Source organism: Panulirus ornatus, chromosome 42, assembly GCF_036320965.1.
Source record: "Panulirus ornatus isolate Po-2019 chromosome 42, ASM3632096v1, whole genome shotgun sequence".
Taxonomy (NCBI): domain Eukaryota; kingdom Metazoa; phylum Arthropoda; class Malacostraca; order Decapoda; family Palinuridae; genus Panulirus; species Panulirus ornatus.
Window position 1 is genome coordinate 23,996,259 of NC_092265.1, and position 72,089 is coordinate 24,068,347.

A 72,089-nucleotide genomic window follows, 5' to 3' on the forward strand; every position below is an offset into this window, starting at 1 on the left:
ACTCTTCAACGCTCCCAGAACCTTCGCCCCATTCCCCACCCTGTGACTCACTTCTGCTTCCATGGTTCCATCCACTGCCAAATCCTCTATCAGATATCTACAACACTTCACTTCCTTTAGTTTTTCTCCATTCAAACTTACATCCCAATTAACTTGTCCCTCAACCCTACTGAGCCCAATAACCTTGCTCTTATGTACATTTACTCTCAGCTTTCTTCTTTCAGACACTTTACCAAACTCAGTCACCAGCTTCTGCAGTTTCTCACCCGAATCAGCCACCAGCACTATTATCAGCGAACAACAAATTACTCACTTCCCATGCCCTCTCATCCACAACAGACTGCATACTTGCCCCTCTCTCCAAAACTCTTCCATTCACCTCCCTAACCACCCCACCCATAAACAAATTAAACAACCATGGAGACATCGCGCACCCCTGCCGCAAACCAACATTCACTGGGAACCAATCACTTTCCTTTCTTCCTACTTGGACACATGCCTTACATCCTTGGTAAAAACTTTTTACTGCTTCTAGCAACTTACTTCTAACACTATACACTCTTAAAACCTTCAACAAAGCATCTCTATCCATCCTATCATATGCCTTCTCCAGATCCATAAATGCTACGTTCAAATCCATCTGTTTTTCTAAGTATTTCTCACATACATTTTTCAAAGCATACACCTGATCCACACATCTACCACTTCTGAAAATACACTACTCTTCCCTAATCTGATGTTCTGTATATATATATATATACATATGAACGCGCACCTTCATAGAAAATACAAACCTCCAACAGCCAGGATCGAACCCGGGACCCCTGTGCAACAGGCGGGAGCGTTACAGCTAGGCTATGATCACAGGGGCGATCATAGTCTAGCAGTAGCGCTCCCGATATATATATACATATATATATATATATATATATATATATATATATATATATATATATATATATATATATCGCAGGCTCAGACTTGGGTGTCTAAATGTGTGTGATTGTTCACAAGATGAAAACAAAGGAGCGATAGGTAGTATGTTTGGGGAAAGGATCCTGGATGTTTTGGCTCTGGGTGAAACGAAGCTCAAGGGTAAAGGGAAAGAGTGATTTGGGAATGTTTTGGGAGGAAAGTCTCTGGATGGTAAAGGGACAAGAGCAAAGGAAGGAGCAGCACTACTCCTGAAGCAGGAGTTGTGAGAGTATGTGATAGAGTGGAAGAAAGTAAACTCTAAATTGATATGGGTAAAACTGAAAGTGGATGGAGAAAGATTGGTGATTATTGGTGCCTACGCACCTCGTCATGAGAAGACAGATAATGAGAGGCAAGTGTTCTGGGAGCAGCTGAGTGAGTGTGTTAGCAGCTTTGATGCACGAGACCGGGTTATAGTGAAGGGTGATTTGAATGCAAAGGTAAGTAATGTGGCAGTTGAGAGTATAATTGAAGTACATGGGGTGTTCAGTGTTGTAAATGGAAATGGTGAAGAGCTTGTAGATTTGTGTGCTGAAAAGGACTGGTGATTGGAAATACCTGGTTTAAAAAGAGATATACATACGTATACGTATTAAGTGGGAGAGATGGCCAGAGAACGTTACTGAATTACGTGTCAATTAATAGGCGCGTGAAAGAGGATCGGCGGAATGCATGTATAGCGCCATTGTGCAGAGGCAAAGGGGATAAAGGTGAGTGTTCAAACCACAGAGGGGTAAGTTTGTTGAGTATTCCTGGAATATTGTATGGGAGGGTGCTGATTGAGAGGGTGAAGGTATGTACAGAGCATCAGATTGGGGAAGAGCACTGTGGTTTCAGAAGTGGTAGAGGATGTGTGGATCAGGTATTTACTCTGAAGAAAGTATGTGGGAAATACTTAGAAAAGCAGATGGATTTGTGTGTGAATCATGGTTCTGATTTCTAACAAATATTGTATATTCTGACCATAAATAATTGTGTATGAAGCGAGTTTGCTTTGTTATTTATCTTTTTTTCGCTCCATCTATATTCCTTGGAGATAGAAGAAAGTGATGGAAGATGTACAGGTGAACGGAATTAATCCAACATCAGAACTCTTCATCCAAAAGCTGAACCTCTACGATAATATTGGATACTTCGCAATAACTCGTAGCATCTTGTGTAATGTCTTGTGATCTTGGTAAGAGTTACATCGTAATAGGTGTGATGATGAGGTAGAGACAGCCATGATTACTGTCAACAGCAGCCGAAGGAAATGTCAACCCATGTGACATTTACGTTGCCCAAAAGCAATTGACCGGATTATCTGCTCTCACAAAGGACCTCTATTATGCTGGGAATAAAACATACTGATTATGAATAATGCCACCAACCGACACTCTCAAACAGAATATTTAACTGGATGTCATGACACGAGTGAAGAATATTCTAATAAAAAGTTTGTGGAAGATGTATACAAATACCTAGACGGGACTACACGAGGATTTTCTGAAATATGAGTAATTTTCATCATGATCCATCTGTCGTTTAGCTGAAATTTTCCCTGATATCAAATACAGGTTCCCAATTATCCCTCATTATGCTTCTTCATCCTGACATACATGCTGCACAATTTCTGGGCCACGAATCCATCTCGTTGCAACCCGTGTTGAACCTCACCAAATGAGTGTTGAGTTGCTTCATCCTCTACCTTACCTTGACGAGTCTTGAAACACACACATATGTAAAGGGATAAGTGGAAGGTGACATACACTATTCCTTGTCGGATTTCAGACCGTCTAGTTAAACATAATTCCTGTCCTCGTAAATCATTTATTCAAAGAAGAATGACAACGGTTCCAAAGCCTAGCCACTTATGTTAGTTGAGACGACACGGGTAACTGAGGCCCTATTCAAGGCCATTCCATTAACGCTATATATATATATATATATATATATATATATATATATATATATATATATATATATCCCTGGGGATAGGGGAGAAAGAATACTTCCCACGTATTCCCTGCGTGTCGTAGAAGGCGACTAAAAGGGAAGGGAGCGGGAGGCCGGAAATCCTCCCCTCATTTTTTTTTTTCTTTTTTTTTCCAAAAGAAGAAACAGAGAAAGGGGCCAGGTGAGGATATTCCCTCAAAGGCCCAGTCCTCATCCTCTGTTCGTAACGCTACCTCGCTAATGCGGGAAATGGCGATTAGTTTTTTTTTTTTTTTTTTTTTTATACTTTGTCGCTGTCTCCCGCGTTTGCGAGGTAGCGCAAGGAAACAGACGAAAGAAATGGCCCAACCCCCCCCATACACATGTACATACATACGTCCACACACGCAATATACATACCTACACAGCTTTCCATGGTTTACCCCAGACGCTTCACATGCCTTGATTCAATCCACTGACAGCACGTCAACCCCTGTATACCACATCGCTCCAATTCACTCTATTCCTTGCCCTCCTTTCACCCTCCTGCATGTTCAGGCCCCGATCACACAAAATCCTTTTCACTCCATCTTTCCACCTCCAATTTGGTCTCCCTCTTCTCCTCGTTCCCTCCACCTCCGACACATATATCCTCTTGGTCAATCTTTCCTCACTCATTCTCTCCATGTGCCCAAACCACTTCAAAACACCCTCTTCTGCTCTCTCAACCACGCTCTTTTTATTTCCACACATCCCTCTTACCCTTACGTTACTTACTCGATCAAACCACCTCACACCACACATTGTCCTCAAACATCTCATTTCCAGCACATCCATCCTCCTGCGCACAACTCTATCCATAGCCCACGCCTCGCAACCATACAACATTGTTGGAACCACTATTCCTTCAAACATACCCATTTTTGCTTTCCGGGATAATGTTCTCGACTTCCACACATTTTTCAAGGCTCCCAAAATTTTCGCCCCCTCCCCCACCCTATGATCCACTTCCGCTTCCATGGTTCCATCCGCTGACAGATCCACTCCCAGATATCTAAAACACTTCACTTCCTCCAGCCTCTCACCATTCAAACTCACCTCCCAATTGACTTGACCCTCAACCCTACTGTACCTAATAACCTTGCTCTTATTGACATTTACCCTTAACTTTCTTCTTCCACACACTTTACCAAACTCCGTCACCAGCTTCTGCAGTTTCTCACATGAATCCGCCACCAGCGCTGTATCATCAGCGAACAACTGACTCACTTCCCAAGCTCTCTCATCCCCAACAGACTTCATACTTGCCCCTCTTTCCAAAACTCTTGCATTTACCTCCCTAACAACCCCATCCATAAACAAATTAAACAACCATGGAGACATCACACACCCCTGCCGCAAACCTACATTCACTGAGAACCAATCACTTTCCTCTCTTCCTACACGTACACATGCCTTACATCCTCGATAAAAACTTTTCACTGCTTCTAACAACTTGCCTCCCACACCATATATTCTTAATACCTTCCACAGAGCATCTCTATCAACTCTATCATATGCCTTCTCCAGATCCATAAATGCTACATACAAATCCATTTGCTTTTCTAAGTATTTCTCACATACATTCTTCAAAGCAAACACCTGATCCACACATCCTCTACCACTTCTGAAACCACACTGCTCTTCCCCAATCTGATGCTCTGTACATGCCTTCACCCTCTCAATCAATACCCTCCCATATAATTTACCAGGAATACTCAACAAACTTATACCTCTGTAATTTGAGCACTCACTCTTATCCCCTTTGCCTTTGTACAATGGCACTATGCAAGCATTCCGCCAATCCTCAGGCACCTCACCATGAGTCATACATACATTAAATAACCTTACCAACCAGTCAACAATACAGTCACCCCCTTTTTTAATAAATTCCACTGCAATACCATCCAAACCTGCTGCCTTGCCGGCTTTCATCTTCCGCAAAGCTTTTACTACCTCTTCTCTGTTTACCAAATCATTTTCCCTAACCCTCTCACTTTGCACACCACCTCGACCCAAACACCCTATATCTGCCACTCTGTCATCAGACACATTCAACAAACCTTCAAAATACTCATTCCATCTCCTTCTCACATCACCACTACTTGTTATCACCTCCCCATTTACGCCCTTTACTGAAGTTCCCATTTGCTCCCTTGTCTTACGCACCCTATTTACCTCCTTCCAGAACATCTTTTTATTCTCCCTAAAATTTACTGATAGTCTCTCACCCCAACTCTCATTTGCCCTTTTTTTCACCTCTTGCACCTTTCTCTTGACCTCCTGTCTCTTTCTTTTATACTTCTCCCACTCAATTGCATTTTTTCCCTGCAAAAATCGTCCAAATGCCTCTCTCTTCTCTTTCACTAATACTCTTACTTCTTCATCCCACCACTCACTACCCTTTCTAAACAGCCCACCTCCCACTCTTCTCATGCCACAAGCATCTTTTGCGCAATCCATCACTGATTCCCTAAATACATCCCATTCCTCCCCCACTCCCCTTACTTCCATTAGTATAAATATATATATATATATATATATATATATATATATATATATATATATATATATATATATATATATATATATATATATATATATCCTAGCATGAGCCAGGTACCCATTCTATCGACCAACCCCTAAGGCTGGATGAACAACTGGGTTGACTGTGAACCGATTGCCGCACTCAGGATTCGAACCTATGCACTCGACCCTAAGCGGTGTGTGATTGCGTCACAGTCGGGAACACTATCCGTTACTTGGACATAATAAAGAATACACACACACACACACACACACACACACACACACTGAGGACAGTGGAGAAAGAACACTTCCCACATATTCCCTGCGTGTCGTAAAAGGCGAATAAAAGGGGCGGGAGCGGGGGGCTGGAAATCCTCCCCTCGTTTTAATTTTTTCAAAAGAAGGAACAGAGGAGGAGACCAAGTGAGGATATTCCCTCTGAGGTATCGGTCCTCTGTTCTTAGCGCTACCTCGCTGACGCTGGAAATGGCGAATATGTATGAAAAAAAATGAAAAAAAAAAATATAAGTATACAATTGGACTGCACCTGCTCAAGGTTACACAAGTAAAAAGTTGTCTCTATACCGAGGCTGTATCACTGGGAGTAATCTCCTCAAAAAACTTTTCTCGCCAAAGGCGTCTACATTTCCCTGTTGCTGGAAGTAACTCATCCTTAGGCTGTAGGGGCCTTTTAGAAAGAGGTTTAACGTAACACCACGACTCTTAGTGATCAGTCCTGGGGTGATTATGGACAAAATGAATACAGGTATACATGTTTTATAGTTCCCGGGAAGCAGCAGTGATACGTGATGGGGGTCCTGGTGGCCGTAGTGGGAGATGGTTGACTGTCTTGCGCTCCATCGTACAACAACTCTGGAATGAAGGCCTAAATATCAACAGGTGGAGGCCGTGGGTTAGGGTAAGATCTGGTTACATCTTGACTTAAGGATTCAATCTATGATCATTGTAACATACGGGGCCGGGCTCAGAAGTCACCTCATGATATCCATCCAAATCTATCATTAAATACAGATCTCAGTCTTGCCAGTTATTACGAGCGTCTTCTCGTGTCAATATCAAGTGTATTACCGTGTCTTTACGTAATCACCATTACCAAGATGATTGCTGCTGCGTGAATAATATGTGGCGAGTCTTCTTGGAGCTCCCCCAGCAGCTGGGGTAATGGTGCTGCCGCTGACGTGTTCAATAATGCCAGGTCTGGAGGCAGGTCCACAGTACATGGTGAGGGCCGCAGGCAATCAGTAACGAGGCTCCGGGCACTGCCCAAGGTGTATGCCTGTCCGCAAGGCACCTACTACGCTTCACCATCACACTCCGTCCATGATTCCTCGTCACCAGCAACACTAGGAGAGGTAGCATCACCAGCAGGTCTCCTCCTCCCCCGCACGGTTGGTGCCTGCAACCATCACCAGGGACAGCCTGCATTACACTCACCAGGTCGATCCTGCCTCATAACCAGCTGGACAACGGTGTTATGCTGATGTTATTGCTCCTCCTCGCGGCTGTCGATGCCTCGCTCCAGACTTGTACGTATGACCAAACGTAAATCGTTTTGTTTATCATCATATTGCTAGACCAAAAATCACATGCCCATCACACACACACACACACACAAACACACACACACGCACGTGAAACAAACTAGATTGCATAAATCATATTATCGCTTTGCAATTGATTGTAATTACATCAAAATAAGTGAATTCTATGAATTCCTTAACATTTTCATGTTAATACGTAACTATATGTACGTACATACGGGAAGGTGTGTACTAGATCCACGAATCCTCTGCCTTTTTGGCTATATCGAATTACTTGTAAGCAATATAGCAGAGCAAAAATTTCACCGACTAAAGTTTCAATTCCTTGTTAGCAATGAACTAGCTGTTATTTACGGAATATTCTTTATAAGTGCTCTTCGATGGCAAATTTTTCAAGGTTCAAGTACTTGCGTGAAAGTCCTTAATCACCCTTTCTTACAAGGGTCACGACCAGACAAAGCAGACAGGGCTTGGCCTAGAAAGGCTGGTGTTGGACGGCGGGAACCAAAGTGTGATGTTGGGATTTGAATAACATTGTTAAGTATTGGCACCTGACGAGGTGGATTGTCTCCATGTGCCACATGTTAAATAAGATTGTATGAACTGCTGCTCATCCGTGACACAAATTCTACCAAATAAGCTTGTGATCACTTGAGGAGTATAAACAATTACGCAAATAGCTCTGAAAATTCTTTTTTTTTTTTTTTTTTGCTGGCTATGTACAGGTGAACCCGAGTTCCGACTTGACCTATCAAAAAACTTTACAAGCTCTTAAACCCTGCAACATCCATCTATACCCAAAAAATATTGACCTTGGATTGAGCACAGAAACCTGTTGCCCTCTCTCTCCTTGTCTTTTCCTTTCTCCTCCTCACTCCTCAGGGACCTCCCGGCAAAATCCCTCCCAGATTCTCCAACTCCCAAAACCTATCCCTCCAAATCACCAATCGGGGGGGGGGGGGGGTGTCATGATTATATTATTACCAGTCACAAGCTATGCGTAACGGCGCTCAATACTAGGCTGGGAAGCTAGTATAAGGTGCTTTGGTTAATGAATTTATTGCCTATTCCTCTCTCTACTGATGGTAGATGTTGCTGAAAAGGATGTGATGGCCTTATGTTTGTAATACACTATAAACAAAAACATTTCTTTTAACTTGATGGAAAGTTTTGTGGAACAAAGAAAAACGAGTCGGTCAGTCTAACATACGCAATGAACAAACAACAACAGTTGTCTTTATGAACCAAAGAAGTATATGTTTGGATACACGTATCGGAAATACCGTTTTCCCATTTTTTCTGTCCGTTTTCAAGATCTGGTTTGAGTCAAAGATGATATTCAATAACCTGGTGTTTTACAGTCAGTTTCATGACACGAGTTTTGATGCAGGTGTTCGTCATCGTTGTAGCTTTGTGTGTGTGTGTGTGTGTGTGTGTGACGGCACGGGCTGTACATATAATGAGACACAAATCGTGATATAGGTAACTTACAGCCACACGGACACATACATAATACACAACACAGTACCGATCCTCAGGGCGCCAGATAGTGATTTTGTTTCTTTCTGGCTCCAGCGAGGGGGACCTGGGTAAACATGGCCACCAATCAGGACCTGGGAACGGTTGGTTCCCGCCTCAGTCCAACAGTGGTGGCCCTAGTACGACCCTTGCTGGAGGAGGCCACTTCGGCCGTCATCGTCCACGATGGGTCACTCATCGCCCAGAGAGTGACCCACGACCTCATCTCACCGCCATCCACCTCTCTCGTTCTTGGGAACATGAGGAACCTGCTGGAGGATCCCCACGCCCTCGCTACCTTCAGAGGACACCAGCTCAACGCCGTCCACGGCCTTGCCATCTTCCTCTTCAGCAACGTTAGCGTAGTTAGCAGGTTTCTGGCGGCCAAGCCTCCCGAGTGGCTCAGAACCTCACTGCTGCTGTTGAGTCTTTCCCTACACAGTGACGCGAGGTACATATATTACCATGGTCTGTACTCTGGCCCATGTTATAGTACGTGTCGTCATACACGGTGTTGCAGCACTGTAGTAAACTGTATGACCAAGTCTTGCACCTCACCACCAAGGAAACATAGCAAAACGTGCTATATCCGAGCACTTCACGCTATTCCAATAGATATTCCTCTTTTACCTTACCATTAATTCCGTACCCTAACACTTGTACTGTCCCCAGCACTAGTACTGTTACTAGTGCATCCCAGGAACACGTAATGTACTCCAGGAACTTTAATGAATCCTAGCCATAACACTGCACTTAAGCACCAGTACTGTATCCTCGTAGAAATACTGTACCGAGCACTAATACTGTGCTCCAGCACTAATACTGTATCCCAGCACTAGTACTGTACCCCAGCACTAACACTGTACCCCAGCACTAATACTGTATCCCAGCACTAGTACTGTACCCCAGCACTAGCACTGTACCCCAGCACTAGCACTGTACCCCAGCACTAATACTGTATCCCAGCACTAGTACTGTACCCCAGCGACAGCATTGTATCCCAGTGCTAGTACTGTACCCCAGCAGTAGCACTGTACCCCAGCACTGTACCCTACTCCAGCAGAAGGCGCAATCGTCCGCTACAGTGCCCAAGTACTAATTTCGCCCAATCATTTTCTATGTAATTTCCGTAACAGATACTAACAAAAATCTTAAATTGGAATCATGATATTCCATATATAACTTAAATTTGGCAAGTATCTGTAGATGTTGTTTAAGATTGACAATAACAATTGTACAGTTTAATGTCTCCATCCATATTCAAGTCTTTAGTTCAATTCCTTATCTGACTTTTTCGTAGATATGATAATGTGACATTAATGATGGTATTTATGGTGAACATGAGTAGTACATGTTGCTGAGGGATAGACCAGGTCATCCTCATACCAGTGTGGAGGTCGTCCTCTGGTGCCACAGTATGTCATACTAGCATGGAGGTCGTCCTCTGGTGCCACAGTATGTCATACTAGCATGGAGGTCGTCCTCTGGTGCCACAGTATGTCATACTAGTGTGGAGGTCGTCCTCTGGTGCCACAGTATGTCATACTAGTGTGGAGGTCGTCCTCTGGTGCTACAGTATGTCATACTAGTGTGGAGGTCGTCCTCTGGTGCTACAGTATGTCATACTAGTGTGGAGGTCGTCCTCTGGTGCCACAGTATGTCATACTAGCATGGAGGTCGTCCTCTGGTGCCACAATATGTCATACTAGTGTGGAGGTCGTCCTCTGGTGCCACAGTATGTCATACTAGCGTGGAGGTCGTCCTCTGGTACTACAGTATGTCATACTAGCATGGAGGTCGTCCTCTGGTGCTACAGTATGTCATACTAGCATGGAGGTCGTCCTCTGGTGCTACAGTATGTCATACTAGCATGGAGGTCGTCCTCTGGTGCTACAGTATGTCATACTAGCATGGAGGTCGTCCTCCTTACTACCACTGCTGGGTCTTGATCACCTGAGCATGTGGAGAAGGTCAGTTGTTATGTCTTAACAACAGATTCTGCAGTCCATAACCTGCTTTCAAATCCGGGCTGCTGCTTACTGTATACATGTAGACAGACGTAGAGAGGAAGAATACGCTACTGGCATTTGTCTTAAGAACCTGAAGGTTGATGGATTAATGTGAGACAACTGATGGATGGTAACGAACTTGGAGTCACAAGTTGCAACTCCTGAACTCGGCAGAGAGCTGCTGGCGGAGGCGCAGGAGGTACGGTGGTCAGCCCTGCTCCAGGCAAGACTCACGACCAGCAACAACAGCTTCAGACACTTCGTCATCAATTTCCTGCCCTACAATCCTCCCGGCTCACAGTTGCACCTCCAGGTTCGTCAGACTGTAGAATTAGATTTATGTATGACGGATTTCACACAAGGAGTCCGTAGATTACTGGAAACTGTAGAACCAATGAGTTTACGAGGCATGGTTCGGGTATGGAGTACCTGGGAGATGTAGCATAGCAAGAATGTCTGTCTGTACTGTTATCACGGTGTTTACTGGGGGGCTGCTGGTCTGACGTCCTCAAACTTCTCACAGAATAGGACGAAGTGGAACTCGGTATGGCCGTTATGACGGTCACAGAGGAGGCAGGTACGGTCCGCTCCATTCCTAGGACCGATAACCTCCTGTGGCTGCACTATCCTGAGCAAAATCAGGGCGTCTTTAACATAGGATCAGCTAGGATGAGGACGGAGAACGATTCTATTTCTGATGTGTAGTGTGGGACGTTTGGAGGCACAGCGCCTCTGCTGCAGGGTGTTTACACAGGTCAGCCGAAGTAAACGTCTTGGTGACAAAATACTAACAAGATCTAAGGTGTGTTGAAGGGACGAGAGGCCGCTGTTCACACAAGTTCAAAGTGCGTCACGTTTAGCATGTCCTACATACGTCAGAAACTAAAGGAAAGGAAATTTAAGTTTGCTTGTAGTTGTCCTTCTGTGTCTAAAGAACTAGTAGGAGTATCTGGTTAGGGAAGACCGGTGATATGGGCAGGGAAAGATGTTAGCCTGTGTTGTTAAGTCTGTGACGCGTGTGAGTAGTGAGGATATTAGGCGCTTCATCCTCTCTCCCAACCATCAGGTGTTCCGTTCCATCCTTTCCCTCCAGCTTCTCGTTGCTTCACCTTCCATCACTCTCTACTCTGCCGCCCCACCACCTGGCATGTCACTTTCTTCCCACTACCAGCACTGCCATTTCATCTCTCTCTTATCTCCCGGTGTGTCACCCTCTGCCCCACGACAGGTGTGTGACGGGCGGCCGCTGACGCGTGGACAGGTGTTTCTGGAGCGATACCATCACTTCCATGGTCGAGAGCTGCAGGTAGCCAGCTGGCTGGATGACTTCCCTTTCCTCTTCTACGACACAGGTGAACCCCCTCGCTCTCTACCCTCGGGAACGACTCCTCTCACACTCTCATTCACGATATTTGATGAGCGATAAGTTCTCACACGACCACATCCTTCATATATATCACAGCCTACTCAACCTAGACCCCCAATTGCTTCGACCTACTGTGTAAGGTTTCAGCATGTGGAAATAGATATCTGACCTCTTGTGATATTCGCCTGTGTGTGTTTTAGATGGCCAGGTTCAGGGGATGGCCAAGGTGATGCTGGACGAGGTGGCCAGCCGTCTGCACTTCACCTACCACCTTCAGGAGGAGCCACCTGACGGGTACTGGGGTGAACTGGTCAACGGGACGTGGATGGGCATGGCTGGGCAGGTTGTCAGGCACGAGAAAGACCTCATTATTGACGGGTTTGCCATCCTGCTCGATCGCTACCACTCCCTCGACCTGTCTGTACCCTACTTCACCGACTCCTACAGCGCAGCACTCAAGGTCCTTCCCTCCTTGTCTTATACGTAGTCTGGCTTCTGTACTCGTCTGTCTTTGTTCTAACCTGCTACATAAACATGTACTGAACACTTCCACTTGGGACAGGTTTTTGAACCAGTAACAGAGGCGACACAGAGCCCTTAAATGAACACAAGTGCCAGGTATCTAAATGAACAGAAGTACCAGGTATCTAAATGAACACAAGTGCCAGGTATCTAAATGAACACAAGTACCAGGTATCTAAATAAACAAATGTACCAGGTATCTAAATGAACACAAGTGCCAGGTATCTAAATGAACACAAGTACCAGGTATCTAAATGAACACAAGTACCAGGTATTTAAATGAACACAAGTACCAAGTAACTAAATGAACACAAGTGCCAGGTATCTAAATGAACACAAGTACCAGGTATCTCAATGAACACAAGTACCAGGTATCTCACAAGTACATACATAGACCTCTGTATTCGTTTTTCCTTCAACACGAAGTTAACACAAACATAGCATCTGGCCGGTGGCCATCATACCCCTCTGGGTAAGCAATGTAAGGAGAGCAATGTCCTCCACCAGGGTACTGACACTGCACGAAGCTTGTCATCCTTCTTATCATGTAAGCACTGCACAGGGACAGCGGGCATCGACGAACGAAGCTCTGTTAAGCTTCACCTTAACGTAAGCGTATAAAAGCTTAACTTCGCAATTAAGCTTCACCTTAACGTAAGCGTATAAAAGCTTAACTTCGCAATTAAGATTCACCTTAACGTAAGCGTATCAAAGCTTAACTTCGCAATTTGCAAATAGGATGAAATGTGCCACATAGAGGAGTTGAACTCTGGATGACTGGGATACATGACCAGTGAGATACGTGACCACTGGGATACATGACCACTGGGATACATGATCACTGGGATACATGATCACTGGGATATAAGACCAGTGCTCTGAGCTCTGACACACCATTGCTGTCATGTGTTCTTGTGGTGCTGCAGAACACTGTGTGTGTGTGTGTGTGTGTGTGTGTGTGTGTGTGTCTGTGTGTGTCCACTCAAGAATGCCTGGGACTATAAGTCCGACTGCCAGATCCCTGGACACTTGAAAGTACAACCACAACCGTGTGTGCGTGAGAGGCTGAAGGGTTGTATGTACGTCCCAGCTAGGAGACGTTAGGTCGCCCTACCTCCCTTCATCACTGTGTCTTGGTTAATGACTGACGTGGCGCTAGAGAGAGAGAGAGAGAGAGAGAGAGAGAGAGAGAGAGAGAGAGAGAGAGAGAGAGAGAGAGAGAGGACCTCGAGCCTCCAAGAGCCGCTTCCCACAGCCAGATGATGACGACACCGTCTCTTCCTTCCTCCACCAGATGCCTCCGCCGGCGCCCCGCTGGGTGGCAGTGGTGTACCCTTTCCAGGGTGTGGTGTGGGCAAGTGTGGCCGCCACACTGCTCCTGTTGGGCCTCACCCTCCGCGCCTTCATCCACGCTCACCCACACACCTCCTCCACACACAGTACGTAGACGCGAACTATCCCATCACCACTAGGTGTACGACGCTCCAAAGGAGTCCTGCACTTCCCTGCTCCTGATTGGAGCGCAGCCTTAAGGCTGCAGGAGTCCCATACAAGGAGTCCTGGGGTTGCTGTGAACACCATCGCCACAAATGGTAAACAACCATACCATCAGAGGCAGACTAACTACCCAATTATAGCGCCAACACTGAAGACATATGAATCTCCCATAACACAAGTGGTATGTCAACTATGCCCCCCACTACTAAAACCTGACATAGTTCCACTGAAACGAAAACTGTTCACATTACCCTTCGCATAGCTACCCACTCAACACCACTGATAATGAAGCCTAAATGAACCACTGGTAACAGATCCCCCATACCACCTCTTGTTAGAATTTCTTGCCATTATCGATGAAGGAACCACTAACCCAGTGAATCTTCACACCACCACTGGTAAAGCAATGCCTACCCAACAACTGGAACAAGAATGCGTCATCATCACCACTGGAATGTTAAGCCACACACCACTACTGATGTTAGTAACTCCACACCACCACTGGTTATAGAGATATTTACACCACCAGTGGTAGTAGAAACTCACACTAGCTACTAGTTCCTTCACACAAGTGGTATAGTCGCTTCCAAATTAATACTGGTCCAGTAAGAGGGCTCCACTACTGCACACTACCACTAGCACAACGACACACTAGCATCACACATCAGGTATAGCAGCTGCCCCTCACACTAGCATCACACATCAGGTATAGCAGCTACCCCTCACACTAGCTTCACACATCAGGTATTGCAGCTGCCCCTCACACTAGCATCACACATCAGGTATTGCAACTGCCCCTCACACTAGCTTCACACATCAGGTATAGCAGCTGCCCCTCACACTAGCTTCACACATCAGGTATAGCTGCTGCCCCTCACACTAGCATCACACATCAGGTATAGCTGCTGCCCCTCACACTAGCGTCACACATCAGGTATTGCAGCTGCCCCTCACACTAGCGTCACACATCAGGTATTGCAGCTGCCCCTCACACTAGCGTCACACATCAGGTATAGCAGCTGCCCCTCACACTAGCATCACACATCAGGTATTGCAGCTGCCCCTCACACTAGCATCACACATCAGGTATAGCTGCTGCCCCTCACACTAGCGTCACACATCAGGTATTGCAGCTGCCCCTCACACTAGCAGGGGTACACCAAGACAACACTGGTACGATGCCCACGTCACCACAAGTGTGATCCATACCCTCCCAGGAGCCAACGTGGTGTCGACGATGCTGTGGATAACCAGCGGTGCGGTGCGGCAGCCGATGCCGCAGCTGCCGCAGGGATCCTGGGGATGTCGCCTCCTGCTCGTGGCCTGGTGGCTGGCTGCGGTGGTCCTCTCCACATCCTACACGGGGAGCATCACTGCCTTCCTCACCGTGCCCAGGCAGGCCCCCAAGATTGCTACGCTGCACGACCTCGCCCAGGCTAATAGCAAGTCAGTTGAGGTTGAAAATAACGATCTACGTAGAATGACAGGAGTGAGGAAGAGAGGAGAGGTATAGAAGGAGCTGAGAGAGTGTGCCTCAGTAATGTTGTTGCAAAGGATCAAATACTCTATGTTAGATTCTTGAATGCAAGAGTGGTTGATGTGGGAGGTCAGAGTTGTAAGTGGGGGCACAGCTTGTAGAGTTCTGCACTGAAACCGAACTGGTGATTGGGAACATTCGTTTAGGAAAAAATAAAGTGCATTCATGTATGAGTGAGTGGGTTTGGGGGTTAAAGAGCATTACTGGGTTATGTACTAATTGACAGGCGTGCAAAGGAGAGACTATGGGCTTTGAATACACTGCAGCTGATGGGATGTTTGATTCCCTTCATGGTGGGCAGTGTGAGTGGTTGTGATGGATTTAGAAAAAAGGTGAAATGACATGCGTGGGGAAGAGGATGGTGAAAGTGAGCGAGCTTGGAAAAGAGGCTTGTGTGTCGAGATACCACGAGAGATCGGGGTGGAGTGGAGTGGGTGAGGAGCGAAAGATAGATAGGGAAGCAGCGGTTACATGTACAAGCGAAGTGTGTGATACGCACAGGTCGGGATGCAGGAGTGTGCGAAAGGTTAGCGAGTGGCGGGATGGTTCTGGGGGCACTGAGGAGTGCGTGGAAGGATTGGTCACTGTCTGTAAGGGCAAAGACGAGTATGTTTGATGGTACAGTAGTCCCAACGGTGGCGTACGGCTTTGAAACAGACGATGGAGGGATGGAAAGAAAGATGCTCTAAGTGCCTGGGAGATGCGGAAAGGTTTGAGGTTTGCGTGGGAAAGAGCGAAATAGAGCGATGTGTTATACAGGGGAAGACGTATTGTCAGTAGGCTGAACTAGGACATATGAAGCGGTCAGGAGAAACATTGGAAAGGTCTCTGGGGCTTGGCTATGGATATGGGGTTCACTATACATGACGGCTAGAGAGTGGATATGAGCGAACTCGGCCGGTCTACGTCTGTTCCTGGCGCCAACTAGCTACGCGGGAGACGGCAAACAAGAATGGTGTGTGCGTATATATATACATATATATATATATATATATATATATATATATATATATATATATATATATATATATATATTCGGTGTTTCCCGCGCCATGAACAGACTAAGAAAATGCCTCATTCGCTCGCCTCCATCCTCGAGTTGCCATGAGCTTTGCACGGCACTTCTTTGGTGACCTTCCAGGCTGTTCCTGCTGGACTACGGCGCCTTCCTCCCGGGCTACCTGACGACGTCGGTGGACCCCGTCTACCGGGCCCTTGGCCAGAAACTCCATCTTGTCGAGTCTTACGACGCCATCAGGGTCGAGATGGAGGCCGGACACGCCTTCGTGGAGGGGAGGCACTACACCCAGGCCGCTCTCATCAGATGGCGTATGGCTGACGCTTACGTCGTGGAGGAGATGATGTTCCCTAATTACAACGGCTGGGCCTTCCGCAAGGGCACGCCCTGGACGCCCATGTTCAACAAGTTAGTCCACAACAAAAGAAGCCATTTCGTGCGCACTCATCACTCGTTTAAGTTGCTCATGAAGTCAGATAAACTAATAACCAACGTAAGAACAAATTTTGAAAATCAGTGTAAACTGCCAGATTTACACGACACAGTAAACGTCAGTATGAGGCTATGTTGCCGAAAATAGCAAGATAAACACAAATTATTTTCATACACCATATGAACGAGTCGTCACCCTCAGCCATGCTGTATATCATCGCCAGCGAGCGGATAATGAACGGTACAGCATCGATGTGGTACCAACCTTTTCCACCTAAAGGAACCCACCTTACTCTGCTGCAGCGTGGACTGCAGCGTCGATGCTGCAAAGCCCCATAGAAATGCCACACACACACACACACACACACCCATATACATATCATTTGTACACGAAAAAATTACAGTGTATGTTAAAAAGCAATATAAGCAACAAATATACATTACTGTAATTAATGATAAATATAATGCCGCTTAATAAGACCTTCTACTGGTTGGTAAGGTTATTTAATGTATGTATGTTTCATGTTGAGGTGCCTGAGGATTGGCGGAATGCTTGCATAGTGCCATTGTACAAAGGCAAAGGGGATAAGAGTGAATGCTCAAATTACAGAGGTATAAGTTTCTTGAGTATTCCTGGGAAATTATATGGGAAGGTATTGATTGAGAGGGTGAAGGCATGTACAGAGCATCAGATTGGGGAAGAGCAGTGTGGTTTCAGAAGTGGTAGAGGATGTGTGGATCAGGTGTTTGCTTTGAAGAATGTATGTAAGAAATACTTAGAAAAGCAAATGGATTTGTATGTAGCATTTACGGATCTGAAGAAGGTATATGATAGAGTTGAAAGAGATGCTCTGTGGAAGGTATTAAGAACATATGGTGTGGGAGGCAAGTTGTTAGAAGCAGTGAAAAGTTTTTATCGAGGATGTAAGGCATGTGTACGTGTAGGAAGAAAAGAAAGTGATTGGTTCTCAGTGAATGTAGGTTTGCGGCAGGGGTGTGTGATGTCTCCATGGTTGTTTAATTTGTTTATGGATGGGGTTCTTAGGGAGGTGAATGCAAGAGTTTTGGAAAGAGGGGCAAGTATGCAGTCTGTTGTTTGAATGAGAGAGCTTGGGAAGTGAGTCAGTTGTTGTTCGCTGATGATACAACGCTGGTGGCTGATTCATGTGAGAAACTGCAGAAGCTGGTGACTGAGTTTGGTAAAGTGTGTGAAAGAAGAAAGTTAAGAGTAAATGTGAATAAGAGCAAGGTTATTAGGTACAGTAGGGTTGAGGGTCAAGTCAATTGGGAGGTAAGTTTGAATGGAGAAAAACTGGAGGAAGTAAAGTGTTTTAGATATCTGGGAGTGGATCTGGCAGCGGATGGAACCATGGAAGCGGAAGTGAATCATAGGGTGGGGGAGGGGGCGAAAGTTCTGGGAGCGTTGAAAAATGTGTGGAAGTCGAAAACATTATCTCGGAAAGCAAAAATGGGTATGTTTGAATGAATAGTGGTTCCAGCAATGTTGTATGGTTGCGAGGCATGGGCTATGGATAGAGTTGTGCGCAGGAGGGTGGATGTGCTGGAAATGAGATGTTTGAAGACATTATGTGGTGTGAGGTGGTTTGATCGAGTAAGTAATGTAAGGGCAAGAGAGATGAGTGGAAATAAAAAGAGTGTGGTTGAGAGAGCAGAAGAGGGTGTTTTGAAATGGTATGGTCACATGGAGAGAATGAGTGAGGAAAGATTGACAAAGAGGATATATGTGTCAGAGCTGGAGGGAACGAGGAGAAGTGGGAGACGAAATTGGAGGTGGAAAGATGGAGTGAAAAAGATTTTGAGTGATCGGGGCCTGAACATGCAGGAGGGTGAAAGGCATGCAAGGAATAGAGTGAATGGAACGATGTGGTATACCGGGGTCGACGTGCTGTCAATGGATTGAACCAGGATATGTGAAGCGTCTGGGGTAAACCATGGAAAGTTCTGTGGGGCCTGGATGTGGAAAGGGAGCTGTGGTTTCGGTGCATTATTACATGAAAGCTAGAGACTGAGTGTGAACGAATGGGGCCTTTGTTGTCTTTTCCTAGCGCTACCTCGCACACATGAGATGGGAGGGGGTTGTTATTCCATGTGTGGCGAGGTGGCGATGGGAATAAATAAAGGCAGACAGTATGAATTATGTACATGTGTATATATGCATATGTTTGTGTGTATATATATATATATATATATATATATATATATATATATATATATATATATATATATATGTATACATTGAGATGTATAGGTATGTATATTTGCGTGTGTGGACGTGTATGTATATACATGTGTATGTGGGTGGGTTGGGCCATTCTTTCGTCTGTTTCCTTTCGCTACCTCGCTAACGCGGGAGACAGCGACAAAGCAAAAAAAATAAATATAAATATAACGAAAAATATTCAGGAATATTACTGGGATCATTACTTCTGTATGTTATGCATCACATAAAATATCTTTTCTCAGTAGAGGCCTCACAGTTTACCACACTCCCACTAACACCAAATATCCCAGGGAATAAATGTTCATCCGACACCAAATATCGTTAGCATTAATGATATTCAGGCTCATGGATGGGAGAAGAATATCTACCAAGTAATATCTTACCATAAGTGGAATCAAAAGTCGTCCATCTAATTTGATTTTGATGATAAATACCTCTACATACACAATGAGATTTAAAATGGAAATGGACGATTACAAGGCTTAGTTTGACTATTTTCACAAATCTAAATCCTGAATATCTTGTAATAATGACGGTTTTGTTAACAAAAACAACAAAAAGAGTACAAAAAAATTCAGAGAGCAACGTACCATTGGGTCGTTCCGTGGTTGTTGTGGTACTGGCCGAGCCTCAGGGTGGCAGGACCACAGAAGCAGCGAGAGTTACCTCAAAATGAACCACTCGTGCTTCGAAAATGAGTCGGTTCAATGACTCGATATGTCCACAAAAGTCCAACACTCCTGTGAATTGGGCGTAGCAGAGAGGAACGAAGCACTCCGAGTCTATCGAAGCCGAAGCGAACCACTTTGAATCACACTGCATCGCACTATACTCGAGGAGGACAAACAATTCTCACCCCAAATAACTATACAACAAACAAGTAATCTTAAATCACTGACACTTCTGACACGTGTATCCATTGCAATCGGGGCTAAAAGAACAAAATTTGGCAATTATCTCCGATAATATTACACCGAGCCAAATGAAAACAACCTTCGCCTTCTGGCGTTCAGACTGGAATGGCAAGGAGCAGGCGGACGAGGCGAGGCTGAGACAGGGAAGCTAACAGTCAGGAAGTGTCACTGCAGTACATTCGCGTTATCCTAAATGAGACGTCGAAGGCCCAAAGTTACCATGTTACGCGTCTTATCAATTATTTACGAAACGTTAAGACATCTCACTTTAGGTAAACAATCTTTGACTATACATCAATAAAAACAAGAGTTGCCAGCTGGTAATTTTCATTAGCAAATGGGTAAAAGTTTAGTAACGAAGAATCAGTTTGGTAATGGAAATTTGTGATTTGGTGTTCTGGTAAATGTGAAGGCCAAATTTGGTAATGAAGAAACCTAGTATGCTAAAAATATACTTTCCCTTCCTCAGTATTTACTACTTTGTGATAGATTCATTCCCTGGCGCAGGTACCTGTTGAGGATGGTGGAGTCTGGCCTGGTGAATCACTGGCACCGCACCATCCTAGCCAGCTTCAGGCGCGACCACGGCCTCACCCCACGCCTACTGGAGGACAACCTCCTCTCCCTCAGACCTCTCTCAGTCTCAGACTCCCAGGGGACCTTCATCATCATGGGCTTCGGCATCGCCCTAGCGATTGTAGGTTTTATTTTAGAATTTCTGCATCATCGTCTGAGGGCCAGGGAGGCGGGCGGTCACAGCCTAGTCAAATCATATGATTTTCAGTAAAGTCAAGCTTATGGTATGATCGCTAGGGGTTGGTCATCTATGCCGAGAAAAATCCCATCACGTATTTTGTGCTTCATAATGACTCCAGGCTTTTATGATGATCCTTTCCAAGCAAAATAATTATATAATATCAAGAATGTAATAATGTCCGATACACTTCTTCCTCGCTTGTCTTTCGTCAATATATTGTTTACTGAAATGTAGTATGTCCACACGACTGTGTTCCCTCGTCTATGCTTTCCAAATGTAACCCATCCATACACCTCAATAACCTCTACAACCTACCGTAATTCTACCATTTCTTTGTCATACGCGTGATTACTTTCCATAATTCCATTTTGTGTTGCGGGGAGAGAGAGAGTTTTTTATCCTTGTACTTATACGACATAGTTATGGATGCAATTATCATGACTATCTATATGTACAAATCCAGGAAACTCCACTTTAAATCATATCACTGTAAACCTGTATCTTATCCAGTGTAAGTAAACACATCATAGAAAATTTCCTTTTGTTTCCTTATAACTATTATTTTCTTGATAGAAATAATCAAACACGTAAAGTTTCATCAAATGACTGAAAAGCATCAGGATTAAGGTGGATGTCAGGGTTGGGATTGCTGTAGGGTTTGTAGACATTATTCGTCCCATGAAGGTAGTGTTGTAGTGATGGCCGGAGCCATCTTACACTCTCCAAGACAGTATATCACATATACCTGTCTTTTCTTTCTTCCTTTTCTAAATTATGTTAATAACTTTATTTTCCATTTTCCTCGAATCCCATTCAAGGCCTGACCTCATGGAGGACCATTGTCTATGATTATAGCCTCTGACGTCAAATTATGAGAGGCAAGTGGCTCGATAATTGTCTGTGAGTTAATCCAAATCACTTATAGTTCTTCCTAACCTTAGAAATTGTTGTTAATTTTCCTTTAGGATCTTCAATGACTTTCAGGTTCGTCATCACAAGAAACGAAGCCTGTTTCAGACCCTCCATCGTCTCGTTTGAGACTTACAGATTCCCTTTCTCAACTGATCTGTGGATCACGACGCTAAATCACCAGATTCTACTATATCATTCCCTAATTCGGTGAGGTTGAATGCAAATGACGTTTTCTTACCAAGTTTTGACCCCCGAGGATGGAAGAATGATTTGATGCAAGCACTCAAAATGATCAAGTGCTTCGTCATTCTTTCTAAGGCATGATGTGTCTGCTTTCCTACGTAGTAATGCATGCACAAGCATGGACAGGCGCTTGTCTTCAACAGGGTTGTTAACAAATTGGATGATTTGCTTGAGAGAGTAGCTGAAAGCAATACTATAGGTATACGTACAAGAAAACACAAGATATATATCTATCTACAAGTGTAGAACTACTTTATTTGCTCCTACGTAGTTCTAAAAAAGTTTTACAAATATAGCTTTTCATCTATTTCTGATCTCTGTCACAAACAGCCTCGAAAGCACTCACTAACTTTTCGTTTTCGCATTCCTTTGTTTTTCTGATAAACCTACAACATCCTATATTCTACTAACCAAAGAAAAATATACAATCAAATTAAAACAAAATAAAAACAGATTTACTTACCTCTAAATGTATTATACTCATGCCACCACCATAGCAGAAGTTAATCTACGTATTCAAACGTACGGTTGCGCCATTCACAGCCACATACGAAATACAGTATCATAAGCAATGTCCTAAGTATATCTGTTCAACGAGAACTGGAACGTTCATTCTGCAGTTTTCTCGCTGAACCTTCGTTTGGTTACTGTACGGTAGGAAGTCCGGATGTATTCTCCAGTTTACCGTCTTTCAGCTAAAGCTTCAGAGTGTTGTTGTCCAGTTGCTTGCTCTAGCCAAGGTGGCAGTGTCTAATCACTTGCTATTCAGTCGACTTTTGTACAGGTAAGAGCTGTTTAGCTGACGGTTGTTCAGAGCGCTTCTGTTCAGACGGCTTTGGTCCAAAACCTGGACCGCAGGCTCTCAAACCCTTTGTCATCAAGTGGTCACCATCGTTGACAAATAACATCGGCTTAAACACTCAGCCATACGGTATCTCACTGGTCATTCCATCTCAGAAGAAACATCTCTGTTTTGTATCCATCATTACCCCTCTGTTCAGAATAACGCTCAATCTACTGATTCATTTCTTATCTTCATGCGAGTTTACGCTTTCGTATCTATTTAGGTCTGTGATAAATATTTACTGACTAAAGTAATTCGGTATCGTGTTCATTCATCCATTCCAAGCGAAGGATATTATGACATCTTCCATGTCGTACAATATAATTCTATGCATGCAAAGTAGATACAGACACGTACAAATGGAATGAGATATATTTGTATTGAATGAATCTTTTACATGATTGGGTATCAACTATAAAATATGAAATTATCACCCAGTTTCGTGCATTAATATCCCATGATTTTTCTCATCGATTTAATCTTTAGTATTACAAGTAAAACTAATAGCCTTCGAATTATCATCTTATCTCTTATCTTCCATTGCTGTAAGTAGTCTCCTCATAATACACATTCGTATTTCAATCTTGCCTCTTGCCATGTTTGTCTCATCAATTCATTATTCCCTTCTTGTTTTGTTTCATCTTTCCAATTCTTCCCGAACTTCTCCTTCAAATACATCGGATTTTCCTGAGGACAAATCTCCGACGAAATTCATTCCAGGTTCTCCAGATTCCATGACTCACCAGCAGCTGGTGCTTCCTCTACCGGGGCATAGCCTCCACCTCCTCTATGGTCTCGGGCAGTCTGCTCTCGCCCGTCTCCGGCAGTAGGAGGTCGAGCAGACCAACGGTGATGGAGAGGAGGCCGAAGACCGTCGAAGGAACGGAGTAATGGATCTCTCCCTGCGGGGGGAAACACACGAGATGGTTAACTGGTGGGAACGCCCTCACTAGACTTTACGATACTACATGCCGTTAACATACCCTCCTAAAGACTAACTCCCTCCGAAGTTCCCTTAGATCAGGCACACAAATTTTTAGTTGCCCTCTTAATCACGCACACAATAGGGTAGTGGACCTTTTCTTCAAAAAACTGGACAGTGTTGCAACAACTCACCAGGAAATCGACGATGAAGGGGGTTAACACAGTGCCAATCTTGCCGCAGATAGAGGCGGTGCCCATGGCCATATTCCTTACGCCCGTTGGCACCAGCTCGGCCCAGTAGAAGTAGGCCACACCGAAGGCGGACGAGTTGAAGAACTTGCCCACTGTGGCCAGAGTCATGTTCATCCATACCAAATCTGAACAAAAACCATCTCCTTAAGATTTACTTACACACACAGGATATATATATATATATATGGTTGTTTAATTTGTTTATGGATGGGGTTGTTAGGGAGGTGAATGCAAGAGTTTTGGAAAGAGGGGCAAGTATGAAGACTGTTGTGGATGAGAGAGCTTGGGAAGTGAGTCAGTTGTTGTTCGCTGATGATACAGCGCTGGTGGCTGATTCATGTGAGAAACTGCAGAAGCTGGTGACTGAGTTTGGAAAAGTGCGTGAAAGAAGAAAGTTAAGAGTAAATGTGAATAAGAGCAAGGTTATTAGGTACAGTAGGGTTGAGGGTCAAGTCAATTGGGAGGTAAGTTTGAATGGAGAAAAACTGGAGGAAGTAAAGTGTTTTAGATATCTGGGAGTGGATCTGGCAGCGGATGGAACCATGGAAGTGAATCATAGGGTCGGGGAGGGGGCGAAAATCCTGGGAGCCTTGAAGAATGTGTGGAAGTCGAGAACATTATCTCGGAAAGCAAAAATGGGTATGTTTGAAGGAATAGTGGTTCCAACAATGTTGTATGGCTGCGAGGCGTGGGCTATGGATAGAGTTGTGCGCAGGAGGGTGGATGTGCTGGAAATGAGATGTTTGAGGACAATGTGTGGTGTGAGGTGGTTTGATCGAGTAAGTAATGTAAGGGTAAGAGAGATGTGTGGAAATAAAAAGAGCGTGGTTGAGAGAGCAGAAGAGGGTGTTTTGAAATGGTTTGGGCACATGAAGAGAATGAGTGAGGAAAGATTGACCAAGAGGATATATGTGTCGGAGGTGGAGGGAACGAGGAGAAGTGGGAGACCAAATTGGAGGTGGAAAGATGGAGTGAAAAAGATTTTGTGTGATCGGGGCCTGAACATGCAGGAGGGTGAAAGGAGGGCAAGGAATAGAGTGAATTGGATCGATGTGGTATACCGGGGTTGACATGCTGTCAGTGGATTGAATCAGGGCATGTGAAGCGTCTGGAGTAAACCATGGAAAGTTGTGTGGGGCCTGGATGTGGAAGGGGAGCTGTGGTTTCGGGCATTATTGCATGACAGCTAAAGACTGAGTGTGAACGAATGGGGCCTTTGTTGTCTTTTCCTAGTGCTACCTCGCACACATGAGGGGGGAGGGGGATGGTATTCCATGTGTGGCGAGGTGGCGATGGGAATGAATAAAAGCAGACTGTGAATTGTGTGCATGGGTATATATGTATGTGTCTGTGTGTGTATATATATATATGTGTACATTGAGATGTATAGGTATGTATATTTGCGTGTGTGGACGTGTATGTATATACATTGTGTATGGGGGTGGGTTGGGCCATTTCTTTCGTCTGTTTCCTTGCGCTAACTCGCAAACGCTGGAGACAGCGACAAAGCAAAATAAAAAAAAAATAATATATATATATATATATATATATATATATATATATATATATATATATATATATATATATATGTATGTATGTATATATATCATATTTGATCACAGTTTCCCGCGTCAGCGAGGTAGCGCCGGGAAACAGACGGAGAAAGACCCCTCTACTCACATGCACACATACATATCCATGCACGCACATACATGTTCATATAAATACATATACACATACATACATATATACGCATGTACATACTCATACTTGCTCGCCTTCATCCATTCCGGGCGCCATCCTGCCCCACAGGAAACAGCATCGCTATCCACATCCAAGCCCCACAGACCTTTCCATAGTTTACCCTAGACGTTTCACATACCCTGATTCTGTCCACTGACAGCACGTCGACCCCAGCATACCATATCGTTCTAATTCACTTTATTCCGTGCACGCCTGTCACCCTCCTGCACGTTCAGACTTCGATCGCTCAAAATCTCTTTCACTCTATCCTTCCACCTCTAATTTGGTCTCCAACTTCTTGTTCCCTCCACCTCTGATACAAATATCCTCTTTGTCAACCTTTCCTCACTCACTCTCTCCATATGTCCAAACCATTTCAACACACCCTCTTCTGCTCTCTCAACCATACTTTTTCTATTACCACACATCTCTCTTACCCTTTCATTACTTACTCGACCTCACACCACATGCTGTCCTCAAACATTTCATTTCCAACACATCCACCCTCCTCCGCACAACCCTATCTATAACCCATGCCTTGTAACCATATAATATTGTTGGAATTACTATTTACGGAGGGCCGATAACAACTTCAGTTGACCTTTATGTACTGTAGTCTGACCTCAAACATATGTACCGTGACCTGGAACAGATATAATTATAGAAAAAGATAATAACTACAATTGAACCATTAAATACAATCAGATCTTAGACCTTCATCCTGACCTCACTTACATTAACTAAACCATAATTTGAGATAGCCACACTCTTAACTACAACAACTACTTTATCTACAATAGTTAATATCCGATAACTACAAATTGAACTACATTTGTTATGTAAACAAAAGACTATTATAGTCAACTCTACAACAATTACGACCCGTTGTTACACTTTACAATGGCCAGAGTCGGACAACAACGACAGTGGCTACAACCTAACGCTACATAGCCTAGCCGGGACGATTTCCTCAAAGTTGTGATCTTACCTTTAGGAACAGCCATGATCAGGAGACAAGCAATGCCGCTCCCGGTGCACAAGAGACTGAAGTTCAGTCTGCGACCCATCCTGTGTGGGGAAGTGACATTATACATGTTAATACGGCGAAGATGATATGCGCGCGCAGCAGAGAGAGATTTTTAACTAGTGCCACTAAGGACCTGGCTCAGGTAGGAGGTCTTCGTGTTACGACTGCACAGGAGGAGGAGGAGGAGGACGCCATAGCCGCTACTATCGCAAACTACCCATTTCTCGGGGGATCTGCCATCATGGCAACTACCGTGCTCATCCCAAACCATCAGGAGTTGACACCATGCACATCATGTGCACGCTCGTACTCCAGCAAGAAAGCAACTGCTCACACTGAGCACCATAAGGAGATGAGAGTGGAGTATGTTCACACACATATCCTTACACAATATGTAATCTACATAGATAAACGACAGTGTTACATGTGGGCATTTAACACAGCAGGAGTACCAATAGTTACATCAGTTTTAGAAGCCGGGGTTATGGCACAGTGGCGCAGGCGTACCAACACACGCTGATGACCACTCCAATATTTCCTACGATTTCGTTCAATGTCATATTGGTACGAGTGCCAAGGTGGTCGATACTTTTTTTGACGACTGTACACTGGTGATGATGCATAGGCTAATACTATAACTGAATGGAGACCCCCAAGTGGTGTTCGAATGTTTATATTAAAAAGGTTATGAAATCTATCAAAGTGATATTAATATGATTTAAAAGAACAGATTGATGACAATAACATGTTATAATGGTAGACGTACAGAAACGCGAATATAGAATGTTGATAGTCAAAAAATTGTGACTTGTTTGAAAAATGAAAATGGTGTTTTTAAAGTGAAAAGTCTTATACAAATACTACTATTAATGTATTCCAGTGAAGTCACGTAAATGAAACAACTACAATATTTTTGAGGAAAATATTTGTTAATGGGGATGAAAAGTGATACATCCACACATGTTAGCTTTATGAAGGACGCTTGGCTAACTTGACAACGAAATTACTGAAACGTACTTTGACTTGCCACAGCATCAACCTTACAGTTAAGAGTGGAGTGGCTGTAGCATTCTTTCCAGCTGCTGAAATCCATTCTAAAGATGAAGAAAGTACACGTACATACACGAACACCTCACTTGTGTTGCTTATCAAATCATAATGTAATCTCAGGCGATCAGACTGTCGCTCGAGAAACTAGGAAAGTATTTAAGTATATAGTTTTATATCCTGAACCATCAGCACATATAGGCCATGTAGATTTATATATTTCTTAAACTTTAATTACATAACTGGAGATCTCCATACCTGCCAAGATGACCTGCGATGCATGCAAACTTGTCTCTTCAGCAGAGATCAAAAAAAAAAAAGTCACAGATAATATTTGGGAATTTAGATACATCACAGAAATTTAGTCAGTCATGCGTGTGTATAAAGCGTTTCACAGTGTCCAAATGGTCGGGAATATATGGAATTTTTAGCATCTTAGAAAATTTGATTATGCATAGACACACAGACCATAAGACCCAGGGTCCATGCGAGGTGGCCCGGCCTTAACACTGCCTGAGTGAGAGAGAGAGAGAGAGAGAGATTAACTCACTTCTTCATGGTCCAGATGACTATGAGGAAGGAGGGTATTTCAACAGCCCCGGAGAGGAGGACTAAGACGTACACCGAGGCGTTGATGTTCTCGCTGCTGTAGACGAGGCCGTAATACATCATGCTGATGTTGAACCACGCGAAGTACATGATGAGGCACCGACGACGCATGTTGCGGGTCCGCAGCAGTGTGCTCTGTGGCAGAGGGAGAGACGGGGGGCCAGGCATCAAGAGAGCTTTTCCTGGCATTTTTCTTCCTCACTCTTAAGAACCCTCCAATCAATCCCTCCCAAGTTCTTCAACTCCAAAAAGCTTTCCCTCTAAATCCACAGTCAAGGGGGATGTTCATGGCGCTATCAACAGCCACTATGGCTCGGGAGGAAGTTAGGCATAGGCAATAGTGCTATAGTTTAATGGTGTCTTTATACCTAGATAGGAGGGGGATCTCGTATGGCGTGAGTTGTGCCGTGCCACAGAAGAAGCGACTACACAGTACCTATAACTGTGTAGCTTTTAAAATCCCTTATAATATTAAACAACAAACTGGCTGTCATAAAAGAGGAGTCCCATGCTAGGCTGGTGGGGCCTGGTGATTCCTGTGTAGGGAGGTGGATGTGGGAAGGCTGGTGTGTTTGGCTGAGGGCTTTGGTTGAGAGGATGGAGAGATTGGGTCGTGATAATAGGTTTATGCGGGGAGGGAGATGCTAGAATAATGGTGATACGACATGGGACGGAAGAGAGGGAAGAATATTTGATGGACTGGTATGGGAAACAGAACGGTTTTGATAAGATGAAATGAGCAAGTAGGGTTTGTACTGGGCTATAGTGGCAATTAGAAGCAGGATATGATGGACCACTATGGAAGAGAGACTGGCTTATGGTTGTTGATATAATGGGAGTGTATGGTTCTGGTGGGACTCAAGAAAGAGTCTGTATTTATGTCATGTCTCTGTAGGAATGTACCTGAGTAATGGTTCGTGTTCATTATGGTGGGATGTGATAGGCTGTTCTTGTTTACAGTGGTGGGTCGTTACGAGTAAATCACTATGTTCTACTCACGAATGATTTGATGAACTGGTTGATGTGTTGAAGGAAGGTTGTCTTCCCCGGCCCAGACTGTTTTCTCTGCGGGAATATAAATGCTTTAATGTGTAATTATGACTAGCTATACTGAGGATTAAATGCCTTATTGTGTTATCATGACTAGCTATACTGAGGATTAAATGCCTTATTGTGTTATTATGACTAGCTATACTGAGGATTAAATGCCTTATTGTGTTATTATGACTAGCTATACTGAGGATTAAATGCCTTATTGTGTTATTATGACTAGCTATACTGAGGATTAAATGCCTTATTGTGTTATTATGACTAGCTATACAGAGGATTAAATCTATCATTCACAGTCATGTTACACCTTTTACCCTACTACCATTAAGATGCATCATTCCTAATTTCTTCTTTGTTGTGCTTCTGATTTGTCTACAGAAAAACAACAGAATGATAGAACAAATGCTATAGATATTTACATACGCGACACAAGAACCAGATACACAATCAGAGCAAAATGTGGGCTTAGCATTATCTACGTCTAAGGCAGGTGTTCAGGGTTATTCATTTGGTGGTTATATCTTGATGTTGATGGTTTTAATGACCGTGGCAGTCGATACTTCTGAAGCCCAAACAACCAGCCAACCAACCAAGGATGGAATAAACGAGAGACTTACTGACACATGAGTAGACTGGGGGAGCAAACAGCTTTATGGAATGTCAATATAGAAACCTGCACAGATCATATCGATAATCTACAGGTACTCAGGTCCTGACCTGCAATGGGAACTACATTTTCTCCTCTTTGCAAATGGATGAAAAGGTAGAGCTATAAACCTTTGTTGTAGCGAAGTAGAACGATTGCGCTGGGTGACGTTGAAGAAGACATACGAGAGGCCTGGCTCACAGTAGACCATGTTTGGTGTGTATGTAACTCCTTCGCTTACTACTAAAGCATGATAGATACTTTTAAGATCCTTGCTCACATAAAAAGCACGCCAGTTGCTTGTAAAATACTCGCTCATATCGAAAGCGTAGCCAGTGCTTGCAAAGCCTCACAAATGACATCTGAGGCGCACTTTGTACATGCAAAAACCTTACTAAAACATGACGCTCTTCAGGTGCTTTTCAAGACAGTACCACAGTCTGAAGGGTGCCAAGGGCTCACAGTCCTATGTGCTTGTAAAATCTTATTTCACACAAGCAGACGATTTGGCGCATGCAAATAAAAACAAAATCCGCTAAATCTATGGCGTCGTAAATGCTTGTAGGGTGTTTGATCTTATCCAAAGGATGCTCGCTGCATGCACGTCATGTCCAGCAGGCTACTCTCGCACATTTCTACAGAAAAAGAAAATAACTATTTGTAATTACCTGCCTTACCTCATCCTATTTACCCATCGCTATTTATCCTTATCTCTGAAGACGATACTTTCCTCCTCACAAGGCCACGGGAGAGCGTATGTGTGGCCTTAGAATCATTACCCTTAACACCTGGAGAAGATGGCTGGTGATGATGCCTTGTGGGGACGTGGTAGCTTGACTGTCACTGGCGGTCTTAATGACCCTGACAATCAATAGGCTCATAGCTCGTCCAACTTAACCTCCTCTTCATCCAAATGCGTTTCAGCTATCAAAAGAGGTGACAAGCACAATAGGTTAACCATTAATTGTGGACGATCCAAGTTATCTTTCGCAAGGTACTGGTGATGTGGACCCGGCATGAACATCTACCATGTGTAGTGAAATGTAATCAAAGGAATTTTGCGACTCTTCTCAAAAGAAATTCATTTATTGTATTGTACTCAAGGATTATATTATTCATATTGACGAGGTAATTATAATCAGGACTTTGTTCATATAATGAAGAAATTGAGTTATGAAAAGGAGGCAAAAGACTGAATTCTCAGGGGTAAATCGACCTGATAGGTCATAAGGGATTATATTGCAAGCGGGTAAGGTAACATAATTTTGTTACTTTATTACTTTGCCATAAGGGATGATCCCTCCTGCATAACAGGCAGGGATTTACAATCTTGTTGAAAAGAATATGAATGATGGTGGACCGAAACAACCATCCGGGAAGGGAATTCAATGAATCTCACTGACAGGCTGACGAATTTTGAAAACAACGCATTTGATTTCATTGAGCTTCATCGATAGAAAAAGAAAAATGACGACGAGAAGTGAGAAACAGAAGAAGATCTAACATGGGCCCTAGTGTGACGCCCCTGGAAGCAGATTTCCAGGAGGACTGTCAACCTAAGAGAACATTCTCTCTCTCTCTCTCTCTCTCTCTCTCTCTCTCTCTCTCTCTCTCTCTCTCTCTCACCTCCTTGTTTATCGTGACCAGGAGAGAGTCCAGCTCCTGCTGCTGAGGAAGTGAGCCTCCGTTGACCTTGGCCGCCTCGCTGAGAATCTTAAGCCCCTCCTGGTGACGCCCCTGCATCAGGAGCCAGCGAGGAGACTCCGGCAGGACCCTGGAACACGACAGTAGGATGAGGACCTCTGTTTGAGAAAGAGTCCAGATGTTATCAAGGACTTCTGTCTAAACGCTCCTGCAGCTCGAGGTTGTGCTACCTCTAGTGGCAGGGAAATGCGGACTCCTCTAGAGTGAGTTCTTTACCTAGACTGTACAATTAAAACACACACACGCACACACACACACACACACACACACACACACACACACACACACAGAAAGAGCTACGTCTCTTCGTTGTATATCAACTGACTTATATTTCTCTCTTGTGTCTCCCCTGATGATGTGATTATTACACGAAAGTGCACTTGGGAACTTATCGTGTTTCATTTTCCCCGTGGACTCATAGGAGTATACTTGATCACGCGCAAAATTGTGATCCTTTCCAACATATATATATATATATATATATATATATATATATATATATATATATATATATATATATATATATATATATATATTCAAACTATTCGCCATTTCCCGCGTTAGCGAGGTAGCGTTAAGAACAGAGGACTGGGCCACTGAGGGAATATCCTCACCTGGCCCCCTTCTCTGTTCCTTCTTTTGGAAAATCAAAAAAAATTGAGAGGGGAGGATTTCCAGCCCCCCGCTCCCTCCCCTTTTAGTCGCCTTCTACGACACGCAGGGAATACGTGGGAAGTATTCTTTCTCCCCTATCCCCAGGATAATATATATATATATATATATATATATATATATATATATATATATATATATATATATATATATATGAAAATCATCGTAAATGACAGATAGATAATAAGGGAATGACTGAAGTGAATATGTAATTATTGTAATGGTGTCGTAAGAGGAATATGTACGAGGGCTGAAGCGAGTGTACTGTAATAGTTTGGAAAGGATGAAAGAGGAAGATTATAACGAGACTGTACGTGTCAGAAGTGGAGGGAACAAGACAAACGGGAAAAATCGAGGAGGATGAGGAGGGATGGAGTGAAAGATGCTTCGAAGGTTTGAACATCCAGGAGGGTGTAAGGTGTGTGAGGGATGGAGAGAATTAGAGAGATGTGGTATAAAGGGGGCGACGTGCTTTCATTAGAAAGCAGTAGGGTGAAACCATGAAAAGGTGAGTGGGGCTTGGCTGCGGATAGAGGGCCTTGGTGTTATGTACAGTACACATGAAAGCTCGAGAGCACATGTAAACGAATGACGGTCATATTTTCGTCTGTTCCCGGCGATACCCAGCAAACGTGAGAAACGGTGAAAAAAAAAAGAAAATGATAGACATAACTCACCAGTAGTAGATCAAGAGGACAGTAACTGGTGCGAAGACACACAGCTGAAGAAAACGCCACTGACGCACTAAGTAAGCGATGCCCGCCAGACTCATAACTCCAACGCTGAAACCACCATGGTACATCATGCACATGATGGTCCTTCCGGTGGTCCCCACCGACTCCGTCACTGTACAGGGGATGAGGAACGGGTCAGGGGTGTTGGTGTGTTAGGAAGAGCCAGGGGTGTATCAGGGGATGCCAGGGTGTATCAGGGGGTGCCAGGGGTGTATCAGGGGATGCCAAGGGTGTATCAGGGGGTACCAGGGGTGTATCAGGGGATGCCAGGGTGTATCAGGGGGTGCCAGGGGTGTATCCGGGGATGCCAGGGATGTATCAGGGGATGCCAGGGTGTATCAGGGGATGCCAGGGTGTATCAGGGGATGCCAGGGTGTATCAGGGGATGCCAAGGGTGTATCAGGGGGTGCCGGGGGTGTATCAGGGGATGCTAGGGTGTATCAGGGGATGCCAGGGGTGTGTGTGTCTGTGACCGCTACACATGGAGTGGTGTGAGTGTCAGCCAGCCGGGTAGCTTGGATGGAGAGATGCGGGAAGCCAGGCGTGTGGTAAACTATGTGAACCGAGGGGGTTATAAGGGGAGGTGTGTGTGTGTGTGTGTGTGTGTGTGTGTGTGTGTGTGTGTGTGTGTGTGTGTGTGTGTGTGTGTGTGCTTTGAGGAGCCAGGCTTGTGTTGGGGGAGTGCCAGGGGATGCTTGAGGTGGTGGCATACAGAGTGTTACGGGTCCATGGTCGTACCTGACAGGGAAACACTGGTGAAAGTTACTGTGTGTGTGTGTGTGTGTGTGTGTGTGTGTGTGTGCATATATATATACCAGGTTAAGAGACGGGGCAACACTGTTTAGTGTGCTGCAAAGAATAACCACATTATTATAGACCCAGTGGGCGTAGAATTGACCCCACTCTGGTGGGGTGACTCACATATGATGAAGACGGGGAGCAAACACGACATATTGGAGGTAGCCATGAAGAACAGGAGGATGGTGAACAACGTGTAGTGAGCGGCGAAAGCAGAGGCTAGTGATGTCGCCATTAAGACCAGCAGTGAAAACAACGCTTGCGTCCGACGACCAACCCTGTAGTACAGCAGGTCACAGGTCAAGGTCATGATGATGAAGTGCCAGAGGTCAATGAGAAATAATGGGATACAAGCATTATCATCATTATCATTATCATCATCACAATGATTCTAACACATCATTATCATCATCACAATGATTCTACACATCATTATCATCATCATCACAATGATTCTACACATCATTATCATCATCATCACAATGATTCTACACATCATTATCATCATCATCACAATGATTCTACACATCATTATCATCATCAACATAATGATTCTTACATACATTAACATCATCATTATTACGATGAATCTGGCCTATCATTATCACAGTGATTGCTGCTATCAAGAAGAACAACGTCACAGTAAGGATCAATTAGTTGATGATTTTCTTCTGTTTTCCTCCTTGCAAGAACTTACTTGTCCGAGAATTCGCTGACGAGAGACCCGAACACCATGCCAGCCATGTAGGTCGACTGCATCAGGGAAGCCAGATGTTTATCTTGGCACACCAGGTCCCACTGTGCAAGAGATAGAGGAGGTCATGCCCACAGAACACACACACACACACACACACACACACACCACTGTATAAATATAAGGTGGTTCCACCCACACTGTATAGAGACAATAGTTACTCCAGTGGTTAAGTGATGCTAGGGCCTCCCATCTCCCAATGACACTGGGTGCTGCTAGGGTCTCCCATGTCCCAGTGACACTGGGTGCTGCTAGGGCCTCCCATCTCCCAAGGACACTAGGTGCTGCTAGGGTCTCCCATGTCCCAGTGACACTGGGTGCTGCTAGGGCCTCCCATCTCCCAAGGACACTAGGTGCTGCTAGGGTCTCCCATGTCCCAGTGACACTGGGTGCTGCTAGGGCCTCCCATCTCCCAATGACACTGGGTGCTGCTAGGGTCTCCCATGTCCCAGTGACACTGGGTGCTGCTAGGGCCTTCCATCTCCCAAGGACACTAGGTGCTGCTAGGGTCTGCCATCTCCCAAGGACACTAGGTGATGCTAGGGCCTCCCATCTCCCAAGGACACTAGGTGCTGCTAGGGTCTGCCATCTCCCAAGGACACTAGGTGCTGCTAGGGCCTCCCATCTCCCAAGGACACTAGGTGATGCTAGGGCCTCCCATCTCCCAAGGACACTAGGTGATGCTAGGGCCTCCCACCTCCCAGGGACACACACAGTCGTGGGCTGCAAGTGGTGGGGTGGGAGGTCCTCATCTCCCAGGGTGAGTGAGTTACTAGTGCAGGTCGGGAGGGTATGATCACCGCAGGTGCTCCAGGAAAGTGCACTCGCTAGGTTCCAGCGAGAGAGAGAGAGAGAGAGAGAGAGAGAGAGAGAGAGAGAGAGAGAGAGAGAGAGAGAGAGAGAGAGAGAGAGAGAGAGAGAGACCCACAACCTACCACACACACACCCTCCCTCCAAAAAAAAGATGTGTTCCACTGAAACAGTATGTCCCATACCTCCTCAACTGCAGTGGTCTGGTAGATGGAGTGGTCGTAGACCCAGTGGTGGCAGGCCTTGGTGGAGACGTTGTTAGGGAGGTCCGGTAAGGTGTCCCCGTCCAGGGCGCCGCTGGCCACCAGGGCGGCCCAGTCTCTGTCGTAGTACCTGCAGGAGGAGTACTTCCCATGGCCGACCCCATCGTCCTCCCTGCAGGGACAGAGAAGAGGGTCCGTCGTCTCTCTCTCTCTCTCTCTCTCTCTCTCTCTCTCTCTCTCTCTCTCTCTCTCTCTCTCTCTCTCTCTCTCTCTCTCTCTCTCTCTTCAGGCTCTAATGCGTTATGAACCACCGCTTGAGACACGATTCAGATCTGCTGCTTGTTGGTGAATTAGCTGTGGTACTGTGGGGGTGGGTGTGAAGGGGGAGGGGATGACCTAACCCTGTGGTGAGCTTAGCTTTAATTGTTGTTGCTGTTGTTGTTGTTGTTGTTGTCATAGATACACTGTCATTCATAGCGAGCTCTCAGGACCAAGCCTTTACCTTGGTGAACTTTATTTAATTCTGTGGGTCAGGTTTGATGGAGGTCAATCATCCCTGGGGGGGAGGGAGGGAGGGGGGTTAGGTTTCACACAGTGGCCAGTCATCTGTCTCTGGGGGGGGGGGGGGGGGGTCAGGGGGTCAGGTCGCTGTGAGGTTAGGTCTGGGTGGGTTAGGAGTCGTGGTGAGGTTCATCATCTTTGGGGGATCAGGTGTGTCATAGCGAGGTTATTCAAATTCAGGTTTCATACTGAGGTCAATTACCTCAGGAGAGGTCAGGAGGGGTTAACTGGGGGTTGGGGGGGTTGTTAGGGTCAGGTTTCCCCCACGGGGTTGATCACCTCAGGGAGGTAAGTGTGGAAATGAGGTTCATTATATAAGTTTTTTGTTGTTTCTGGTGGTGTTCTGAGCTTTATTTCAAGCTGCGACGTTTTTGGTAAGCTTAACTTAAGCTTGAAATGTTAATGATGATGTTAGAAAAAACACAAAGGCTTAGTTTAGTGGAGTTCTGGTGTTCTGTGTATCGTAGCTCCACTTTGGAACGCACCCTGCTGGGGGTCTGCTTGTGAGACTAGCTTTAATTTCCTGTTAGCTGTCAGACTTCAGCGGTTAGCTATGCTAAAAATTATCATGTTAGCTGTGGGATCCTAATGACCAGGTAAAATCGGCCCTATAATCCTATGGCTCCTCTGTTGTGCTATGTTTCAAGAAAAGCTGTGGGAGTTCTTCTGCCTCTGGTGATATAACATTTAGCTGTGGGAGTTCTCCTGTCTCTGGTGATATAACATTTAGCTGTGGGAGTTCTCCTGTCTCTGGTGATATAACATTTAGCTGTGGGAGTTCTCCTGTCTCTGGTGATATAACATTTAGCTGTGGGAGTTCTCCTGTCTCTGGTGATATAACATTTAGCTGTGGGAGTTCTGTTGTTGTTTATGAGCTAAAGACAACTATTGCCAACTGTAAACCCTCTTGTTCACTTTGTTCTACCACAGTAATTGCCGTAATAAAACAAACAACAGAGTTACCCCAAGGTAAGCAACATGGTACATTACCTCACTAACAAGGTATTACCACTTTGATTACCCCCAAAAGCAAGCAGCAACAGAATGTGGGGTTACCCCCTCAGTTACTCCCAGAGAAGCAACAGTATGGCAGGTTACCCCATCAATTACCTTTAGACAACATGGAGCATGTTACCCCCCCATCACTAATTGCATAATGAGTCAGTCGTTAATGACCACAAATGCGCTTTTCATGAAGAAATGTGACAATAATTTGATACCCATGTGACACACCTGCGAAGATGAGCCATGTCAACACATGGCTGGCTATGTGTGTCTTTATATGATTAACTACTTTACCCTTAAGACCAAACTGATTGGTGAATTACTTTACTGTTAAGTAAGACCAAACTGGTGAATTACTTTACTGTTAAGTAAGACCAAACTGGTGAATTACTTTACTGTTAAGCAAGATCAAACTGGTGAATTACTTTACTGTTGAGTAAGACCAACAGGTGGAATTACCATGAACGTACATTAGTAGGACGAGCTTGTAGTCAGGTCCTTTGCATAACAGAATGACATATACACAGCCCTTGATTATGTCATTATGCAGGTGTACGGGTGTGTAAAGCAGCGGTCCATGTGCTGGCGTAGGGCAGTGGTGTGTGTGTGCAGGTGTTGACGTGCAGGTGTACACAGGTGTACACGTGTGGAGCGCCTATGGTGGAGGCATGCCAGTGTTCAGGTGTGCGTGTGTGTGTGTGTGTGTGTGTGTGTGTGTGTGTGTGTGTGTGTGTGTGTGTCTGTAGTACCCACCAAGGAATGGAGATGTTGCGAAGGTCGTAAGTCGTATTGAGACCCTGCAGGCCAGGAACACTGCACCAGTGTTCGGGTGTGACTGCCACGAAGGCTGTAACACAAGCCAACACTTTATAATTATACTGCAACACTTTACAATGATAATAATACGGCAACACTTTATAATAATAATACAATGCTTTAAAAAAGTAATACAGCAACACTCCATAAGAATTCTGCAACACTTTATGATAATGATACAATACTTTATAATAATAATACAGCAACACTTTAAATTAACACTGCAACACTTTATAATAATAATACAATACTTTACAATAATAATACAGCAACACTTTATGAGAATACTGCAACACTATAATGATGATACAGCAATACTTTATAACAATAATACAGCAACACTTTATAAGAATATTACAATACTTTATAACAATAACAAAGCAATACTTTATGATAATACTGCAACACTTTATAACAATAATACAGCAACACTTTATAACAATAATACAGCAACACTTTATAGGAATACTGCGTGGTTGGTGGCGTGTCTCAGAACTGCTTCATTTAGATGTAGGGTAAGGAGGCATTATGTTCCTCTGAGCAGCGTGAAGGTGAAAGACGCCACAAATGAGGAGGTCAGGTCCAACATGAGGTCATCTGAGTGTGAAGAACTGTGGAGATCCAGATTGCACAACAAGGCTACATTGGATAATCATAGATCAATGTTCTAATAAGTCGTTACGTTAGGTTCTTTATGAGGTGATTGTACTGGTATAGAAGAGGATGGTATTCATACAGCGTCTAGTTGGATGGTAAGTGGTTACCTGGCTTAGACTGGTGTGTGTGTGTGTGTGTGTGTGTGTGTGTGTGTGTGTGTGTGTGTGTGTGTGTGTGTGTGTGTGTGTGTGTGTGTGTCCCAGAGATGATACACCAATATCGTCATTGTCTAGGAGGCCTGCCTTGGCGTAGCCCTCGTCCCTACGAAAGGAGACCTCTCCAACGCTTCCAGTTATTGTTGCATTGGTTTCATTTCAGTTATTTCCAGAGTCGAGGATTCATTAACTCTCACTTTCTCAAACATTCAGAATTCTATTCCCTTCTTTCTGATCACCAGTTTGTGTCTCACTGAGCAAGGTCTACCCATCATCTCTCCTCTGTAACTCACCTCTGCTCCTCCTCTCCCAAGAATGTAAGTGAAATTTTTGTCGCATTTTTCGACGTCTCCAAAATATTTGACAAGGTGTGACATAATTTTTTCCTTCCCACACTTCCTTCCATTGGCTTTACAGCTCTCCTTTGTCCCCTGATGTATAGATTCTTCTTTAGTCGGTAGACTGGTGGAATGACTTTCCTCTCTAATTCTATCAACAGTGGCGTCTCTCAGGGTGCTACACTTTCACCGACTTTCCTTCTCCCCTTGATTAGGGACCTTCTCTCTTTCTCCTCTTCAAAAGGGACCTTCTCTCTTCAGCATAACTTTTATGATGATGACTCCTCTCTGCTTAACCCATGTCTACTCCTCTACTCACTCTACCACTCGTTCTCTTTCTCGTACCGAACATATCTCGTCTCTTAATCAATTCAGACCTGTGCAATATCTCGGAATAGGTAAACAAAAACCTAGTTAACATTTGATGGTACCGAAACATAACTTCTACCTCTTTCTTTCAGAATGTCATCATTTTTCTTCCGTTCACTTTCAAAACACCGTAATTCAACGCATGCTGAACACTGTCATATCCTTTACTTTGGAAAATCTATAGAATCAACATTACAAATCTGCTTTCTAGCAGCTGGAGGTGTTGTATAAATGCCCGATTTTTTTTATTTTTCTCTTGAGAGCAATTACTTCACATATACATGAGTCTTATTCGCCCGGGTATGGATTATCACTCATAGATTTGGAATGCCTCTTCTTCCACCTCTTTATCAGTCAGTGGAATCAAAGTCTTTCCGTCTTATTAGTTCTCCAAGCATCATCTCTCTCCAGCCATCCCTCCATGGCAGCCGTGAAGTCGCTGCCCTTTCCCTATTCTACAAGTGTCATTTTTGGCCACAGCTCTCGTGTCCCTGCCACCAAGGAGTGGACACGTGTCTAACGTGTGACCACTGCTTCCCATAGTTTTAATGTGGAGACCAATCACACGAGGATTAACCGTTATGGTACCTCTTTCACCCCTCGAAGTTATGAAATTCTCTTCCTTCCTTCGTCTTCTCTTCTTTTTATAAACTTCCTACCTTTAAATGTTAGAGCTGTAAACACTTAACTATTTTCCTTTTTATCGGTTTTCGTTTTACTTGAAATGAGCATATTCTGTCAGTGCCATGTCGGTCACTATGATATACATACATACATTCATATATATATATATATATATATATATATATATATATATATATATATATATATATATATATATATATATATATAAAATCACATAATACCTTCCACAGCCAGGACTCGAACCCAAGACCTTTTGCGGGGTAGTCGGAAACGCAAACCGCTCGACTATGATCGTACCTACCTGGAAAGAGGTCCTGGGTTCGAGTCTTAGCTGTTGAAGTGTATATGTGTTCTATGAAATTGCGCGTTCATTTCTTAGCTGTAAATAAGTGTATTTTATCTACAATCAATGACTGTGTACCGGACCCAAGGTATATCAATACTTCTTTAGTAAACCTTAAGTATTTGTTTGATTTTGATGCATCAATATCTTCGTTTAATCCAGATAAACACACTTATTTTCATTATTACATCCCAGATATATCATTTACTTAAGCCGGATATATCAACGATTGAACACTGTAACCCAAGCTATATCAACATGATATCTTTATGAAATTAACGTATACAATCGTTTCATTTATCATGAATCATGATTTTCATGCAATTCTACTACTACTAATGATAATAATAATAATAATGATGATGATAATAATAATAATAATAATAATAATAATAATAATAATAAAAATAACAATAATGATAAGAAGAAGCGTCGAAAATTTCAACGATTCGCGGTAGCTGATTACTTCTTTCAGCTCCTCTCAGTCATCCTACTCTTCTCTCTCTCTCGTGTGCATGCCTCGTGCGCACGCCACATGTGCACTAGGCGCCTATACGCGATGCGACACATTTAGCCCGGCGGCCGCTCTGGGTTGTGTTTTGAGCTTGGCTCTGCGAGCAAGAATCTTGCGGGATGTAAACAAAATGGGCGACCGAGCGCCCCCCACAGTGGGTGAAAAATCAGAGCGACGAAGAGAGTTATTCTGAGGTTGGACACAGCCATGACCACATCTTTACTTGTGATGAGACTTAGGAAGTGTGTGTGTGTGTGTTTACCCTCGAAGCCCCAAATTAGGCATGCTGAAGTTACAGAGGGTACAAAAATAAGGCTCTACGATTTGCCAGAAGTGGACAAAATATCAGCCACGTCGAAACACACTTCGTGGAGCAGCACGGACGACTATAGATTAAACCAGTCGGTTCACACCTGAAAGAAGCAGCTCAGTAGTGTGGCGGCCAGAACTGAAGACGACGACAATACAATCTACAGATTCCGACAATAGTGCACATACGGAACACCCTTGGTCCTCTCGAAGCCTCAAAGCGCTGAGGGATGGAAGCCTCAGTCATATCCATCGATGCAGCCAGTGAACAATGGTCAGATTAGCTTAGTGATTCTCCTTTCATGAAGAACAAGAGATTCAACATAAATACATACATACCCCTGGTCTGCTGGGAATTATACATTAAATCCATACTTCCACAAAGTCACCCATACGCATATAAAAAAAAAAAACTTACACCATACACCTGCACACATCTCAATCTTCCCTTTCATTTCAAACCATCCCTTCTCGTGTCTCCACTCTTCTTCTTCCCCTTCAACAACCCCGTCAAAAAAGAAAATGGTCTTGGTCAGCCGGGCACCCGAGCTTTCCTTCCTAAACACCTACGTCTCAACCCCCAGCAGAGTGCCCAGCCCACTGTCAGCCCTGCCACTGCATCGGCCACTTGTCACTAATCTACGTAGCCGAAGCTCCAACGAGGCTTCGAACACCACTGCTCACTTCTGATACACTGTCTTTCCTGCTCCAGTATGGTATACTGTCTCCTGCTCCAGTATGGTACACTGAGGTAATCGCTCACATATGGTACACTGTGTTTCCTGCTCCAGTATGGTACACTGAGGTAATCGCTCACATATGGTACACTGTGTCTACTGCTCCAGTATGGTACACAGGTAATCAATCACTCACATATGGTACACTGTGTTTCCTGCTCCAGTATGGTACACTGAGGTAATCGCTCACATATGGTACACTGTGTCTACTGCTCCAGTATGGTACACAGGTAATCAATCACTCACATATGGTACACTGTGTCTCCTGCTCCAGTATGGTACACTGAGGTAATCACTCACTCATAGTACACTGTTCCTCCTGCTTGAGTAGACACACACACCTGGGCTTCCTTGGTGTAGTAATCAACGTTCGTATCCATAATTTTGCATATGAAACAAAGTTTGTGTGACACTGAACCATCAGAAAGCAAAGATGTCACAATCTCAGCTTTTTTAAATGTTTCCTATAATGTTATCAGATCAGCTTCATTAACAGCGTTTTTTGTCATGGAAGTCTCTCTGTCATTTCATAACTTACATGATTTCTTGCTCTGTTATGAATGCACGCTGCTCTAGTCCTTCAATAAGACCATCACACATTTTTACCATGTCGTCTACAGGCAATTTTTCTGCAGTGTTAACACAGTCATCTTCAACGTCTCTTATCACTATCACTTTGATTCAGAACCATTTCAGCTATTTTACTATCGGTCAGTGAATGAATAACTGGATCCTCATTATCTGCAGGCGTTTTTCACATTTTTAACAATATCTTTGTACCACAGAGCAGAGAATAAGCAAAAAACACAGCTAGTAACGCACGTAGGTCTGGCGGTGACGATGCTCTGTAAGAAATTGGTGCCAACAGAGTGTCAGAGCCCAGCATGGGAAAGAGAGGTTAGGTGTGGAGTTTTCCACTTGTCAAGTCGTGTCGCCGCTCAAAAAGTTTCGGATTTGGGAGCATATTGGATTTCAGATCATCTTATTAGGGATGCTCAGCCTGTATATATATATATTCATTTATTTTGCTTTGTCGCTGTCTCCCGCGTTTGCGAGGTAGCGCAAGGAAACAGACAAAAGAAATGGCCCAACCCACCCCCATACACATGTATATACATACACGTCCACACGAGCAAATATACATACCTATACATCTCAATGTACACACACATATATATATATATATATATATATATATATATATATATATATATATATATATATTTTTTTTTTTTTTATACTTTGTCGCTGTCTCCCGCGTTTGCGAGGTAGCGCAAGGAAACAGACGAAAGAAATGGCCCAACCCCCCCCATACACATGTACATACACACGTCCACACACGCAAATATACATACCTACACAGCTTTCCATGGTTTACCCCAGACGCTTCACATGCCTTGATTCAATCCACTGACAGCACGTCAACCCCTGTATACCACATCGCTCCAATTCACTCTATTCCTTGCCCTCCTTTCACCCTCCTGCATGTTCAGGCCCCGATCACACAAAATCCTTTTCACTCCATCTTTCCACCTCCAATTTGGTCTCCCTCTTCTCCTCGTTCCCTTCACCTCCGACACATATATCCTCTTGGTCAATCTTTCCTCACTCATTCTCTCCATGTGCCCAAACCATTTCAAAACACCCTCTTCTGCTCTCTCAACCACGCTCTTTTTATTTCCACACATCTCGCTTACCCTTATGTTACTTACTCGATCAAACCAACTCACACCAAACATTGTCCTCAAACATCTCATTTCCAGCACATCCATCCTCCTGCGCACAACTCTATCCATAGCCCACGCCTCGCAACCATACTACATTGTTGGAACCACTATTTCTTCAAACATACCCATTTTTGCTTTCCAAGATAATGTTCTCGACTTCCACACATTCTTCAAGGCTCCCAGGATTATCGCCCCCTTCCCCACCCTATGATCCACTTCCGCTTCCATGGTTCCATCCGCTGCCACATCCACTCCCAGATATCTAAAACACTTTACTTCCTCCAGTTTTTCTCCATTTAAACTTACCTCCCAATTGACTTGACCCTCAACCCTACTGTACCTAATTACCTTGCTCTTATTCACATTTACTCTTGACTTTATTCTTTCACACACTTTACCAAACTCAGTCACCAGCTTCTGCAGTTTCTCACATGAATCAGCCACCAGCGCTGTATCATCAGCGAACAACAACTGACTCACTTTCCAAGCTCTCTCATCCCCTACAGATTTCATACTTGCCCCTCTTTCCAAAACTCTTTCATTCACCTCCCTAACAACCCCATCCATAAACAAATTAAACAACCATGGAGACATCACACACCCCTGCCACAAACCTACATTCACTGAGAACCAATCACTTTCCTCTCTTCCTACACGTACACATGCCTTACATCCTCGATAAAAACTTTTCACTGCTTCTAACAACTTCCCTCCCACACCATATATTCTTAATACCTTCCACAGAGCATCTCTATCAACTCTATCATATGCCCTCTCCAGATCCATAAATGCTACATACAAATCCATTTGCTTTTCTAAGTATTTCTCATATACATTCTTCAAAGCAAACACCTGATCCACACATCCTCTACCACTTCTGAAACCACACTGCTCTTCCCCAATCTGATGCTCTGTACATGCCTTCACCCTCTCAATCAATACCCTCCCATATAATTTACCAGGAATACTCAACAAACTTATAACTCTGTAATTTGAGCACTCACTCTTATCCCCTTTGCCTTTAGAATATGGCACTATGAACGCATTCCGCCAATCCTCAGGCACCTCACCATGAGTCATAAATACATTAAATAACCTTACCAACCAGTCAACAATATGTTCACCCCCTTTTTTAATAAATTCCACTGCAATACCATCCAAACCTGCTGCCTTGCCGGCTTTCATCTTCCACAAAGCTTTCACTACCTCTTCTCTGTTTACCAAATCATTTTCCCTAACCCTCTCACTTTGCACACCACCTCGACCAAAACACCCTATATCTGCCACTCTATCATCAAACACATTCAACAAACCTTCAAAATACTCACTCCATCTCCTCACATCACCACTACTTGTTATCACCTCCCCATTAGCGCCCTTCACTGAAGTTCCCATTTGCTCCCTTGTCTTACGCACTTTATTTACCTCCTTCCAGAACATCTTTTTATTCTCCTTAAACTTTAATGATACTCTCTCACCCCAACTCTCATTTGCCCTCTTTTTCACCTCTTGCACCTTTCTCTTGACCTCCTGTCTCTTTCTTTTATACATCTCCCACTCAATTGCATTTTTTCCCTGCAAAAATCGTCCAAATGCCTCTCTCTTCTCTTTCACTAATAATCTTACTTCTTCATCCCACCACTCACTACCCTTTCTAATCAACCCACCTCCCACGCTTCTCATGCCACAAGCATCTTTTGCGCAATCCATCACTGTTTCCCTAAATACATCCCATTCCTCCCCCACTCCCCTCACTTCCATTGTTCTCACCTTTTTCCATTCTGTACTCAGTCTCTCCTGGTACTTCCTCACACAAGTCTCCTTCCCAAGCTCACTTACTCTCACCACCCTCTTCACCCCAACATTCACTCTTCTTTTCTGAAAACCCATACAAATCGTCACCTTAGCCTCCACAAGATAATGATCAGACATATATATATATATATATATATATATATATATATATATATATATATATATTTTTTTTTTTTTTTTTTTTTTTTTTTTATACTTATGGTGTGGGAGGCAAGTTGTTAGAAGCAGTGAAAAGTTTTTATCGAGGATGTAAGGCATGTGTACGTGTAGGAAGAGAGGAAAGTGATTGGTTCTCAGTGAATGTAGGTTTGCGGCAGGGGTGTGTGATGTCTCCATGGTTGTTTAATTTGTTTATGGATGGGGTTGTTAGGGAGGTAAATGCAAGAGTTTTGGAAAGAGGGGCAAGTATGAAGTCTGTTGGGGATGAGAGAGCTTGGGAAGTGAGTCAGTTGTTGTTCGCTGATGATACAGCGCTGGTGGCGGATTCATGTGAGAAACTGCAGAAGCTGGTGACGGAGTTTGGTAAAGTGTGTGGAAGAAGAAAGTTAAGAGTAAATGTCAATAAGAGCAAGGTTATTAGGTACAGTAGGGTTGAGGGTCAAGTCAATTGGGAGGTGAGTTTGAATGGTGAGAGGCTGGAGGAAGTGAAGTGTTTTAGATATCTGGGAGTGGATCTGTCAGCGGATGGAACCATGGAAGCGGAAGTGGATCATAGGGTGGGGGAGGGGGCGAAAATATTGGGAGCCTTGAAAAATGTGTGGAAGTCGAGAACATTATCCCGGAAAGCAAAAATGGGTATGTTTGAAGGAATAGTAGTTCCAACAATGTTGTATGGTTGCGAGGCGTGGGCTGTGGATAGAGTTGTGCGCAGGAGGATGGATGTGCTGGAAATGAGATGTTTGAGGACAATGTGTGGTGTGAGGTGGTTTGATCGAGTAAGTAACGTAAGGGTAAGAGAGATGTGTGGAAATAAAAAGAGCGTGGTTGAGAGAGCAGAAGAGGGTGTTTTGAAATGGTTTGGGCACATGGAGAGAATGAGTGAGGAAAGATTGACCAAGAGGATATATGTGTCGGAGGTGGAGGGAACGAGGAGAAGAGGGAGACCAAATTGGAGGTGGAAAGATGGAGTGAAAAGGATTTTGTGTGATCGGGGCCTGAACATGCAGGAGGGTGAAAGGAGGGCAAGGAATAGAGTGAATTGGAGCGATGTGGTATACAGGGGTTGACGTGCTGTCAGTGGATTGAATCAAGGCATGTGAAGCGTCTGGGGTAAACCATGGAAAGCTGTGTAGGTATGTATATTTGCGTGTGTGGACGTGTGTATGTACATGTGTATGCAGGGGGTTGGGCCATTTCTTTCGTCTGTTTCCTTGCGCTACCTCGCAAACGCGGGAGACAGCGACAAAGTATATATATATATATATATATATATTTTTTTTTTTTTTTTTATACTTTGTCGCTGTCTCCCGCGTTTGCGAGGTAGCGCAAGGAAACAGACGAAAGAAATGGCCCAACCCCCCCCCCCCATACACATGTACATACACACGTCCAGACACGCAAATATACATACCTACACAGCTTTCCATGGTTTACCCCAGACGCTTCACATGCCTTGCTTCAATCCACTGACAGCACGTCAACCCCTGTATACCACATGACTCCAATTCACTCTATTTCTTGCCCTCCTTTCACCCTCCTGCATGTTCAGGCCCCGATCACACAAAATCTTTTTCACTCCATCTTTCCACCTCCAATTTGGTCTCCCTCTTCTCCTCGTTCCCTCCACCTCCGACACATATATCCTCTTGGTCAATCTCTCCTCACTCATTCTCTCCATGTGCCCAAACCATTTCAAAACACCCTCTTCTGCTCTCTCGACCACGCTCTTTTTATTTCCACACATCTCTCTTACCCTTACGTTACTTACTCGATCAAACCACCTCACACCACACATTGTCCTCAAACATCTCATTTCCAGCACATCCATCCTCCTGCGCACATCTCTATCCATAGCCCACGCCTCGCAACCATACAGCATTGTTGGAACCACTATTCCCTCAAACATACCCATTTTTGCTTTCCGAGATAATGTTCTCGACTTCCACACATTTTTCAAGGCTCCCAAAATTTTCGCCCCCTCCCCCACCCTATGATCCACTTCCGCTTCCATGGTTCCATCCGCTGACAGATCCACTCCCAGATATCTAAAACACTTCACTTCCTCCAGTTTTTCTCCATTCAAACTCACCTCCCAATTGACTTGACCCTCACCCCTACTGTACCTAATAACCTTGCTCTTATTCACATTTACTCTCAACTTTCTTCTTCCACACACTTTACCAAACTCATTCACCAGCTTCTGCAGTTTCTCACATGAATCAGCCACCAGCGCTGTATCATCAGCGAACAACAATTGACTCACTTCCCAAGCTCTCTCATCCCCAACAGACTTCATACTTGCCCCTCTTTCCAGGACTCTTGCATTTACCTCCTTTACAACCCCATCCATAAACAAATTAAACAACCATGGAGACATCACACACCCCTGCCGCAAACCTACATTCACTGAGAACCAATCACTTTCCTCTCTTCCTACACGTACACATGCCTTACATCCTCGATAAAAACTTTTCACTGCTTCTAACAACTTGCCTCCCACACCATATATTCTTAATACCTTCCACAGAGCATCTCTATCAACTCTATCATATGCCTTCTCCAGATCCATAAATGCTACATACAAATCCATTTGCTTTTCTAAGTATTTCTCACATACATTCTTCAAAGCAAACACCTGATCCACACATCCTCTACCACTTCTGAAACCGCACTGCTCTTCCCCAATCTGATGCTCTGTACATGCCTTCACCCTCTCAATCAATACCCTCCCATATAATTTACCAGGAATACTCAACAAACTTATACCTCTGTAATTTGAGCACTCACTCTTATCCCCTTTGCCTTTGTACAATGGCACTATGCACGCATTCCGCCAATCCTCAGGCACCTCACCATGAGTCATACATACATTAAATAACCTTACCAACCAGTCAACAATACAGTCACCCCCTTTCTTAATAAATTCCACTGCAATACCATCCAAACCTGCTGCCTTGCCGGCTTTCATCTTCCGCAAAGCTTTTACTACCTCTTCTCTGTTTACCAAATCATTTTCCCTAACCCTCTCACTTTGCACACCACCTCGACCAAAACACCCTATATCTGCCACTCTGTCATCAGACACATTCAACAAACCTTCAAAATACTCATTCCATCTCCTTCTCACATCACCGCTACTTGTTATCACCTCCCCATTTACGCCCTTCACTGAAGTTCCCATTTGCTCCCTTGTCTTACGCACCCTATTTACCTCCTTCCAGAACATCTTTTTATTCTCCCTAAAATTTACTGATAGTCTCTCACCCCAACTCTCATTTGCCCTTTTTTTCACCTCTTGCACCTTTCTCTTGACCTCCTGTCTCTTTCTTTTATACTTCTCCCACTCAATTGCATTTTTTCCCTGCAAAAATCGTCCAAATGCCTCTCTCTTCTCTTTCACTAATACTCTTACTTCTTCATCCCACCACTCACTACCCTTTCTAAACAGCCCACCTCCCACTCTTCTCATGCCACAAGCATCTTTTGCGCAATCCATCACTGATTCCCTAAATACATCCCATTCCTCCCCGACTCCCCTTACTTCCATTGTTCTCACCTTTTTCCATTCTGTACACAGTCTCTCCTGGTACTTCCCCACACAGGTCTCCTTCCCAAGCTCACTTACTCTCACCACCTTCTTCACCCCAACATTCACTCCTCTTTTCTGAAAACCCATACTAATCTTCACCTTAGCCTCCACAAGATAATGATCAGACATCCCTCCAGTTGCACCTCTCAGCACATTAACATCCAAAAGTCTCTCTTTCGCACGCCTGTCAATTAACACGTAATCCAATAACGCTCTCTGGCCATCTCTCCTACTTACATAAGTATACTTATGTATATCTCGCTTTTTAAACCAGGTATTCCCAATCATCAGTCCTTTTTCAGCACATAAATCTACAAGCTCTTCACCATTTCCATTTACAACACTGAACACCCCATGCATACCAATTATTCCCTCAACTGCCACATTACTCACCTTTGCATTCAAATCACCCATCACTATAACCCGGTCTCGTGCATCAAAACCGCTAACACACTCATTTAGCTGCTCCCAAAACACTTGCCTCTCATGATCTTTCTTCTCATGCCCAGGTGCATATGCACCAATAATCACCCACCTCTCTCCATCAACTTTCAATTTTACCCATATTAATCGAGAATTTACTTTCTTACATTCTATCACATACTCCCACAACTCCTGTTTCAGGAGTATTGCTACTCCTTCCCTTGCTCTTGTCCTCTCACTAACCCCTGACTTCACTCCCCAGACATTTCCAAACCACTCTTCCCCTTTACCCTTGAGCTTCGTTTCACTCAGAGCCAAAACATCCAGGTTCCTTTCCTCAAACATACTACCTATCTCTCCTTTTTTCACATCTTGGTTACATCCACACACATTTAGGCACCCCACTCTGTGTATATATATATACACACACAGACACATACATATATACCTATGCACACAATTCACACTGTCTGCCTTTATTCATTCCCATCGCCACCTCGCCACACATGGAATACCATCCCCCTCCCCCCTCATGTGTGCGAGGTAGCGCTAGGAAAAGACAACAAAGGCCCCATTCGTTCACACTCAGTCTCTAGCTGTCATGCAATAATGCCTGAAACCATAGCTCCCTTTCCACATCCAGGCCCCAAACAACTTTCCATGGTTTACCCCAGACGCTTCACATGCCCTGATTCAATCCACTGACAGCACGTCAAGCCCGGTATACCACATCGATCCAATTCACTCTATTCCTTGCCCGCCTTTCACCCTCCTGCATGTTCAGGCCCCGATCACTCAAAATCTTTTTCACTCCATCTTTCCACCTCCAATTTGGTCTCCCACATCTCCTCGTTCCCTCCACCTCCGACAAATATTTTCCTCTTGGTCAATCTTTCCTTACTCATTCTCTCCATGTGCCCAACCCATTTCAAAACACCCTCTTCTGCTCTCTCAACCACGCTCTTTTTATTTCCACACATCTCTCTTACCCTTACATTACTTACTCGATCAAACCACCTCACACCACACATTGTCCTCAAACACCTCATTTCCAGCACATCCACCCTCCTGCGCACAACTATATCCATAGCCCACGCCTCGCAACCATACATATATATATATATATATATATATATATATATATATATATATATATATATATATATAACACGAAAGTGCACTTGGGAACTTATCGTGTTTCATTTTCCCCGTGGACTCTTAGGAATATATATATGAGAGTTGGAGTGAGAGAGTATCATTAAATTTTAGGGAGAATAAAAAGATGTTCTGGAAGGAGGTAAATAAAGTGCGTAAGACAAGGGAGCAAATGGGAACTTCAGTGAAGGGCGCAAATGGGGAGGTGATAACAAGTAGTGGTGATGTGAGAAGGAGATGGAGTGAGTATTTTGAAGGTTTGTTGAATGTGTTTGATGATAGAGTGGCAGATATAGGGTGTTTTGGTCGAGGTGGTGTGCAAAGTGAGAGGGTTAGGGAAAATGATTTGGTAAACAGAGAAGAGGTAGTGAAAGCTTTGCCGAAGATGAAAGCCGGCAAGGCAGCAGGTTTGGATGGTATTGCAGTGGAATTTATTAAAAAAAAGGGGGTGACTGTATTGTTGACTGGTTGGTAAGGTTATTTAATGTATGTATGACTCATGGTGAGGTGCCTGAGGATTGGCGGAATGCGTGCATAGTGCCATTGTACAAAGGCAAAGGGGATAAGAGTGAGTGCTCAAATTACAGAGGTATAAGTTTGTTGAGTATTCCTGGAAAATTATATGGGAGGGTATTGATTGAGAGGGTGAAGGCATGTACAGAGCATCAGATTGGGGAAGAGCAGTGTGGTTTCAGAAGTGGTAGAGGATGTGTGGATCAGGTGTTTGCTTTGAAGAATGTATGAGAAATACTTAGAAAAGCAAATGGATTTGTATGTAGCATTTATGGATCTGGAGAAGGCATATGATAAAGTTGACAGAGATGCTCTGTGGAAGGTATTAAGAATATATGGTGTGGGAGGCAAGTTGTTAGAAGCAGTGAAAAGTTCTTATCGAGGATGTAAGGCATGTGTACGTGTAGGAAGAGAGGAAAGTGATTGGTTCTCAGTGAATGTAGGTTTGCGGCAGGGGTGTGTGATGTCTCCATGGTTGTTTAATTTGTTTATGGATGGGGTTCTTAGGGAGGTGAATGCAAGAGTTTTGGAAAGAGGGGCAAGTATGAAGTCTGTTGGGGATGAGAGAGCTTGGGAAGTGAGTCAGTTGTTGTTCGCTGATGATACAGCGCTGGTGGCTGATTCATGTGAGAAACTGCAGAAGCTGGTGACTGAGTTTCGTAAAGTGTGTGAAAGAAGAAAGTTAAGAGTAAATGTGAATAAGAGCAAGGTTATTAGGTACAGTAGGGGTGAGGGTCAAGTCAATTGGGAGGTAAGTTTGAATGGAGAAAAACTGGAGGAAGTGAAGTGTTTTAGATATCTGGGAGTGGATCTGGCAGCGGATGGAACTATGGAAGCGGAAGTGGATCATAGGGTGGGGGATGGGGCGAAAATCTGGGAGCCTTGAAGAATGTGTGGAAGTCGAGAACATTATCTCGGAAAGCAAAAATGGGTATGTTTGAAGGAATAGTGGTTCCAACAATGTTGTATGGTTGCGAGGCGTGGGCTATGGATAGAGTTGTGCGCAGGAGGATGGATGTGCTGGAAATGAGATGTTTGAGGACAATGTGTGGTGTGAGGTGGTTTGATCGAGTAAGTAACGTAAGGGTAAGAGAGATGTGTGGAAATAAAAAGAGCGTGGTTGAGAGAGCAGAAGAGGGTGTTTTGAAATGGTTTGGGCACATGGAGAGAATGAGTGAGGAAAGATTGACCAAGAGGATATATGTGTCGGAGGTGGAGGGACCGAGGAGAAGTGGGAGACCAAATTGGAGGTGGAAAGATGGAGTGAAAAAGATTTTGTGTGATCGGGGCCTGAACATGCAGGAGGGTGAAAGGAGGGCAAGGAACAGAGTGAATTGGATCGATGTGGTATACCGGGCTTGACGTGCTGTCAGTGGATTGAATCAGGGCATGTGAAGCGTCTGGGGTAAATCATGAAAAGCTGTGTACGTATGTATATTTGCGTGTGTGGACGTATGTATATACATGTGTATGGGGGTGGGTTGGGCCATTTCTTTCGGTTGTTTCCTTGCGCTACCTCGCAAACGCGGGAGACAGCGACAAAGCAAAAAAAAAAAAAAAAAAGAAATATATATATATATATATATATATATATATATATATATATATATATATATATATATATATATATATATCATTGATAAATCTCTTAACTTAGCAAAGAAATCATTTTATAGAGTTGAGCCTAAACCTCCCATTGACACCAAGAATCTTTTAGTTCTCCCTTTTAATAATTCTACTTTACTTCCCATGTTGCTTAAATCCTTTAATGTAATTGTTGCCCTCAGCAACAACAATACTATAAAGAGTATCTTAGGAATTTACCAGAAAATTCTCCTGGGTGCATCTATAAAGTGCCATGTAGAAATTGTGATAAGTTTTAAGTTGGGCAGACTTGTAAGGATCTTTCTGTTAGACTTAAGCAACAAAAATATAGTATAAGAACGGGACAAGAATCAAATGCCTTGTTTAATCACGTTAAAAACTATGATCATTGTACTGACTCGAGTAATGCCATCTCAGTTATTAACTCTATTACCACGAGAAATAACATTGAATCATCTGTTATCAAATACGCAAAGAATTATAATCTTAATATCAGTGATGGTCTATACAAATTAGATAACTTTATTGTTGGTAAAATTTGTAAAATGATAAGTTTATGATACGCTCGTTGTCTGTCTTGGACAATCGTATGTTTACCAAATGGCGTCCTAGCTACGTCTCTTCGTTGTACATCAACTGACTTGTTATACTTCTCTCCTGTGTCTCCCCTGATGATGTGATTATTACACGAAAGTGCACTTGGGAACTTACGTGTTTCATTTTCCCCGTGGACTCTTAGGAATATATATATATATATATATATATATATATATATATATATATATATATATATATATATATATATATATATATATATTATCCCTGGGGGTAGGGGAGAAAGAATACTTCCCACGTATTCCCTGCGTGTCGTAGAAGGCGACATAAAAGGGGAGGGAGCGGGGGGCTGGAAACCCTTCCCTCTCGTTTTTTTTTTTTAATTTTCCAAAAGAAGGAACAGAGAAGAGGGCCAGGTGAGGATATTCTCTCAAAGGCCCAGTCCTCTGTTCTTAACGCTACCTCGCTAACGCGGGAAATGGCGAATAGTTTGAAAGAAAAAAAAGAAAGAAAGATATATACATATATATACAGTGTTTACAGCAGAAGGTGGTGAAGAATAATAAGAAAAAAGAAGGAGCAAGAAGAATCCAACAAGGGACAGGTTTATGGATACCAGTGAGGAAGAGGGAAGATAAATGAGAAGGAGGAAGAGGTCTAGAGGACGAGGGAAATGAAGGAGTCGTACAGGACAGATGTTGAAGGACTCACCAGTGCTGATGGTTGGGAAGGCGACGACGAAGCTGGAGATGGAGGTGATGAAGAACAGTCGCCACTGCCAACGCCCGAACTCGCCTACCTGACTAAGGATGGCCTGGAAGGCCTCACTGCTGCTGTCTGGCCCTTCTTTCACCTCGCCCATTTTCCTCAGTTCCTCCTCTTCCTCTTCCTTAGGGGCGTTCGGGCATATCTTCAAACCTTTCTCACACTGTTCTGGCGAGCTGGTCTCCATCATGGCGTACTCCAACTTCGAGCAGATTTACTGTTGTTGCACCTGTTGTTGATGGCTGGGTTGAGCTTTCGACAATATGTTTCTTTTATGAATTTTTCATCATCTTCTTTTGTTATTACTTACCATTCATTTTTAGCGTTTTCCATCCCATTTCATACCTGGCTGTACAGTCACCTTATGACTTCCCAATAGTTTTTGACCATTTGAACTTCGGTGTTGTTAGCTACAGCTTAACTTTACCAGACTTTTGCTTTTTGAACACTTGCTCACAATGTCACGCGCAACAAGGTAGCGCCAGGACAGACTAAGAATGGCCTTATTTGCTCACATCCACCCTCTGGCTATCATGTATAATACACCGAAACTAGAGCCACCGAAGCTCCAAGCCTTTCTGTAGATGCTCGAACCACTTCGTCCCACTGACAGCACGTCGCTCCTTGTATAAAACACGAGACAATTCATTCTACCTCATGCACGGTGCACACCCTTCCGCACGTTCATATCTTAAAACACCTTTCACTCCATCATTCCATCTCAAATTCGGCCTCTCCTTTCTTGGCCTCTCCACTTCCTACACATATAAGCCTCTTCTCACTCATCCTCTCTATATGTCCAAACCAATGCACCACACTCTCTCTTCAGCTCTCTTAACCATACTCCTTATACTGCTACACCTCTCTCTTAACCTATTACACCAAATCTTGTCCTCAACCTTTCGTTTCTACCACATGCACCTTTGCTGCTATGTCCACTCCCAGGCATCTAAAACACTTCATTCATTTCCTCTGATTTTTCCCCATTCAAACACATCTAACCCGTCCCTCTATTTTGCTAAACCTAATAACCTTGTTTTTATTCGTATTTACACTGAACTTTCTCCTTTCACGCTCTCTTCCAAACTCAGACACCAACTTCTGCAGTTTTTCTTACTAATCTGCCTCCAGTGCTGCGCCATCATCAAACAACAACAGATTCACTTTCCAGGCCCTTCATTTCCTACAGACCATACGTATACTCGCACTTCTATGGATTTCATTAGTTTTAATTATTTTTACTGTATACATTTGTGTATCTCAGTTACATTTGTTGTGTTCTAGAATTATGTAATTTATTGTATTGCACTTCGAAATACTGTCAATTTTTGATAACATGCTCAGACTCAACTGAATGTGGATTACGTTTCTCTGTCTCTTTCAAATACTGTAATATTAAAGGTAATAATCGAAAACTTTGTTTACTGATTACATTACGCATGAAACTTAAGATATGATTAATTTCTTATTAAGTCTTCCAAAGACACATTTGAAGACATAAGAAAAATGGTCGTTTCATCTTGTCAGCCCATAAAACACGTACATGCTCTTTATGTAAACGTGTTTGCAGTTTCAAGACAATGATTTTCATGTAACATATGACAAATATTCTTTTAGTAAAATCACATATATTATCAGCATTGGGTTTCACTGCAAAATTATAGATATGAACAATAGCCTATCTTCCTGTTTTTGGCTAATTGTCTTATAAACTCCGAACTCTGATCTGGTAATTTCTTTCACTTTAAGTTCTCGTTAGCAGGATATATACAGGCGGGATTTCAGCCAATGACGGGAGAGAATCGCTGCTTGAGGTGAGGAGCAGGAAAGCCACCTATACAATTGCAAGGATCCACTCGTACAGCACCACACACACACACTCTCCTCCCTCTTCACTGCTCACGCTACCTTCTCATGTGTCTTCCCCTGACGATACTGGCTGTCTGGTGGCTGGACAACTCACCAATGAGTACGGAGCCCAGTGGTCGTGGCACACACCCAACCAAAATCATGCCAACTACGTCTAACTCATACCACACGCAACCATGTCTCCTTCACTCCATGCAGTGGGTGGCACACAAACAAACTAGGCAGCAGCCTAGCCATGCTCTGAATCATTTAAGTTCAAGATCTCAGAAGCTTTTTTCTTTTTGACTATGAAAGTTCGTTCTACTTAATCCATTTAGGGCAAACTGGTAACTGGTTTCCTTAGTTCACATGTGTGAAACATCTCTAGATGTTCCATCGGTTTTGCTAAAGAAACTAGTATTATGTATGCTGCTCATTTAGACATGAATGAGCTACACTCGAAGAAATGACCATACAAAAGTAGTAAAGAGAATTCCTATTACAATGGTGCTTCACAGTTCCATGCTTAGCGAACATTTGTATATATTTTGCTGTTAAATCTCAACCATTCAATCTCAGCCAATAATAATTATAATTGGTGACGCTGATGGTGAATAGATTACGGGAGGACAATGACCATTATTGAAGTATTTGTTTTGTTTGTTATACAATATATTTACAATTATACTTTAAATCATCACCACTTAGTTAAAAGTCCATTAATGGATTTAACTCATTAGAAGTGTAAAAGACATATTTCCGCTACAAACACACAGATTTGCTCAATTTTTCTAGGCCTTTACACTTTAGTTCTTAAATTCGTTTACAGCAGAGAGGAAATATTAGAGAATTTTTTGTCTTTGATGAATATGAATTTTAGGCAAACACAGACCAGCATAAATTTTGTTTGCACTTTATGTCAAAAGGAACATTAGTATGAAACTTTGCTTCTCGTTAGGTTTCTAAACAAGGCTCGTAAATTCTCTGCCTTATGTCTCAGAATGCTAATGGTTGCCCTATGCAGGATGGTTAAGGGTTCCCAGTGATGTTACGAGATACAAGCGGGAGCACACCCAAAGGGAGGGGACGCTGTACATCACTAACTTGTGTTCATCGCTTATATATATATATATATATATATATATATATATATATATATATATATATATATATATATATATACACAATGATCACAGTTTCCCACGTCAGCATGGTAGCGCCAGGAACACACAAAGAAAGTCCGCATCCCCTCGCATCCATTCTCAAGCTGTCATGTGTAATGCACCAAATCCACAGCTCCCTATCCACATCCAGGCCCCACAGAACTTTCCATTGTTTACCCTGGACGCTTCACATGCCCTGGTTCAGTCCACTGACAGCACGTCAACCCTTGTCTACCACACCGTCCCAATTCCATCCCGTGCATGCCTTTCACTCTCCTGCATGTACAGGCCCCGATCACTCAAAATCTTTTTCACTTCGTCCTTCAGTCTTCAATTTGGTCTCCCGCTTCTCCTTGTTCCCTCCATCTTTGACACATATATCCTCTTTTAAAATCTTTCCTCACTCATTCTCTCTACGTCCAAACCATTTCAGCACACCAACTTCAAGTCTCTTAACCACTATTTCTTATTACCACACATCTCATACGTTTTCATTACTTACTCGGTCAAACCACCTCACACCACACGCTGTCCTCAAACACTTCATTTCCAACACATCCACCCTCCTTCGCACAGCCTTATCTTTAGCCCAAGCCTGGCATCAACATAAAATGTTGGAACTATCATATTTTTCTTCCCAGGTAACGATCTCTCTCTCTCTCTCTCTCTCTCTCTCTCTCTCTCTCTCTCTCTCTCTCTCTCTCTCTCTCTTTCCACTTATTCTTATGTTGGATGTTTATCTGGCCCAGTTTGATAACTTCCTCAGGATACTAAAATAGAAAGCCATGAGGGCTGGCTCTTAGTAACGCCAGCCTAGTCTGGAGTTGAACACTTGCCCAATCCATTTATAGTTAACGCCGAGCCATACTGCATTGTTTTGTCCAAAATAAAGTCATGTAGTAATTTCATAGTGTCTGCACCGCAAGCTAAAGACAATTAGATTGTAATCTCTCTATATATATTCTCTCTGATCATGTCCATGATTTGTGTAACCTACCATAAATATCGTTAATAGGCGCGGTTTCCTCTAACTTCGTTCTTTGTGAAAAGAACAAAACACGCCATTCTAAACTGAATATCAAAAAGTTTAAGCTGAATCAACAGTACACAATTTTCTTTCTACTCCAAACAAATTAGTTTGCTTGCTCTCAGAACTCGTTTTATGAATTCACTGCTAAAACGTAAAGTCCTCTTGCTATACTCTTAATAGATTTGTAAGTATGCAGTGTAAAAGTATATTTACAAACCATAACTTTAAATGTATTTGTAATTCGTCTCTGTCAGAGAAAATTACTGACTCCATATACTTATCTCTTGGACAAGAGCCATTGCTCAGGGAAAGCGTGTATAGTTTTAGAAAGACTATTCTAATGATGCTTAATGTCGATAGGCTAACAACTTGGGGAACCGAACAATTGTGCGGGACAGATGAATGACTAATACACACCTACAAGCTATAAGGTTAGTTAAGGGTTTGTTAACCTAGAACTGAAATAGCAGAGTTCTGCATCTTGCTACATTGTCTGATTGTTAATGCCCAGATCTTCACACTAAAGTGACTGACTGATTTCGTCATTCAATTTCCTATTGCATGCCGCGTCGATTATCTTAAAATACCGTAAAAAGCATTTTGATTATGAACGTTACGTAAAATTTACTTCAATCTCATGTTTTCATTTGACGTTAAAGTGTGTGGTGGGAAGCTAGATGAACCATTCCCCCCTGACTATACTTGCACATACACAAGAACCGTGAAGCTATGGTTCTACTTCAACCCCCTGTACCATAGTGATATCTGGCAACCATACGATGTTTGTTTATATGAGGGAGACTTAAATTCCTGTATGTTGAGGGAGAACGTTTTTCATAATGTTGACGTGTCTTTTAACTTTGTATGTTTGTATCATGTCTCGAGTGTGTATATACATACACACACACCAGCCTAAACCAGGTTGTATGTGTGTGTGTGTGTGTGTGTGTGTGTGTGTGTGCGCGCGCGCGTGTGTATACGTGTGTGTGTGTGTGTGTGTGTGTGTGTGTGTACGTGCGTATACGTGTATGTACATGTGTGTGTGTGTGTGTGTGTGTGTGTGTGTGCGCGCGCGCGCGCGCGCCAGGGAAATGAATTTAATTTTATCATCCACCACCAGGTAAACAGGCCTTGGGCAGATTAACAATGAATTCGCCTGACTCTCGTAAGGATATGTATCAACATTAATGGAAAAAAAATGCTTAATATTTAAAACGTAGGAAAAAATTAAAAATATAGATATACAAAAATTCCAACAGAAAGCCAATATTGGAGGACAATGCACAAAATGATCACAAAAGTTCAAAATGAGGCAGACTGCGGTGGAGACAGAGAAACACTGGCTCTCTTTGACTCTCTCTCTCTCTCTCTCTCTCTCTCTCTCTCTCTCTCTCTCTCTCTCTCTCTCTCTCTCTCTCTCCGCCACTAAAGGAAAACTACAGAAGACAACTGAGCGATTGGCAACATTCTGTTGATCTTGTGTATAACATACCTGACAGCCAACCACAACGCCACAGGTCTTGGCAAAGGCTTCATCTCTTAAACCATCTCAGTTTCCCACGGAGCAAATCTTCCTCTGACAATTTTCAGTCTATATTTACATGACCTATTATCCCGTGTAACTTACAACATAAAAGTCATTCTATACACGTACTAAATCGAATTCGCAACATCGTAACACCACAGCAGCAACAGCAAACATTACGGCACTACATCGCACAACTAAATGAAATAGCTCCTCCAGAACAACGTCTGAAGCTCAAAATCAGTCGTTCATTTAAACCCAGACAGACACGGAACCCAACCTTCACCTTTCAGTCACCATGTGTAAGCAATAACTCCCGTTCAGCAAAACAACTGCTCTAGACATGTAGTTTATGCACATGACACACTCCCCACACACCAAAAACATCAACAAGAAAACAACACATATTAATGGCCTCAGGGCATTAATAAAAACCAGATTTGCTCATGAACCCCTTAGTATTCTCTACATTAATCCTCTCCATCCTAAATTTTATAACAATGCACTCGGAACAATCGCTGGCTACCGAAGAACCACAAGCACTCGGCGCCACACAAAAAACATCCTCCCAAAACAATCCAACCAGACGAGTTCGGCAATCATTTGCTTTGCAGCAACACCAGACCACTCCCATCCAAACTACTCCATAACTAGCCACCGATCCATAAAACAAAAAAGCTTACCCCTTTACTCACACATCCCCGACCCCACCCCCCCCCCCAACCCCAACAAACATTGACAAAACACACACACGTGACCCTACACTAAACAACCGCTCTCGCTAATGTTTTTCAAACGTGTACCGCCACCCCCGCAGATGCAATCGTCCGACGTACGCGAGTCACCTTCCCCACAAAGACAGGAAGAACTACTTGGGCAGGAGGTGAGTGGCTGTTATAACGCCCAACTCAAAGGGATCCCTTCCGTAGGGCTCAGGAAGTCATCCGCGTCCTACAAGTGACAAACTTAAGGTCAAAGTGTGGTGATTTTGTGTTAGTGGGGGAGCACAGAGCAACAAAGAAGGAAGTATACAGTATGGAGGGTGCATTCTACGTCATGTAATACACTGGATTTGTGTTTGTAATGTTGGAGGGGTGGGTGGTGTCCTTAATCTTGATGACAAGGGGTTACTCATATGTTTCTGGAGAGTGCATTTTCAAAATGCTTGTTTATCCGATGAGACTGTTTCAGACTGGGTTGAGTTATTTTGGTATGTGTGTGTATATATGTTTTGTCAACATCGTGTTTGCTTGGAGAGGAAAGATGTGTGAGCATTTGGCTTTCAAGTATGAGGCAGCGGTTAGCTTTTTATTTCTATTTAGAGATTGATAGATGATAATGGACTGTTGTAAAGCTCTGGGTACCAGGGAAATCGAAAGATTGTGCTGGACTTATTTTTGTTTGACTTTACAGGTGTTTAATACTTGGTGTTCTTTGGCTGCCAGTATCTATTCTGGGTTCTCTGTTTTGTTTCATTTATATCACTGTTAAAATTGTTTTGACAGGGTGGACAACCAGGCTGGTGAAATGTAGTTTAGGGTGGACTTGATGAAGTGTTCGTGGAAAATAATAATGATCCTTATCCTTATCTAAATCTGTTGCCATTAAGTGTTGGGGAGGGGGGGATTTAGTTCCTTGGAAGGTGAATAAAGCTTTACTAGTTTTTTCAAAAGGGATAGGACACTTAATGAACATTTTTGACCAAATAGTTAACATCAATCATGAACAAATACTAGTTGTTCAACTTGACCTAGAAAAGATTTAGCCACAGCATACCTCTAAAAGGCATTTGAATGTAAATCTTCTGTCATTCTTCTTAGAAGTGTCTAATGTACTGGGTAACAATAAGGAACACTTCATTTATCAGTGTTTGTCACTTTCTTAGATTTCTCATAAAAGCCTAATGCAGAAGGTGAAGGCTCTTGAAACTAAAGAGTTATCATTGATGGAGTAGAATATAATTAAGGATTACTCCCAACTGGTGGTATTCCTCCCTTAATCCTCACATTCATCATTTTCTCCCTTTCATGAGACCCCACCTAGCTCATGCTGAGTAGTTTTTGTCACAGAACTTTGGAACGAACAAAGGTTCTCTGGAACGTAAGCAGAAATTTGGAAAAACTAATACCACACTAACCATTAGAATCTTGCTATTCATAAAGAGAGAGTGAGAATATCAAAATAAGTATTTCCTCCAAGAGAGACTGTGAGGAAGTAAAAGTTCAGATAATGAAGGAACTGAAAACAGAGAAAAAATAGGATACTAAAACGAATTAACTGAGACAACTCACAACAATAATTTTCAACAAAAAGATTTGAATTATAGAATGAAATTTCAAGTATTGTTTTTCATAGAATATTCAATGCAGATGGAGTAAGCTGCCAGTAATATCTTTAGCACATCTTCCATGGAAAATTTCAAACAGGATGAATCTATACAAGATTAATTTTGATTGGGTATTTACAGGTGCTGCAGTGATGGGGCTTAGAAACTTTAATACAGTTTTTGCTAATGTTTTACCATATTTGCAGTTGCTAGCATAAGGATAGTTTTTAACTTCAGCTCATAGATTAACATCTGATGCTTAGAACTCTTCCTTGGCAATGTCAATGTCATCCATCTCAGGCTTTATGGAAAAATCTGGAATGATTCTGGCCAGACTTAGACACTTGCAATCTTGCACATTACAGTTTCTACATCATTGCAGTCTTCCTGCTCCACTCCTTCAGAACTACTAGACTCCTTTACTGTTAAGCTATACAACAAATGGTCCTCATACATTTATTGGCAGGATATCACCATGTCATACTGGCAATTACAGTGGCAGGAAATAAGGCATATCTGATTATCCTTGCAGAGGAAGCTTTGACCTGAGTGAAACTAGGCATGTGCTTTCTTCCTTTATGAAGTTTTATGTGCTGAAATTAATAATCATCCTAGAAGAAGTTTTCTGGCACACTGCAACATTCATATGGTCTCTCTTAAGTGCTGCAATAAACCACTTCTCAGAAGGTCTTTTGTCACTAAGCATTTATGTGATTTCTTTCCTGTATGGAAAGTTGTATGCTTCATTAAAGTACCTTTATCTGAGAAGGCTGTTTGACACAGTGGACATTTACATGCCTTTATTTCAGTGATGTACCAAAGCACTCCATGGGGAGGTCTTTAAGCACTGTAAACATTTGTATGCCTGTCTTCCTATATGGACAGTAATGTGCTGCACTAAACTACTACTACTACAAGAGAGGCTTTTTTGGCACTGTGAATATTCATATGGCTTATTTCATATAAGCTTAGTCATATGCTGCATTAAATGACCCTTTGGGGAGAGAGCCTTTCAATAATGTGGACATTCACATGGCTTCTCACTTGTATGAGTAGTTATATGACACATTAAAGTCTTCTCTCTGGAAAAGGTTTACTGGCAATGTAAACAGTCATATGGCTTCTCTCCTGTGTGAACAGTCATGTGCTGCACTTAATAACTCCTATGGTTGAAGAACCTTTTATAATGTGAACATGTTTTTGGGTTTCTTCACCAGATGAATAGATATGTGCAGCAATAAAGTTCACAACCAAGAGGTTTATGGTGCTGTGAACAATCATATGGCTCCTCTCCTGTATGAAAATTCATGTGCTACACTAAACTGCTTGTCTGGGAGAACTTCTTGCATTCTGATCATATGTATGGCTTTTCCCTTGTATGAACCTTTGTTACAATATGTCTCTCCTCTAGAGAAAGTATTTTGGCACTGTAAACATTCATATGGCCTCTCTCCTGTATGAAGTCATGAGTGGCAAAATACAATTTCTGTGGGACAACTATTCTTTTTTTCTTGATAAAAATCCATACTGTTTCTCACCAGTGTGAGCTTTTCATGCTACTAACAAGATTACTGTCTTGGGTAAAGCTTTGCTGATGTGATGAACATCAACCCATCATAATCTGACAGACATGACAGTTACCCTCGATTACAGTTCTATTCCTCTCAACATACTTTAAAATTCCATTTTACATGCAAAAATCAAGCAGTTTCACTGCATGCACTCCTAAGCTGATTGCTTACTTTTTACATAGCAAGTATGCTATTCATGACTGCTCTTGACCACTGTTAACAATAAATGACTTATTTTTGTCAGGTCATTTCCAACATCGGTGACTGAAAACCTTTTACAAATACGTGATCCAAGACTTAACCTTTAGGGATATAATTATTATATCTCGCACTCTCCATGTATGATACACCAATCAAGAGGTCATGGTGTTCTTTTGACTTGGCACATTACTTGCGATAGCATAATTTTGTATGGACTGATTTGGTGTCTGAAAATTATACAGGCTACAAAATACGACTCGATACCATAGGACTAGAAACATTAATCATGTTTACACAACTCTTTGTGAAAAATTGTTAGTCACTGATAAAGATTGAGGACAGAAAACTCATGGGAATACGCAACAGGACAGTGAGGAAGAAAATCCGCTTTTAAGATGAAAATGAAAAATCTTTTAATGATAAAACAGGAAACAAAATCAAAGTGATAAATATAGATTTAAAGAAGACAGACCAAAAGAGGAAAGGGAAATAACTTGTTTGTCTTAGAAGGATATCATATGTATATGTGTAAAGTCCAATACAAGAAAAGAATTATAAGCTAAAAGTAAAATGCTTTAATGTCTATAATGTGGGTAACAACATGAAAACTTGCTCAATAAAAATGACTGGAGAAGCAGACATGGAACAATACGAAACATTCCATACAGAAAAAGATAAAACCAAAGTGATAAAGAACCATACGTACACAAAATACTTGAAGCAAAAAAAGATGAAAATAAGATACATGCAAATCAACTGCACTTAATATCCTAGCAGTAAACACAGTATAGTAATAACTGCCAAAGACCTACCTAGATAACATCAGCGAAGTATTAGCAAAAAATGGAAGAAACAGCAAGGGGCAAGAAAAACCAGAACTGATCGTAATATGGCATAGCAATTCGAACTTCACTCTAATCGAGACAAAAGAAAGATGAGTGACATATGGATGCCAATATAAATACAATATGAATCATTAAAAATTGGAAGGTGAAAGACAACTTTATAGGTATTTGATACTTATAAGTCATTCAGCCTTTGCAGGTATCTTGTAAACCAACAAGAGAAAAAAATTATAGACTTTCTTTAAATGGCCTAGTAGTATTTTTGGACAAAAGTGAACTAAACAAGAAGATTGGATCCAGGTATTACAGAAAAAAGCTCCGGTATATAATCTGGAGGAAGAAGTGAGAAAACATAACAAAGCAAATGAATACGTAAGCATTCTGGACAAAGTATATTTCCATTTCGAGAACATAAGTTGGAACATGACATATGATTAAAATACAAATTACAGTAATATTTTTGAAGACAATTACAGAAAGTAGCAAAATATTTTATGAATAGATAACTTCCTTACCAAATATATTGTTCCAGCAATAGCAGTTGTTTGATATTTTCATATCAGCCATAAACATGCTTCAGGTGATCTTTGAAATGTTCAGATTTATTGCCAGTCATAGACTCCTCCACGAGTAGTCCAATGCACTCATATGCTGACAACTTAACATTGCATTCATCTTCATCCTTCAATTCTGCTCCTCCTCCTCTCAATCGATCTATAAGGCTGGGCATCTGAACCAAAAAAATCACAAGTTTGACATTTACTTCATATAAGTCTGTTAAAAGTTAAATTACATCAAATTCCTTGTGTTAATGGTGAAAAGTGGACCAAAATACGCTGCATTCCAAATACAGTTTAATATATACAGATATATAAGCATCGTCATTCAAGAAATGTTCTCTTCATGTCATACAATGATTCCCCATGTTTTGTCAATTTGTTTCAAGTACTGTATCCACTTCAATAAAGTAAGAAACTTATGATAAATATGGCTCAAACAAAGCAAACTGAGCAAGCCGAGGATAGAATGTTTAATTTAGTTTGTTTTTATGCTATGTTAAGTTAGGTTAGGCCATGCAAGGATAGTCATGCCATACAGGGATTAGTCATGCTATGCTGCAGTACGTTAAATTAAAATGAATCACATCAAATCAAATTGGAATTAAATCTAATTCTAATCAAATTAGATAGTATTAAGCTATGCTTGTCACGCTAGACAAGGCCTTATAAGGTTTCATTTTTTTTAGATTGGAATATCATACTTACCTGCACAAAAGTGTTATATATTATGTAAAACCTAAATTTTCTTGACTTTATATCAAATCCCTCCCCATTCTGTGAGGGATAAAGCAAGATCAGATTATGGAAGGAGAGGTAGTGTAGTCAGTGGATATAGTAAAAATTATCCTCCATTTTCAACAATAGTTTCTAATCACCTAGTTGCCCTGTGAAGTCATTTTGCTAAATTACCAGTTTAGCTCTGAACTCTTATTAGGTCACTTTGGTCTACAGTGGAGATGTTACATTTAAAGAATATAAAAATTATTGTAAATTGTGATTTGGCAAACTGTCTCATTCTGTGATATGATATATGCCGATAGCAGAAAGGATTATGAATATCGGAGAAAATGTGGAACATTTACGGTAACATATCTTTAAGTACTTGTAAGATATCAACTGAACCCATGAAAACCCTACATAATCTTCCCAAGTGGCATAAATGAGCACTGGTCAGTCATCTGAACATCGACATATTTTTGGCAGTTGATGTATGAGAGCATTTGATATATTTAAACAAGAATATTACAAATATAGATAAACCTTAGTTATTGAAAAATCTTTATAGGTTCTGTATATAATTCATGAGTGTCTCGCAAAGTTTACATAAATCAATCCTAAATATTCCCTGATATTCATAGCCTGCGTACCTATTACTTTACTTGATACCACAGAATAAAATGATACTCCAAAGCAAGCTCAACAACATTAATTTCATTCCCTAAACTCTATAATACCTATACCAAAAAAATTAACTATAGTGTCCAAATTTAATTTTGATGTGCAGCTAAACTGACATATAAGTTATTTTGGTAAATTTTTGGTTGAGGCCAACAACAGAAATATATCTTAAGAATTTGGAAGAAATGTATAAGATTAGCCTCCTTAAACACAGTTTGGTGATTTAAACTTGGGGATTTGGACTTTATTTTATATTGTAATATATAATGTGATAGTGGGGAGGGTCAAGCTGATCAGAGGAAATGTGGGGTAAAATTAAGTGAAACAATTTAAAAAGTCCATAGAAACTATGAAAACCTCGGCCCTAGCGACCTATGTTGATCTTATATGATATCATAAGGGGTCAAATGAATGTTATGGTGTCACTTGCACTAAGGTCATGAAAGGTGTATTCACCAAGTTTACTTCCTTTCGTTGTATGAAACTAGCATAACAGAAGATAAATGACGGCAATGTGTTTCACACATTTTAAGTATTTTACTGAAAATGAAGGTAAATCTTAGCTTCAATGTGAAGTTAGGTAAAGATTTCACAGGTCTGATTCTTAGTCGTGTTTTATTCACTTTTGCCTCACACGTTCCTCAAGTATCATGGCCTTCCTCACTATCATTGCTCCCTCAATCAAAAATAATCTCCACTTTGTTCAGAGTACACTGATATGCATATCTCCCATATCTCTAAATTACTCTTATGGTGGCCCTAGAACTTATTGCTGTCTGAAGAAAATGATATAGGTGATGCAAATAAAGTTGACATAACCCTCAAAGTCATACACTGTAACTAACTTTATAATTACAAAAGAAAATCATTTTCAGTGATAATAATGATTTGGAGTTAACCTAGACCTTAATTAAAAAGTTGATGAGCTCAGTAATTTAAGAGATTTGCGGGTCTGCCAAATAGTATATAACCCACAAGTGTTGAGTATTCTGAGAGAATACCTTGCAGGTTCTCTTCTGAGAGCAGGAACTCACTCGCCTTTTGGACCACGAAAATAAGAATACAAAGTCTCGATAACAATGTCGAAAAGCGATTCATTTTCACTGGCGGACGTGCGTTTTTAAAGATCGTTATGTTTTCTGCTTTTCTGAAGTAGTTGTTGTGATTGTAGAGGGCTGCTACAACACGATCAGTTTTCCTTTCAACCTGTTAAGGCCAAAACTGCACTGTGAAACCTGAAGAAATGGACGGAAACTTATTGTCTGATCTTCACTGTACACGTCTGAATATTGGCCTGTACGACATCTGTCGGTGACGGAAGATATTCTGTCGCCGAAATCTCTCTCACAAGCCATTTTGATCTGTACAGTAACAGTGAACGGTCAACTTCCATCCATACGTTCAGGTTTAACTATGCAGTTTGACCTGGACAGTTAAAACAGGGTGAAGAACTGAATGTGTGTAGCGACTTTGAAAAGTTATTTTAGTGTAATTTTCCTTATTTTTTCCCTTTTTAAACCGATTTTTGGTATCAGGTAACTTGTTAATGGTAGTTAGCATGGTTAGGTAAAAGGTCAGGTTAAATAGAATAAGATATATTGCCTATCCACATATAAACTTGCATATTAAACGCGGAAATTATTTATTATGCAGCTGGGTGCAATGAAAAGTATGTGTGATCAATTTCTACTTAAACCTATTACTCGTCTGTTTGTGTAACGAGAGTTTAGTAGTTGGTGTTTATAAGTGTTATAAGTAACGAGAGGAAACCATCTACTAAATCTAAGGATGCACATGACAGCATGTTGCCTGAAGGAGTCTCTATTTATACAATTCAATGGTTTTTTTTTTTTATTTAGATAAGATCTCGTCCATTATTTTATCATAATTTCAAATGAAGCACTTTTTTCCTGCTATAAACGATCTGATCGTACATTTTGTTTAGAATGCTATTCCATGAAAAAAAAAAAAACAATGGAAAGTTGATGAGATTCCATTGATTGATATTCTTTTCCCGATAGAATTGAAACTCATACCTCTGAATAATGACATCGAGGTGACTCTTGTGAGGATGTGATTTCGCCAACCTAGAATTTTGGATACATTTTCTACACTACGAAGCCTTAGTTTTGTTCATTTTGGACATGCTTGGATTATGTGAGCGGTAAGTGCTCACATTGTAGCGCAGAGATGTTCCTTAAATAGGAAGACTCTTTACTTTTCGTGTGATGAGACAAGTATTTTCTTAAGTCAGAAACACGTCAGAAAAGTACGCTGTAGTTTTTGAAAAATTAACTTGCGTGAATCTTTTTAAAGAAATCTCATTTGCAAAGGCCGGATAGTTTTACACGTATTGATTACAGAGAACTTATACCTTTCAGATTGTGTGAAGTCTTGTCTATCGACATAGAAACTAGATTAAGATCTATAGATGATGAACAAACTTCAAGTGACTGTCTTTTTTACGTAGGACGACCAATGTCCTTCTGACAAAGACCCACAATAGTCGAAATGAATTAGAATAACAAAGTGGATGCCATGCAAATTGCCTTCGTTGTGTTCAAATAAGTTTGTATTTGGTAAACTCTTTAGTTTCTGAGTCGAATAAGTTTAGGTCTTCTGAACAGTGTTAGTAGGATTTATTTCATATTTGGGACAGCAGTTGGCTCTCAAGTTACCTGATATAGACTGTTATAGTTATCTAAGACAAAATATCGTTGTCTTTGGAACTATTTAAAGCTAGAACAGTCAGATTTCACTGTATTAAGTCTTAAATTTTTACTCGACAGGAATGTCAACACTTTCTGTAACTGAAAGTGACACATTTAAGATTAGCCTATAACCATTTTGCCTCTCGCGCGTCCTCGACCGACATCATTTCCGGCTGCGTAGATATGATGTTCACAAATGTTATCTGTTCGCTTTTTCACCTATTCATGAAGTCACTGGTGTTCTCTGTAAATGTGTAACTGGTTTATCAACTGAATAAAGGTGAGGAATTTCTTAGATGTAGGTCAATGTGATCTCTGCCCACAATTCATCGTCTTGTCATTAGATTACCATACTACTCACAAGGGTGGACCCACAAACCAATGAACGATATTGTTTTATGTATATATGTTTATGTTGACTATTGGAATGAGACGGATCGAACAAGTTATTAACTATTGACTCATCACTCGATGATGGTTATAATTTTGATAATAATGATGGGCCAAGGTTGCCCAAACTGTGCCATATCATTAAGTGGTTTGGGAGTGTCTGCCAATCATATGAAAGGGAAAGCAATCTGGATGGTAGAGACTATGCGCCCGTGTATACAATTAATTTAGCTATAAGATGAACAACACATGAACGCTATATAAAGGACGAGACGTCACTACCTGGCTGCTTTTATCGCTTGCCGCTATTTTACAACTACGGTCCTTCCACCATTATCTTATTCTGTTGGGGCAAGTTAAGGCCTGTCACTTTATGAAGTCTTTCTATCACAAAGGATTCTTACCCCCATCTCCCGGGCGGCCTTACAGGACCATAACAAGCCAACTCCTTGCTTTCTGTTACTTAAGTTTGACGATTTACACACAACTTGTGAATTAGATTCTTATTTAGACATACAGTAGATCAGTAGAATGTATATATATATTGTTGAAGAGCTAAGCAGAACATGCTAAGAGTGTTCAATATTGACAGGAATCTTGAAGGAGTGCGTGGGACGTCCCCAGATTGGCTATTTACGCAACTAGGGACGCGTCGTCAGCACTCGGAACCAGCAGCCACAGAATAAGTACAGTTCAATTTGCATTTGCTTCGTTTTAATTATATTTAGGCAAAATCCAATAATTTTAGTAGTGTTATTGTGTTATATTTGGTTACATTTGGTTGTTAGATGTGCTGATCTGTTCGTCATAAGATGGAATATATGTATACAGTTGCTTAATTGATCAACCATAGTGATAAAGGGGATGGCCATAGATAAGAAAGCCATTTCGTCACACACATGATCGACGTGGGTGTATTTTGATTTCAATGTCTCTCTGAGGATAAGGATGGAAAGCCAGGGTACTAGTGTCCACCCTTCGGACCAGGACGAGACTAAACACACTAGAAACATACTAGAGATCATGAGGACGCGCATTACGGGCCACCGTTGCTTCCCTGGGATGATCCGAGTGTGACGTGTGGGGGCTCAACACACTGAGGGACAAAAGACCATCACGCCCCGTGACACTGGCTTCCCTCAATGGAACGGTGAAAAACTAGCCAGTGTACTACACTTCCTCCTCCCTGTGGGGCTGTGTGTGGTAGGCCCCGCCACACTACCCCGTCTGTGAGAGGCAATGAAGAGCAGATTCCGGGTCGCACTGGCCCCACCTCCTCTCTAGGCAGTGAATGACTGGCCGGCCTCCAGCCACACTTGGCCTCTCTTTTTTGTAAGCAGGCGCGCCCCGCTGGAAGACCCAGGTGTCTAATGATGTTATCGCCAAATCTTTTGATGTTAAATGTGATCATCACTCACAAACCCGTTTCAAACGGGAGGTCTGTTGTTCCCAGTCCTACCGCGCCTGCTGCTCACTTCGAAGGCTTTGAATATATCAACTTTGACGTCATTTGGCCCAAGGGTTGTCTCCCACCCTCCACCATTTTCTTTGATTCGCTTATGTCCTCCTAACAAATTTCGGAACTTTCTTCGACTCGCTCAATTCCTGCTGTGGGACCTCAGTATCCTTTACTCCTTAAGCTGTGGTATTGGAACCCTCCACGTTTTCCATGCTTGAGTATCACAACCCACCCTAACCATAACCCAGGCTGCTACGACCATTCGCCCAACACTGTGGATCTGATCTCCATCTATAATCTCGTGATGATCCATCTGACTGCACCTCTACCACCAGCTGCCTCGTCTACACATAAATATTGGCACCACTATGGTGCTGCTGACTGGAATAACTTGGTGGAAATTCTTTTTTCGACTTTTCTTGTCTGTATTACTGCCTCTCCCTCCAGCGATGTTGTCTCTACTGATCATGTAGCAAGAGGTTATTATTGTGGGGTTGGAGACCT

At 42.5% G+C, this 72,089-nt stretch overlaps 3 protein-coding genes across 3 annotated transcripts; 2 read left to right on the top strand and 1 right to left on the bottom strand.

Annotated features, from left to right (window-relative positions):
* The first annotated feature begins 8,605 nt into the window (after positions 1–8,605).
* On the top strand, positions 8,606–14,102 carry LOC139762053 (uncharacterized). Its single transcript, XM_071686821.1, has 5 exons — positions 8,606–8,988; positions 10,721–10,859; positions 11,775–11,898; positions 12,113–12,372; positions 13,729–14,102. The coding sequence occupies exons 1-5, from the start codon at positions 8,615–8,617 to the stop codon at positions 13,879–13,881; spliced, it is 1,050 nt and encodes a 349-aa protein (XP_071542922.1). The 5' UTR covers positions 8,606–8,614; the 3' UTR covers positions 13,882–14,102.
* A 1,052-nt stretch (positions 14,103–15,154) lies between these two features.
* LOC139762054 (ionotropic receptor 93a-like) lies at positions 15,155–21,345 on the top strand. Its single transcript, XM_071686822.1, has 3 exons — positions 15,155–15,377; positions 16,610–16,894; positions 20,582–21,345. Exons 1-3 carry the CDS (start codon positions 15,169–15,171, stop codon positions 20,859–20,861), a joined length of 774 nt encoding a protein of 257 aa, XP_071542923.1. The 5' UTR covers positions 15,155–15,168; the 3' UTR covers positions 20,862–21,345.
* Positions 21,346–22,211: 866 nt separating this feature from the next.
* LOC139761979 (organic cation transporter protein-like) lies at positions 22,212–56,525 on the bottom strand. The gene is made up of 13 exons (XM_071686737.1): positions 56,467–56,525; positions 54,505–54,787; positions 38,123–38,216; positions 35,786–35,975; positions 34,734–34,834; positions 34,160–34,314; positions 33,182–33,350; positions 31,755–31,902; positions 29,432–29,497; positions 28,374–28,567; positions 26,738–26,817; positions 23,947–24,131; positions 22,212–23,732 (listed from the first exon to the last, which is right to left on the bottom strand). The coding sequence occupies exons 2-13, from the start codon at positions 54,746–54,748 to the stop codon at positions 23,592–23,594; spliced, it is 1,767 nt and encodes a 588-aa protein (XP_071542838.1). The 5' UTR covers positions 54,749–54,787; positions 56,467–56,525; the 3' UTR covers positions 22,212–23,591.
* Positions 56,526–72,089: the final 15,564 nt, after the last annotated feature.

Bases quoted from the DNA above. Each gene is read 5' to 3' on its own strand.
- LOC139762053 (XM_071686821.1), top strand. From the start codon at position 8,615: ATGGCCACCAATCAGGACCTGGGAACGGTTGGTTCCCGCCTCAGTCCA. The intron at 8,989-10,720 runs GTACATATATTA...TGAACTCGGCAG, and splicing joins TCCCTACACAGTGACGCGAG to AGAGCTGCTGGCGGAGGCGC. The intron at 12,373-13,728 runs GTCCTTCCCTCC...TTCCTCCACCAG, and splicing joins CCTACAGCGCAGCACTCAAG to ATGCCTCCGCCGGCGCCCCG.
- LOC139762054 (XM_071686822.1), top strand. From the start codon at position 15,169: ATGCTGTGGATAACCAGCGGTGCGGTGCGGCAGCCGATGCCGCAGCTG. The intron at 15,378-16,609 runs GTCAGTTGAGGT...GTGACCTTCCAG, and splicing joins CTCGCCCAGGCTAATAGCAA to GCTGTTCCTGCTGGACTACG. The intron at 16,895-20,581 runs GTTAGTCCACAA...TCCCTGGCGCAG, and splicing joins TGGACGCCCATGTTCAACAA to GTACCTGTTGAGGATGGTGG.
- LOC139761979 (XM_071686737.1), bottom strand. From the start codon at position 54,748: ATGATGGAGACCAGCTCGCCAGAACAGTGTGAGAAAGGTTTGAAGATA. The intron at 31,903-33,181 runs GTGAGTTATGTC...GTCGTGTTCCAG, and splicing joins GTCCTCTTGATCTACTACTG to GGTCCTGCCGGAGTCTCCTC. The intron at 23,733-23,946 runs GTGAGTTGTTGC...TTCCCCCCGCAG, and splicing joins CCTTCATCGTCGATTTCCTG to GGAGAGATCCATTACTCCGT.